This window comes from Salmo salar, chromosome ssa10, assembly GCF_905237065.1.
Source record: "Salmo salar chromosome ssa10, Ssal_v3.1, whole genome shotgun sequence".
Taxonomy (NCBI): domain Eukaryota; kingdom Metazoa; phylum Chordata; class Actinopteri; order Salmoniformes; family Salmonidae; genus Salmo; species Salmo salar.
The window spans coordinates 77,628,633-77,700,721 of NC_059451.1; the positions used below are offsets into that span (position 1 = coordinate 77,628,633).

At 43.0% G+C, this 72,089-nt stretch overlaps 2 protein-coding genes across 2 annotated transcripts; both read right to left on the reverse strand.

The window, feature by feature from the left end:
* Window positions 1–7,662: 7,662 nt before the first annotated feature.
* LOC106561030 (hyaluronidase PH-20) lies at window positions 7,663–21,439 on the reverse strand. The gene is made up of 4 exons (XM_014124587.2): window positions 21,013–21,439; window positions 14,061–15,009; window positions 13,741–13,830; window positions 7,663–8,197 (listed from the first exon to the last, which is right to left on the reverse strand). Exons 2-4 carry the CDS (start codon window positions 14,997–14,999, stop codon window positions 7,868–7,870), a joined length of 1,359 nt encoding a protein of 452 aa, XP_013980062.1. The 5' UTR covers window positions 15,000–15,009; window positions 21,013–21,439; the 3' UTR covers window positions 7,663–7,867.
* A 257-nt stretch (window positions 21,440–21,696) lies between these two features.
* LOC106561029 (hyaluronidase-4-like) lies at window positions 21,697–37,701 on the reverse strand. The gene is made up of 4 exons (XM_014124586.2): window positions 37,479–37,701; window positions 26,672–27,668; window positions 26,088–26,177; window positions 21,697–22,379 (listed from the first exon to the last, which is right to left on the reverse strand). The coding sequence occupies exons 2-4, from the start codon at window positions 27,659–27,661 to the stop codon at window positions 21,921–21,923; spliced, it is 1,539 nt and encodes a 512-aa protein (XP_013980061.1). The 5' UTR covers window positions 27,662–27,668; window positions 37,479–37,701; the 3' UTR covers window positions 21,697–21,920.
* Window positions 37,702–72,089: the final 34,388 nt, after the last annotated feature.

Below are 72,089 nucleotides of genomic sequence, written 5' to 3' on the forward strand. Positions count from 1 at the left end.
CTTTTGTTGTCTTCGTCAGAATGCACACCCAGGACGTCTACTTCAATAACAAATGTTGGTTTGGTCCAAAATAATCCATCGTTATATCCGAATAGCGGCGTTTTGTTCGATGCGTTCCAGACACTATCCGAAATAGTAAAGAAGTGTCGCGCGCTTGGCGCAATTCCTGACAATAAAATTCAAAGTATTCCATTGCCGTACGTCGAAGCATGTCAACCGCTGTTTAAAATCAATTTTTACGTCATTTTTCTCGTAGAAAAGCGATAATATTCCGACAGGGAATCTCCTTTTCGGCAAACAGAGGAAAAAATCCCAAAGGCGGGGGCGGTCGGGGTCACGCGCATAAGCTAGTGTCTCTTGATGGGCCACTTGAGAAAGGCGATAATGTGTTTCAGCCTGTGGCTGGAATGACGACATTCTCTTTTTTCCCGGGCTCTGAGAGCCTATGGACGACGTGGGAAGTGTCACGTTAGAGCAGAGATCCTTAGTAAATGATAGAGATGGCAAAGAAGTTCCAGAAATGGTCAGACAGGCCACTTCCTGTAAAGGAATCTCTCAGGTTTTGACCTGCCATTTGAGTTCTGTTATACTCACAGACACCATTCAAACAGTTTTAGAAAATTTAGGGTGTTTTCTATCCATATGTAATAAGTATATGCATATTCTAGTTACTGAGTAGGAGTGGTAACCAGATTAAATCGGGTATGTTTTTTATCCAGCCGTGTCAATGCTGCCCCCTAGCCCTAACAGGTTAAGGAGATGTTTATCTTTCAAAGGGTGTAAAATAGTTGTATGTTTGAAAAACAAGGGAGTTGTCAACCGTGATGGCGAGATCATGGAACGGGCAGTCCTTCCCCGGGAGGAAGAGCAGCTCCGTCTTGCCGAGGTTCAGCTTGAGGTGGTGATCCGTCATCCACACTGATATGTCTGCCAGACATGCAGAGATGCGATTCGCCACCTGGTTGTCAGAAGGGGGAAAGGAGAAGATTAATTGTGTGTCATCTGCATAGCAATGATATGAGAGACCATGTGAGGATATGACACAGCCAAGTGACTTGGTGTATAGCGAGAATAGGAGTGGGCCAAGAACAGAGCCCTGGGGGACACCAGTGGTGAGAGCACGTGGTGCGGAGACAGATTCTCGCCACGCCACCTGGTAGGAGCGACCTGTCAGGTAGGGACGCAATCCAAGCGTGGGCGGCGCCGGAGATGCCCAGCTCGGAGAGGGTGGAGAGGAGGATCTGATGGTTCACGGTATCAAAGGCAGCAGATAGGTCTAGAAGGATGAGAGCAGAGGAGAGAGAGTTAGCTTTAGCAGTGCGGAGAGCCTCCGTGACACAGAGAAGAGCAGTCTCAGTTGAATGCCCAGTCTTGAAACCTGACTGATTAGGATCAAGAAGGTCATTCTGAGAGAGATAGCAAGAGAGCTGGCCAAGGACGGCGCGTTCAAGAGTTTTGGAGAGAAAGGAAAGAAGGGATACTGGTCTGTAGTTGTTGACATCGGATGGATCGAGTGTAGGTTTTTTCAGAAGGGGTGCAACTCTCGCTCTCTTGAAGACGGAAGGGACGTAGCCAGCGGTCAAGGATGAGTTGATGAGCGAGGTGAGGAAGGGGAGAAGGTCTCCGGAAATGGTCTGGAGAAGAGAGGAGGGGATAGGGTCAAGTGGGCAGGTTGTTGGGCGGCCGGCCGTCACAAGACGCGAGATTTCATCTGGAGAGAGAGGGGAGAAAGAGGTCAAAGCACAGGGTAGGGCAGTGTGAGCAGGACCAGCAGTGTCGTTTGACTTAGCAAACGAGGATCGGATGTCGTTAACCTTCTTTTCAAAATGGTTGACGAAGTCATCCGCAGAGAGGGAGGAGGGGGGAGGGGGAGGAGGATTCAGGAGGGAGGAGAAGGTAGCAAAGAGCTTCCTAGGGTTAGAGGCAGATGCTTGGAGTTTAGAGTGGTAGAAAGTGGCTTTAGCAGCAGAGACAGAAGAGGAAAATGTAGAGAGGAGGGAGTGAAAGGATGCCAGGTCCGCAGGGAGGCGAGTTTTCCTCCATTTCCGCTCGGCTGCCCGGAGCCCTGTTCTGTGAGCTCGCAGTGAGTCGTCGAGCCACGGAGCAGGAGGGGAGGACCGAGCCGGCCTGGAGGATAGGGGACAGAGGAAATCAAAGGATGCAGAGAGGGAGGAGAGGAGGGTTGAGGAGGCAGAATCAGGAGATAGGTTGGAGAAGGTTTGAGCAGAGGGAAGAGATGATAGGATGGAAGAGGAGAGAGTAGCGGGAGAGAGAGAGCGAAGGTTGGGACGGCGCAATACCAGCCGAGTAGGGGGAGAGTGAGAAGTGTTGGATGAGAGCGAGAGGGAAAAGGATACAAGGTAGTGGTCGGAGACTTGGAAGGGAGTTGCAATGAGATTAGTGGAAGAACAGCATCTAGTAAAGATGAGGTCAAGCGTATTGCCTGCCTTGTGAGTAGGGGGGAGGGTGAGAGGGTGAGGTCGAAAGAGGAGAGGAGTGGAAAGAAGGAGGCAGAGAGGAATGAGTCGAAGGTAGACGTGGGGAGGTTAAAGTCACCCAGAACTGTGAGAGGTGAGCCATCCTCAGGAAAGGAACTTATCAAGGCGTCAAGCTCATTGATGAACTCTCCAAGGGAACCTGGAGGGCGATAAATGATAAGGATGTTAAGCTTGAAAGGGCTGGTAACTGTGACAGCATGGAATTCAAATGAGGAGATAGACAGATGGGTCAGGGGAGAAAGAGAGAATGTCCACTTGGGAGAGATGAGGATTCCAGTGCCACCACCCCGCTGGCTCGATGCTCTAGGGGTATGCGAGAACACGTAGTCAGACGAGGAGAGAGCAGTAGGAGTAGCAGTGTTATCTGTGGTGATCCATGTTTCCGTCAGCACCAGGAAGTCTAGGGACTGGAGGGTAGCATAGGCTGAGATGAACTCAGCCTTGTTGGCCGCAGACCAGCAGTTCCAGAGGCTGCCGGAGACCTGGAACTCCACGTGGGTCGTGCGCGCTGGGACCACCAGGTTAGAGTGGCAGCGGCCACGCGGTGTGGAGCGTTTGTATGGCCTGTGCAGAGGAGAGAGAACAGGGATAGGCAGACACATAGTAGACAAGCTACAGAAGAGGCTACGCTAATGCAAATGAGATTGGAGTGACAAGTGGACTACACGTCTCGAATGTTCAGGAAGTTAAGCTTACGTTGCAAAAATGTTATTGACTAAAATGATACAGTACTGCTGGCTGGTGGAGTAGGCTAGCTAGCAGTGGCTGCGTTGTTGACTTTGAACGTGTAGCTGGCTAGGTAACCTCGGTAGTTTCAGTACTACACCTTGTCATGATACAAAGCAACTTTGTAGCTAGCTAGCTAACATAACACTAATCAAGACGTTCCTTGTAGTGTATTTAGTTTCAACAATGCTGCTCGTCGGTAATAGTTGGCTAGGTTAGGAAAAATGGCGTCGCGGGGGACGGAAATAGCTGGCTAGCTAACCTCGATGGCTGGCTAGCTAACAATTATCAATTAACAATTATCAAGCTATGACAAAGACAACTAGGTAGCTAGCTAGGTAACACTGCACTAGTCAAATCGTTCCGTTGTAAAGTATTAGTAACTACAGCGCTGCTAGTCGGTAACGGTTGGCTAGCTGGCAGTGGGTTAATGATGACTAGGTGTGTTGAGTAAGTCTGGCGCCGCGTCGCGGCTGGCTAGCACACCTCGATAATACTCAAACTCAAACTACACAATTATCTTAGATACAGAGACAGCAAAGACAACTATGTAGCTGGCTAACTAACACTAACACCACACTAATCAAGTCGTTGCGTTGTAATGTAATAGTTTCTGCGGTGCTGCTAGTCGGTAGAAGTTGGCTAGCTAACAGTGATGACTAGCTAGCTAGCAGCTAGCAGTGTTGACTACGTTAGGAGGACGAAGATAGCTAGCCTCGATAATTACTCAGTTACTCTAAACTACACAATTATCTTTGATACAAAGACGGCTATGTAGCTAGCTAAGAAGAATTGCTCAGATCAAACAAATCAAGCCGTTGTAATGTAGCGAAGTGTAATATTACCTGTGGAGCGAAACGTGGTGCGACTGCTCGCTCCAAACCGGAAGTGCAAGCCATCTACGAATGAGTGGTCCAGTCCCATAGTCCTGGTCCCCAAACCCGATGGTAGTATGAGACTGCAACTACTTTAGGAGGGTGAACGCCATCTCTACATTCGACGCGTATCCCATGCCCGGTGTGGATGAACTCTTGGACCGCTTAGGAAAGGCCAAGTCTATGTACGCAGCAGCGTACATAGACGATGTCGTCATCCACAAAGAGGACTGGGATAGTCACCTCCTGCGACTACGGGCAGTGCTCATGAGCCTGGAAGCTACAGGGTTGACTGCCAATCCAAAAAAATGCTGCCTGGGTCTGTCCGAAGCGGAATGGGATACACCGTGGGGAACAGGAAAATACGCCCACAGGCAGAGAAGACCAGGGCAATTCGGGACTGGCCTCGACCTCAGACAAAGCCGGACGTTCGGCCTTCTTAGGGATAACGGGATATAATCGCCGTTTCATCGCTGGATATGCAACCATTGCCAACCCCCTCCCAAACCTCATCAAGAAAAACCTGCCAAACCGTGTAGCGTGGAAGGACAAGACGGAAGACGCCTTTCAGTTGCTAAAAGATAGCCTGTGCTCTGATCCCGTCCTGCAGGCTTCTGACTTCTCCCAAGAGTTCATTGTGCAGGTAGACGCCTCAGATATGGGACCAAGACGGCGTGTCTGGCGCCCAGCCCTCCAGTCCGGTCCTGAGGGGGGAGGTATGTGGAAGGACCACCGGAGGGCAGGCTGGGCTCACGGATAGTAGCCCAGCCAGGCATGTGAGTCAAGGGGATCAGAGGCAATTAAGCACAGCTGACGGTACTAATGACCTATTCTCTTTCCCCTAGAGAGGAGGGAACCAGCAGTGAGGGGGGAAAAGAAAGAAAGAGTGTTTGCTCCTCCAAAGGAGAAGACGTACCTTTCGGAAGGTGAAAGAAGAAGACAAACTACCTCTGGGGGATGGCCAACACGAGAGGGGAGCTATCCACGAACGAACCATTAAGACGGTGATAGATACTTATGTTATATATTTATATTATAGTTTAAAGATACTCGTTCCTTTTTCATGTAAAGAAGAAGATTTATGTTTTCCTTGGGAGATTATCATTGATTGTGTTGAGAGTGTTTGAATTGAAAGAAATCGCTCAATAGAGAACTTTGTTCAATTAAGAAAACCTACTCCTGACTCGTTTATTCCACCTTTCCGCTTTAGAGGAACACCAAATTTCTTGTTCCGCTCACAGTACGTAGATTGATAAGGTGAAAAAGGCTGTAACGTCTGACCGCCGTGAGATGCACCTGTACTGACCTCGCCTTCTGTAATTTTTTTCTTTAACCTTTATTTAGCTAGGCAAGTCAGTTAAGAACAAATTCTTATTTACAATGATGGCCTAGGAACAGTGGGTTAACTGCCTTGTTCAGGGGCAGAGTGACAGATTTTTACCTTGTCACCTCAGGGATTCAATCTAGCAGCCTTTTGGTTACTGGCCCAATGCTCTAACCACTAGACTACCTGCCGCCCAGTAGATGTCCTGAAGGGCAGGCAGTGTGCTCCCGGTGATGCACTGGGCTGACCACACCACCCTCTGGAGGGCCCTACGGTTGCAGACGGTGCATTTGCCGTACCAGGCGGTGATACATCCCGACAAGATGCTCTCAATGGTGGATCCGTAAAAGTTTGTGAGAATCTTAGGGGCCAAGATGAATTTCTTCAGTTTCCTGAGGTTGAAGAGGCGGTATTGCTGTTGCGCCTTCTTCACCATACTGTCTGTGTGGGTGGACCATTTCAGATTGTCAGTGACGTGTACGCCGAGGAACTTGAAGCTTTTCACCTTCTCGATATTGATGGGGTGTGCTCCCTCTGCTCTGCGTGCTCCCTCTGCACGATCAGCTCCTTCGTTTTGTTGATGTTGAGGGAGAGGTTATTTTCCTGGCACCATTCCACCAGGGCCCTCACCTCGTCATTGTTGGTAATCAGTCTGTTGTGTCATCCACAAACTTGATGATTGAGTTGGAGGCGTGTGGCCACGAACTCGTGGGTAAACAGGGAGTAAGGAGGGGGCTGAGCACGCACTCTTGTGAGACCCCTGTGTTGAGGATCAGCGTAGTGGAGGTGTTGTTGCCTACCTTCACCACCTGGGGGTGGCCCGTCAGAAAGTCCAGGACCAAGTTGCCCAGGAAGGGTTTAGACCCAGCATTCTTACAAAGGTATTCCTCTTGTCCAGATTGGATAGCGCAATTGCATCATCCGTGAATTGCAGTGGGTCAAGTAAGGTGGCGGTGATCCTTAACTAGCTTCTCAAAACACTTTATGATGACAAAAGTGAGTCCTATGGAGTGAGTCCTATGGAGCGCTTTTTTGGGTACAGGAACAATTATGGACATCTTGAAGCATGTGGGGACAGCAGACTTGGATAGGGAGAGATTGAATATGTCCGTAAACACTGCAGCCAGCTGGTCTGCGCATAGTCTGCACACACGTGGGTTTGTGACAGAATTTTTTTTGTGAAATTACAATATTTTAGCTGGTAACGTAACTGTTTACAGGTCCAGTTTTTGGGGGGTAATCAGATTACTCCCTAACCCTGCCCGAGACGAAACACTAGCAACTTCAAACACACTTCAAACAATATCATGAGAGAAAGTGAGACTAAACAAAGTTGTCAAATGGGTAGAACAAAGGATAAAAGGTTACAACATGAATGTAAGCTCACCTGTTCCAGGGATTTTCACACAAATTCCTTGCCACCCACCACACTCTGTAGGTCCCCTTTTCCTGCTCAAAATCATTAACCCCTCACTACAAACCTTCATCTGGGAGTGTGAATAGTGCATCTCTAAATAAGTTCTGCAATAGCTTTAAGCGTAGCATAGCAAGCTCTTGTGGAAACTTGTCACCACAGAGAAGACTTATTTATGTTTGATTTATGCGCTGTTTTCTGACTCCTTCAGGGGTATCTTTTTTTGAGAGTAACTGATGTAAACAGGCTTAAAATGAGTGTCTCTGTGCCTGGAAGGTGATATGAGAAAACAAGTGTATAAGAACACCACCAAATTGCTATGTGGCATGACACGCAACTCACTGGGCACAGACGTCAGTTCAACATTTATTTTTCATTTGTCAACTAATTGGAATTCAATGTGAAATCAACATAAAATGTCACCATGTCATTACAAAAAAATATGAAATTCCCTTGCGTTGATGATTTTTTTCAAATCCAATCTTTTCCACATTGATTCAATGTCATCACATTGACTGTTTTGGTTAAAATGACATGGAATCAATGTTAATTCAACCTGTTTATGCACAGTAGGAAGGAATGATTTGTTCCTAGTATTTTTCCTTCTATATGCTTGGTCAGCATAAGTTGGAAATTTACTGCTGAGTAATTGTAGATACTTAGCCAGTCATTTCATTATATATTAACCAAATATGTTAACACAGTATTTCTTTAATATAATCATCCCAGTACCATTACTCAAAGCCCCTAAAAACATTGGGGTTATTGGGTTAAATGTTACAGGCTCTGCATACTGTCCAAAGTATATCAAATAATACAACAATGTAAAATATTTTAGAATTTTATTTTGACATAAATATGTAATTTCTTACTTTAGTGATTCAGTCCTATAGTGCAGGATTCTCAAAAAAAATACTGTTAATCGAAAAATGAGAACCTTGATTATTTGCTTCAATCATATACACGTACCCTTACTGTGAATGCATTTGTCAGATTCGTGAGATTTTCTAAGAGTGAACCCCCAGGGAGGCTAAACTTGAATAACCATTGGGGTCATGGGATGTGATATCTGGGGTGAGCAGCTACTGCCTGTGTAGCACTGGCAGGTGAACTTGTCTGCTAAGGTGAGTAGGTCAGCAGAGGAGGGTATTCCGATGGCCACGTACTTTCGCTGGGACTTTAGGAGGCGGAAGTTGTCTGGGTTCAGGTGCAGGTAGTCATTGGAGTTGTAGTCCTTTCTGACACAGCGGCCATTGCCCTGGCAAAGGACGTCACTACAGAGTTTGGCGGCAGCGGTCACGTTAGCAACGTATGGGTTGAGGGTGGATGTCAGGTATGTGGATAATGCTTCACATGAAGCCTGAAAGGAGAGAGAGGGGGGTGGCGCGTGAAACTGGAACATTTGTGCATCATGCAACAAATCTTTATAGGACATGAAGAATAAACATATCGGCAATGTGTGTGCGTGTGCGTGTGTGCGCGTGTGTGTGTTCAAGTTATTAACGTGTGTGTGTGTGAGTTATTAATGAACTTGCTCTTGGGACGGAATGTTGGATGAATTATATAGAGGATAAAAAGAAGGTGGCCACAAATGGACATGTCATATCCAAGTGTTGTGCCACCTGACAACATGTGAAAGGTGATATGATAAGCATAAACATTATTTACTTTCAGTTTTTTACCTAAATAGCAAATGAAACAGCGTGCCATCATTGGTCAGCATTTCCTTCCGGAAAAAAAACACATGAATTTCACTTTTCAACAAGTAGTGATGAAGTCAATTTATCTTCCACTTTGAGCCATGAGAGATTGACATGCATATCATTAATATTAGCTCCCCGTGTACTTTTAAGGACCAGCCGCGCTGCCCTGTTCTGTGCCAATTGTAATTTTCCTAAGTCCCTCTTTGCGGCATCTGACCACATTACTGAATAGTAGTCCAGGTGCGACAAAACTAAGGCCTGTAAGACGTGCCTTGTTGATAGTGTTGTTATTAAGAATGCAGGACCGCACTTTACTATGGACAGACTTCTCCCCATCTTAGCTACTGTTGTATCAATATATTTTGACCATGACCGTTTACAATCCAGGGTTACTACAAGCAGTTTAGTAACCTCAAGTTGCTCAATTTCCACGTTATTCATTACACGATTTAGTTGAGATTTAGGCTTTAGTGTATGACTTGGCTCAAATACAATGCTTTTCATTTTTGAAATATTTAGGACTACCTTATTCCTTGCCACCCATTCTGAAACGAACTGCAGCTCTTTGTTAAGTGTTGTAGTCATTTCAGTCGCTATAGTAGCTGATGTGTATGCTGTTGAGTCATCTGCATACATAGACACACTGGCTTTACCCAAAACCAGTGGCATGTCATTAGTAAAGAATGAAAAATGTAAGGGGCCTAAACAGCTGCCCTGGGTAATTCCTGAGCCTACCTGGATTATGTTGGAGAGGCTTCCATTAAAGAACACCCTATGTGTTCTGTTAGACAGGTAACTCTTTATCATCAAAATACCAGGGGGTGAAAAGCCATAATACATCATTTTTTCTAGTAGTAGACTATGATCGATAATGTCAAAAGCCGCACTGAAGTCTAACAAAACAACCCCCTGCAATCTTTGTATCATCAATGTATCTCACACAAATGACTGATGATTGGCTAAGTGCTTGTTGAATGTCCTTCCCTATAAGTGTGCTGAAAGTCTGTTGTCAATTTCTTTACTGTAAAACAGCATTGTATCTGGTCAAACACAATTTTTTCAAAAAGTTTACTAAGGGTTGGTAACAGGTTGATTGGTCGGCTATTTGAGCCAGTAAAGGGGGCTTTACAATTCTTAGGTAGCGGAATGACTTTTGTTTCCCTCCAGGCCTGAAGGCACACACTTTCTAGTAGGCTTAATTTGAAGATATGGCAAATAGGAGTGGCAATATTGTCCGCTATTATCCTCAGTAATTTTCCATCCAGGTTGTCAGAACCCGGGCCAGGTCGATTAGAAAGGCCTGCTCGCTGAAGTATTTTAGGGAGCGTTTGACAGTGATGAGTGGTGGTCATTTGACCGCGGACACATTACGGACGCAGGCAATGAGGCAGTGATCGCTGAGATCCTGGTTGAAGACAGCAGAGGTGTATTTGGAGGGCAAGTTAGTCAGGATATCTATGAAGGTGCCCATGGTTACGGATTTATGGTTGTACCTGGTAGGTTCTTTGATAATTTGTGTGAGATTGAGGGCATCTAGTTTAGATTGTAGGATGGCCGGGGTGTTAAGCATATCCCAGTTTAGGTCACCTCACAGTACGAACTCTGAAAATAGATGGGAGGGGGCAATCAATTCACATATGGTGTCCAGGGCACAGCTGGGGGCTGAGGGGGGTCTATAACAAGCGGAAACAGTGAGAGACTTGTTTCTGGAAAGGTGGATTTTTAAAAGAAAAGCTCGACTATTTGGGCACAGACCTGGATAGTAAGACAGAACTCTGCAGGCTATCTCTGCAGTGGATTGCAACTCTGCCCCCTTTGGCAGTTTTATCTTGATGGAAAATGCTGTAGTTGGGGATGGAAATTTCAGAATTTTTGGTGGCCTTCCTAAGCCAGGATTCAGACAAGGCTAGGACATCAGGGTTATAGATGATAGATGTTTAAACTATGTATTGCTACCACTGTATCATCAAAGGCATTATCTAAGTTTCCGAGATAGTCCGAATATGAATGTCATCTGTTACAAGCAAGTTATGAACCTTGTTTCATGAACCTTGTTTCTTTGGCTACATATGTTATAATCGCCTATTTTTAGCACCTTTCTGGGTTATTTGATTGTTGGTGCATAAAAAAATATATTTTGCTGTTTGAAAACAAATTTCTCCATAATTCTGCTAAAGAATGAAAGGCTGGAGATTGGCCGAAAATTGCTAAAAGCTGAATAATCTAGATTACTTTTCTTCAGAAGGGGTTTCACCATAACAGTTTTTAGTGCGGTTTGGAAAGTGCCTGTGAATAGGGAGTGATTAACAATACCTTGCAATTAAAAACTATTTTGAAGAAGGTGGTGGGGATATGATCGAGAAGGCAGGTAGAAGGCTTAAGTTGTGATATCACTTTCCTGAGCATGTCTGAGTAAAACAGGGAAAATAAATCCATAGTGCCTTTGCGTGGTAGGCTAGGGCACATATCATAAAACTTCTCATCAGGTCTTGCTTGACTGATACCCAGCCTAATGTTGGTTATCTTATCTCTGAAATATGCCGCAAACTCATCACATATAGATGTGGAGGAAAGTTCACTTAGGTTTGAGGGGGTAGGATTTATCAGGCCATCAATGGTCAAGAAGAGCATCTTTAAATTATTCTGATTAATAGTGATCAAGTTAGAAAAATGAGCCTGTCTGGCATTTCTAATGGCCTTGTTATATATGCCAAGATGCTCTCTCAGAATATCATAATGGACCTGCAACTTTGACTTTCTCCCCTTACGCTCTGCCTTTCTGCAATTTCTCTTGAATTGATTTAGTTTCCTCACTCATCCAAGAGGCTCTCCATTTGGATGTGGACTTTTTCAGCTTTACTGGAGCTATGGCATCAATGGTTACCCTTAATGTGCTATTAAAATGATCAACTAAATCATTACAAGAGGAAGGCAGAAGAGGTAGTGGAGTATTGTTCATGCACTCAATTAAATCTGTAGCAACGTCAGAGGTAAGATAGCGTTTCTTAATAATGGGTTCAGTGTAACCCTGTGCTATGGGAAACAAGGTAATACAAAATACACAGTGGTGACCAGGTAAATCAACATCAACAATAGAGGATATGTCAATAGAAAGCCCCTTGGTAATAACCAGGTCCAGAGTATGGCTGCGGTTATGGGTGGGCCCAGTAGAAAGCCCCTTGGTAATAACCAGGCCCAGAGTATGGCTGCAGTTATGGGTGGGCCTAGTAACATGTTGGATAAAGTCCATAGAGCTCAAAATATTCATAAATTCAAAGACCTTGGAGTTAGTCTCTTTGTCAACATTAATATTCAAATCGTCCAACACAATGATTTTATCATAGTTCTCAGGGACAATAGACAATAGCTCAGATAAATCAGTATAGAAAGTTGGTTCAGTGCTTTGGTGGCCTATACAGGGTAATGGCCAACACTGGTGGCTAACATTTAAACAGTATAGCATGATGCTCAAAAGACCCAAAGTCGCCAAACAAAATATTCTTACAGCTGAGAGCATTATTAAAAGTAGAGGCTGTCCACCCACCCTTTTTCCCTTTTCTGATAGAGTATCAAAAGCTGTAGTCCAGGGGGTAGGCTTCAATAAGAGCGGCACTAGAGTCTGATGACAGCCATGTTTCAGTGAGAAACATGCAATCAACTTTGCGCTTAGTAATGATGTCATTCATGAGAAAGGTTTTACTAGTGATTGCTCTAACATTTAAAAGCATATTCAACGGGGCATCTGCCTCGAGGTGACACATGGAATAACATCCAAATGATTAACATTACAACCATTTTTTCTGACAGTCTCCAATCTATCAGAATGGTAGGAGATGACAGTTTGTATAAACTCACTAGAAGGTGGAGTTAAAGGAAGATAAATTAGGTTACTCACAATAACCGTAGTGACATTTCCATAAGATTTGATATGCTTTCCAAGTCCTTTGTTGCTTATTCTGACATGGAGAACTGGAGCACTACCAGACCCTGTTCGTCAGTCTCTAAAACAGTTTGCGATGTTGCTGGAAATAATCCTGAAACATCTCCGCACTTAGTAAAAGTGTGCCATCTGCACAGTTATTTTAGTTATCAGTTATTCTGTCTATTCCCTCATCATTGATTTCATTTACTTATTTCAGCAAGTCTGAGGGATTTCTGTATAGTTATCAATGTTGGTGGGGCATATTATTCCGTTTTAATGTTACTCCTGAATCACTATGATAAATAAAATTGTTTTTCTTCAGTGTATTTTTAGCAAAGATTTACTTTGTAGTCCAAAGTGTAAGAATACAGGTGAAATCAGTTACTGACACATGTGTCAGTACTGGTATATGTCACGTGAAATCATGTGATTTCTCCGTATGGGTACTGCACCACATGGTGGCATAGCAGGAAGATCGGAATGCTGTGAACCAAAAGGTTGTGCAATCAAATCCCACATAAGGACATGTTGAATAATAATTACTGTATAAATAAGCATACACAATATAGTCAAATATATATTGTAATTTAAAAGCACTGTGTGTATCATAAAGACTAATTTTTGTTTGCAGGACATCACCTGTAAAATCATGTGTAATATCATCAAATGTGAAACATTCCAAAAACATACTGTATAGTTTCACATGATTTCAAAGGTGGGAAAAAAAAGTGTTGGTTTACAGGGTCAGCGCTTTGCTCAAGGGCACATCAACAGATTTTTCACCTTGTCGGCTCAGGTATTTGAACCAGCAGCCTTTCGGTTGCTGGCCCAACATTCTAACCCAGGGCTCTTCAACCCTGTTCCTTGAGAGCTACCATCCTGTAGGTTTTCTCTCCAACCCTAATCTAGCGCAACTGATTATAATAATTAGCTGGTTGATAAACTGAATCAGGTTAGTTATAACTGGGGTTGAAGAGGAACCCTACAGGAGGGTAGCTCTCCAGGAACAAGGTTGGCGAGCCCTGCTCCAACCACTAGCCTACCTGTCGCCATGCCAAGATCATCACATATGAAGTGTTCCAAAAACATAAACTGGTATATGTCACGTGAAATCATGTGATTTCTCCATAAGGGTACTGCACCACCACTCAAAAAAGCTTTTTACATTGAAGTATTCAATGACATTTAAACAAAACATAGTACAAATTAAATAAGTGTACTTGATATTTTATCATGGGACATAAAATAAGAAATGTGGAGGGGTGTATGTGAGATTACCTTGTCAGTATAGTCGGCACTGGCCCCCCAGAGCACTGACCCGGAGGCCCCCAATGCTGCACTTTCTCCAATACTTCTGATCAGATCCTCCTGGGAATGACAGACATACAGTATGACAAACTCCTGCATGAAACTCAGCTGAAGTAAAAAATACATTTGTAATAGTGTGTGCACTGCATGTCTTGAAAATGTTCTTGTGAGTTATCAGCATTTAGTGAGCACACGTTTTAATAGCACAAAGGTAAAGATAACATAAGTCTATTGAAATTGTGTAGCACTCAATATTGAACTATTAAGTAATTGACATCTAATGCCCTCACCATACTGAGAAACTTATTTAGGTCACTGTAGAGTGGGCGTGAGTACACATAGATGGGCACAGTGTAGGGGCGTTTGGTCAGAGCTGCCACCCTCACTGCCTCCTGAACCCGGTTTCGGACGAAAAGCGCCACGTTGGCGCTGTTGTTCAGCGATGCAGGCAGGTAGACTGAAGGATATAGAGCCGTGCTGGACTCCCAAAGCCACAAAAGCTCGTCGTTCTGGCTCTTGGTCTTGTCGGAGCATTGCCCAGTGTAGCCTGGCTTCTCCCAGCCATAGTTGTAGCAATCGGGGAACAGATAGAACCCCCATTGCTGGCTGGGCCGCTGGCTGATACCTAGCATCATGGTTCCCTCCATGTAGTTGCGGGCTGCAGTCTGAAACTGCTTCTTAGCCTCAGTGGTTGCTTGTGATGGGGACAAAGAGGGGTCCTTCTGTCGAGCATAGGCGATCGACAGTTGACGGTAAATATCCTTGGACCCCCAGTTTCTGTCCCACAGGGGGCGCCAGTCTTCCCAGTCAATGACGGCCAGACCCGGGGTTGTTTCAGAGGGGATGTAATGATTGATGTCACCGTAGGCCTTAATCAGGTGGGCCGTCAGGTTGCCCTTTTGGGGGATGCCACCATTGAACTGGCGATGGTTGTTGGGGTCAACGTGAGGGTACAGGCCCAGGCGGTCGACGTAGAACAGGGTGAGGAACTGACCAGGAACAGCAGCAGGCGTGGTCACTGCTTTGAAGGACCAGGTGTCCAGTGGGATCTGCAGCCTCTTGCATGCAGGGGTCGGGGTATTCCAAATACCCACAAAAGGATGACCGTCAAACAGTGGGGGCTCCGTTGTAGGTAGGGGGGAGACAAAACTAAGACACGCCAGAACGGAGAGGGCAAGGGTGGGGAGTAGCTGTGGAGCGCCCCTTTTCATCTGGGAGAACTGGTCCATCGTGACTCCTCTGTGAAAAAAAATATATAAATGCATGTATGTGGCAACTGGCAGTGGAGGAATATGACTTCCCAACTATCTCTGTATAGCTACAGTGAGGTACCTTACTACGTGTCTTTTCAGATATCTTTAAATCTTACAGCCAGTGATAGCCATAGCAGAGAGAAAAGGTGATAGAGCCAGTGGTATCAGTTATTAGAACTTTCAGTACACAAGCTGTTGATGACAATGTTCAACTGTTACAAAGTCAGATGACAGACTAATATTATGGATATTACCAAACAACCAAAAGACAGCCTACTAGTCCTTACCTGTGCGTAATACACTGACACAGTAGAGAAATCCTATTTTTATACCTTTGGGTTAATCTATTCCATTTGATGTCATCTTGTGTCAAGTGCTCATTAAACATGTTCCTGTTTGTTGTACATTATGATTTATCATTCAAGAGCTTTTTCCGTGGTTCCAAGAATGACTGTTATTGACTATTTAATAGACCGATTAGAGAGAGGCAGAGCAAGGACATACAACGGTTCATATTTGCAGAATTTCAATCTGGCTATACTTGTCTCTGGTATCTGAAAATAACAGGAGATGATATATCACCTGTTATTGTAAAGCTATTGCACAACCTTTTGACAAACCTCAGGTCTTGACAGAATTCTTGACATATGAAATGAAAGTTGGTAGAATAAAACCTAGTATTATAGGCCTAAATTCCAAAGCCGGCCTGATTGGACAATATACCCTAAGCGCTTATACTGTCACTTTCTGCAAATCAAAAATTTTACATGACCTGATAGATAAAAAATAGGCATATTAATAATATCATTTTCATTTTCTTGTCCTCTGGATGGGAGCAAGTTGCGGGCACGTCAGGCTCCGAATCAGGTTGCAGGCTTTGGGGTGAGAGAACAGTTAAGTGCTATGATCAAGCAGCTACCACGCTTATGTCAACCAGTACAACAGGTCCTGTATATTTCTGTGAAACTATTGCTTTTACTGTTATCTGGTCTCCTATCTCTTTTCTGTACTCAGGAAAACACAGATGCCCTTCAAGGCACCTGACCTTTGGAGTGTGCGGAGGATATCAGTGTTTGTCTGCAGTTAACAGCCTAATACACTGTTACATTCTGTGTGTGTAAGAGAGAGAATGTGGCCAAATAATCATGCAATAGAATCCAAGTGTTAGGGGTCACTTTCAGGGACACTTTAAGAGTAAAAAATGCTTCAGGCGCTACAAACAGAAGATGGCACATCAACGGTACAGACTTCAGACGAGTCCTGTGGGGCTGGTGGGGGTCATTGAGCAAAACGGAGGCACCATCGTGTTCATGAGTCTCATCTTTCAATAGAGAAGTCATAAACCATTCGGACTCTACAGACGTTTTTGTGAGAAGATATATTTTCGGGATGACAAACACCGCTGTATCTCGGCCACCTTCCACCACAGTTGCGAAAGGCCACCATAGGCGGATGCGATGGATTGAGACGCAGCTCATGCAACAGATATCTCTCTAGCTTAAACTAACAGATTTTTATGGGGATTTTTTTTATTATGGTACTTTATTGGCACACCGGTACATCAATAAACTCTAGGGGTAAGGATTGGCCAGTTACACATTACTTATAATGCTCGATAAAGAAAACACTTAATAAAGGCCTAATAAATGTCTAATAAGATATAATAACGAACTTATTCGGAATTTACAAAAAATTACAAATTAGTTTCTAATATGTGTCCCTTAAAATAAAGGGTACCATTTGTATACATTTTTTTGCAGTCCATTTACATTCAAGCAACACTTTTCACATGTTGCAAAGTTTTTGTGTATTTGTTTTACTATCTTGGAATCTTTGAACAAAAAAATCACAACATGGCTAAGATGAGTAAGTTACTGTGAGCCACCATCAATCACTTCACTTGATACACTTTATTTATATATATATTTAATTGAACCCTTATTTAACAAGGCAATTCAGTTAAGAACAAATTCTTATTTACAATGATGGCCTACCGGGGAACAGTGGGTTAACTGCCTTGTTCAGGGGCAGAACGACAGATTTTTACCTTGTCAGCTCAGGGATTCAATCCAGCAACCTTTCGGTTACTGGCCCAATGCGCTAACCACTAGGCTACCTGATGCCCAAATATACTGTATGAGGCAGCTCCATTGCCTGCCAATCAAGACTGATGTAATTCTGAGATTAAATCATCATTTTTTTTAAAATCATTTTTCCAACAATTGTTTACAGACAGATTATTTCACTTATAACTCACTGTATCACAATTCCCGTGGGTCAGAAGTTTACATACACTAAGTTGATTGTGCCTTTAAACATCTTAGAAAATTCCAGAAAATGTCACCATGGCTTCAGAAGCTTCTGATAGTCTAATTGACATCATTTGAGTCAATTGGAGGTGTACCTGTGGATGTATCTCAAGGCCTACCTTCAAACTCAGTGTCTCTTTGCTTGACATCATGGGAAAATCAAAAGAAATCAGCCAAGACCTCAGAAAAAAAATTGTAGACCTCCACAAGTCTGGTTCATCCTTGGGAGCAATTTCCAAACGCCTGAAGGTACCATGTTCACCTGTACAAACAATAGTACGCAAGTATAAACACCATGGGTGTCACGTCCTGACCAGCAGAGGGAGTAGTGGTTTAGTATTTTGGTTAGGACGTGGCAGAGGGATGTTTGTTTTGTATGCTGGGTAGTTGTTTTTTGCACTGCGAAGTATAGCCTGTGAAACGGTCATTCGTTGTTTTTCTTGTTTCTTGTTTTGCGTATGTAAGCCTGACAAGACTGTTGTGTTGATCATTAGTTCTTCGTGGTTTGTTATTTTGGTGTTCACTTTATTTTAAAATAAATCAAGATGAGCATCCACATTCCTGCTGCGTTTTGGTCCTCCATTCCAGACGACAACCGTGACAGAAATACCCACCATACCAGGACCAAGCAGCGGAGGAATTCTGGCGAGGACTGGGGAACACGGCGGGTAAGGGAGCCCGAGAGGCAGCCCGAATAATTTTTTTTGGGGGGGCACAAGGGCTGTTTGGTGGGGTGAGATTGGAGATCCAGGCCAGCTCCCCGTACCCTTTTTGGACAGAAACAGACTGGACAGGTCCCGTGCTTTGGGGTAGGTGCTATGGTGAGGCCTGGTATTTTCAGGCCGGTACGCGCAGTACCAGCGCCCCGCATGTGCCAGGGGAGAGTGGGCATCCAGCCTGAAGGGGTGATGCCAACCCTGCGCTCGAGACCACCAGTGCGCCTCTACGGTCCAGTGTTTCCCGCTACACGCACTAGCCTGAGCCGCCCGCCAGAGCCGCCCGCCAGTCAGGAGTCGCCAGAGCCGCCCACCAGTCAGGAGTCGCCAGAGCCGCCCGCCAGTCAGGAATCGCCAGAGCCGCCCGCCAGTCAGGAGTCGCCAGAGCCGCCCGCCAGTCAGGAGTCGCCAGAGCCGCCCGCCAGTCAGGAGTCGCCAGAGCCGCCCGCTAGTCAGGAGCTGCCAGAGTGGCCCGTTTGCCCGGATCAGCCAGATTGGCCCGTCTGCCCGGAGCTGCCAGAGTGGCCCGTCTGCCCGGATCTGCCAGAGTGGCCCGTCTGCCCAGATCAGCCCGAGTGGCCCGTCTTCCCGGATCAGCCAGAGAGGCCGTCTGCCCGGATCAGCCAGAGAGGCCGTCTGCCCGGATCAGCCAGAGTGGCCCGTCTGCCCGGATCAGCCAGAGTGGCCCGTCTTCCCGGATCAGCCAGAGTGGCCCGTCTGCCCGGATCAGCCAGAGTGGCCGTCTGCCCGGATCAGCCAGAGTGGCCCGTCTGCCCAGATCAGCCAGAGTGGCCCGTCTGCCCAGATCAGCCAGAGTGGCCCGCCTGCGACCCGGAACCGAAGGGGTCCGCCTGCGACCCTGAACCGAAGGGGTCCGCCTGCGACCCGAAACCAAGGGGGTCCGCCTGCGACCCGGAATCAAGGGAGTCTCTCTACGACCCGGACCCCAATGAGTCTGCCTATAACCTGGAGGGCAGGAGGCCGGAACCAGAGCCACTTCCAGGATAGGTGGGTTGGGGAGGGAGGGTGTAGCACAGTGCCGTCATTGACGGCAGCCACCCTCCCTTCCCTCCCTTATTGTTTAGGGGGTATTGCTTTTTGGTTTTGTTGGGGTATTGGGGATTTTTGTGTTTTCTTTTTTAAGGTGCATTCCGGGGTCTGCGCCTTTATGGGGGGGTACTGTCACGTCCTGACCAGCAGAGGGAGTAGTGGTTTAGTATTTTGGTTAGGACGTGGCAGAGGGATGTTTGTTTTGTATGGTGGGTAGTTGTTTTTTGCACTGCGAAGTATAGCCTGCGAAACTGTCATTCGTTGTTTTTCTTGTTTCTTGTTTTGCGTATGTAAGCCTGACAAGACTGTTGTGTTGATCGTTAGTTCTTCGTGGTTTGTTATTTTGGTGTTCACTTTATTTAAAAATAAATCAAGATGAGCATCCACATTCCTGCTGCGTTTTGGTCCTCCATTCCAGACGACAACCGTGACAATGGGACCACAAAGCCGTCATACTGCTCAGGAAGGAGACGCGTTCTGTCTCCTAGTGATGAACGTACTTTGGTGCGAAAAGTGCAAATCAATCACAGAACAACAGCAAAGGACCTTGTGAGGATGCTGGAGGAAACAGGTACAAAAGTATCTATATCCACAGTAAAACGAGTCCTATATCGACATAACCTGAAAGGCCACTCAGCAAGCCACTGCTCCAAAACCACCATAAAAAAAGCCAGACTACGGTTTGCAACTGCACATGGGGACAAAGATTGTAGTTTTTGGAGAAATGTCTGGCCATTATGACCACCATTATGTTTGGAGTAAAAAGTGGCAGGCTTGCAAGCCGGCGAACACTATCCCAACCGTGAAGCACGGGGGTGGCAGCATCATGTTGTGGAGGTGCTTTGCTGCAAGAGGGACTGGTGCACTTCACAAAATAGATGGCATCATGAGGGAGGGAAATTGTCTATATATTGAAGCAACATCTCAAGACATCAGTCAGGAAGTTAAAGCTTGGTTGCAAATGGATCTTCCAATGGACAATGACCCCAAGCATACTTCCAAAGTTGTGGCAAAATGGCATAAGGACAACAAAGTCAAGGTATTGGAGTGGCCATCACAAAGCCCTTATTTCAATCCTATAGAAAATGCATGGGCAGAACTGAAAAAGTGTGTGCGAGCAAAGAGGCCTACAAACCTGACTCAGTTACACCAGCTCTGTCAGGAGGAATGGGCCAAAATTCACCCAACTTATTGTGGGAAGCTTGTGGAAGGCTACCCGAAAAGTTTGACCCCAGTTAAGCAATTTAAAGGCAATGCTACCAAATACTAATTGAGTGTATGTAAACGTCTGACCAACTGGGAATGTGATGACAGAAATAAAAGCTGAAATAAATAATTCTCTCTACTATTATTCTGACATTTCACATTCTTAAAATACAGTGGTGATCCTAACTGACCTAAAACAGGGAATTTTTCCTAGGATTAAATGTCAGGAATTGTGAAAAACTGAGTTTAAATGTATTTGGCTAAGGTGTATATAAACTTCCAACTTCAACTGTACATGAACCACCTATCCATACACATTACACATCAACAAAAAGTAAAGCATCCACAAAGAAATATGCCTTATATTGCTGATACATCAGTTATAAGACTAACCCTTAGAAAGTACATTGTACAGTGCCATCATGCATGGGTAAACAACATGAACAAAACTGGAAAGATTTGAAACATTTCTGTTCTTTCCATTCAAATAATATACAGTCCATATGTAACCTGTGACATTTAATGGTTTACATTCCAGTTTAGTTTGAAAATTGTACATAAATCATTTTACACCGTTTCACACATTTCAAGAGTAACCTGGTTAGAAGACACTCACTTTGGTGTTGCAAAACAAATAGCTCCTAAGTGTCCTAATTAGTATTGACAAAGTACTAAGGAGGAAAAGCAAAGGTTGATGAGATTAAATACCTTGTCTCTTCAATTGCTGGTTACCCACTTTCTATCTGCACTTCAAGCTTCAATGTCAGAGTGATAAGTAAGGTTTGGGATTCTTTTTGAACTGTGAATCAATGAGATGTTCAGTCTAAATATAACTTTGCTTGAACACCAATGTTTGCAAAACGGTGTGGGAAAGAAACAACTGTCAACATCCATAGCACTGATGTTGCACAACATTATTTTATGTCACCTATTACACAGTGCTCCATGTTGAAGGTCATATGGCCCAAATGTGATGTGGTTCCTAACATGTTCGATACAAATACACCAATTTCAAAAAGGCTTTTTCAAATTGCGCAATGTCTAGGAATTTTTCAACTTTTTATTGTTCCTTTAATAGTCAAATTAGATCATCTATTGAGAGTAATTATCATTCAATGATAAGCTTACCATTAAAAAATAAACACATTTGAGTTGTGTAAGTATCAAGCTTATTGCTATATGAAACTGCACAGTATTAGGGGAGACTGGAGCAAGACTCCTAGATATCTTTTCATTGTCAGTGCTTACAATGGTACCAATAGTGGTGAGGTGACAAGTTAGGAAGTTACCTCACTTTCAGCAAATAAATGCTGTTGCTGGCAAAGTGAGCAACGCATGCCTAAAGGCAAAATGACAAAAGAATCGCTCAGAGTTTATATTGGTCTCATTGTTAATATAATCAGACTTTACAAATGAAGTATGTATGCGTTATGAATGTGTTATGTAGTCATTATGTAGGTACCCTTCATGTAAAGCGTTACCCACTATAATACAGGACCCCTGTAGGAAGACGGCACAGCATTACGTAATAGCAGTTCCCATGGAAGTGACTTCAAGCTCTGTCTCCCCTACCCCAAACAACACAAGACACCTAAAGTGCTATTATCATACCACAGTCACACAAAGGAGAAATTCAATAGAAGGAGCAACACCACCGAGCTAAAGCTGTTCCCAGTTTGTGGAGCGGCACTTTCCCTCTGCTCCTCCTCCCCCTCCTCCGCCTCTCCCCCCTCCTCCACCTCTCCCCCCTCCTCTTCCGCCACCACCTTGTTCAGGCTATCACACTTCTCCCCGGCGTGTCCCTCGTAGCAGTGACAGTGGAACCTCTTGGCCAGTAGTTGGAGCTCATGCAGCGAGTGCCTGCCTATGACCTCAAAGTCCCCGTCCCCCGAGGGCTGAATGTGGTAGCTGTCTCCGCTCAGATGGAGGTAGTATGGGGCGTGGAGGTCCCTGCGGACACAGCGGCCGTTGCTCTGGCACAGGAAGTCACTGCAGACCTCTGCGGCCCGTGTCACATTGGTGATGTACTGACCCAGGCGGTGGTTGAGGAAGGACTTCACCTTTGTGCAGTTGTGCTGAAGACGGGTGAGAGAGAAAGAGGGGGGAGAGAAAGAGAAGGAATGGGAGCAAGAAAGAAAGAAAGTAAGTATTTTTGTTTAACTAAGAGAAAGTCAAATGATTGAGGGCATTGTGCAATTCATGATAATCCATTGACATATATACTTTAGCGAGCACTACCCTACTGTCATAACTATTCTCTGTGATTTGTCAACTATTGCCAACTAACTATTTTCTCCCTCTTTATATTTATAGCATTAGTATGTAGTTTTGTCCAGATTTTTTTAATACTTTCTACATCAACTCAAATTTCAAGAGAAGAATGTTTGTAATACACTTAGGAATGCATGACCTTTCTTCTCAAAGCCTCTGTAACGGTTGTCGTCGGGAATGGAGGACTAAAACGCAGCAGGAATGTGGATGCTCATCTTGTATTTATTTTCAAACAAAGTGAACACCAAAATAACAAAAGAAGAACTCAAACAACAAAACAGTCTTGTCAGGCTCGCTCACACACGCAAAACAAGAAACAATCTCCCACAAACACTAAACCAAACAATTACCCATATATAGGACTCTCAATCAGAGGAAACGAGAAAGCACCTGCCTCCAATTGAGAGTCCAACCCCCCATTAACCTACACATAGAAATACACCAACCCAGAAAGAACATAGAAGTACAAAACATAAACCAAAACCCGGAAATAATAAATCAAACGCCCTACTAAATAAACCACCACCCCGAACCACATAAAACAAATACCCTCTGCCACGTCCTGACCAAACTACAATAACAACTAACCCTTATACTGGTCAGGATGTGACAGTACCCCCCCCCCCAAAGGTGCAGACCCCGGATGCACCTCATAATAAAAAAATAAAAATAAATAACAACAAAAAAATCCCCCTAAACTAAAGGGAGGGAAGGGAGGCTTGCTGCCGTCACCGATGGCACTTGTGCCACACCCCCCCTCCCCAACCCACCTATACAGGAGGTGGTTCTGGCTCCGGCCTACTGTCCTCCAGAATGCAGACAGACTTGATTAGTTTCGGGCCGTAGGCAGACTCCCCTTGTTCCGGATCGTAGGCAGACCTCTCCCTTTCCACACTGTAGGCAGACTCATTAAATGCATAGTTAATCATTTTTAGTTCCGGATCGTCAACTGACTTACTTAGTTCCGGGTTGCTGATAGACTCCTTTGGTTCCGGGTCATAGGCAGACTCACCCGGTTCTGGGTCGCTGATGGACTCACCGGTTCCGGGTCATAGGCAGACTCACCCAGTTCTGGGTCGCTGATGGACTCACCCGGTTATGGGTCATAGGCAGACTCACCCGGTTCCGGGTCATAGGCAGACTCACCCGGTTCTGGGTCGCTGATGGACTCACCCGGTTCCGGGTCATAGGCAGACTCACCCGGTTGCGGGTCATAGGCAGACTCACCCGGTTCCGGGTCATAGGCAGACTCACCCGGTTCCGGGTCACAGGCAGACTCACCCGGTTCCGGGTCACAGGCAAACTCACCCGGTTCCGGGTCGCAGGCAGACCCCTTCGGTTCCGGGTCACAGGCAGATTCCCTCGGTCCCGGGTCGCAGGTAGATTCCCTCGGTCCCGGGTCGCAGGTAGATTCCCTCGGTCCCGGGTCGCAGGCAGATCCCCTCGGTCCCGGGTCGCAGGCAGATCCCCTCGGTTCCGGGTCGCAGGCAGACCCTCTCGGTTCCGGGTCGCAGGCAGACTCCCTCGGTTCCGGGTCGCAGGCAGACTCCCTCGGTTCCGGGTCGCAGGCAGTCTCCCTCGGTTCCGGACTAGACACCGTTGCCGGATACTCTGGACTGCACACCGTTGCCGGATACTCTGGACTGCACACCGTTGCCGGATACTCTGGACTGCACACCGTTGCCGGATACTCTGGACTGCACACTGTTGCCAAACTCTCGAGGCTGGGCTGAAGCACTGGAAGCCTGATGCGTGGTACTGGTACTGGATGTGCCAGTCTGGGGACACGCACCTCAGGGCTAGTGCGGGGAGCGGGAACAGGCCGAGTTGGACTGGGTTGACGCACTGGAAGCCTGATGCGTGGTGCTGGTACTGGAGGTATCAGCCTTGGAACACGCACCTCCGGGCTAGTGCGGGGAGCGGGAACAGGACGAGTCGGACTGGGCTGACGCACTGGAAGCCTGGTGCGTGGTGCTGGTACTGGACGTGCCAGACTGGGGTTTCGCACTTCCGGGTCCGCACGAGAGACAGGAACTGGAAACACCGGGCCATGGAGGCACACAGGCGGTCTTGATCTCACCTCGTGCACAACCCGTCCTGGCTGGATGGATGGAACTAGTAGCCCTGTACGAGCGGGGTGCTAGTGCAGGGCGAACTGGGATGTGCAGGGGCCTGATGGTTGCCGTGCATAGAGCGGGCGTAGGGTAGCCTGGTCCTAGGAGGCGCACCGGTGACCAGACGCGCTGCGCAGGCATCCTCCTACCAGGCTGGATGCCCACTCTAGCACGGCATCTGCGAGGGGCTGGAATAAGTCGCACTGGACTGCGTGCGTATGGGCGAGATTGTGCGCACTTCAGCAAAACACGGCGCCCTCCACTCCATACGGTCCTCCATATAAACACGGGTAGCTGGCTTATGGCTCATCCTTGGCCCAGCCAAACTACCCGTGTGCCCCCCCCAATTTTTTTTTATTGGGGGTGCCTCTCGTGCTTCTCCCTCAGCGCGTACAAGGCCTCGTACCGCCGCCTTTCCGCCTTGGCTGCCTCGATTTCCTCCCGTGGGCGACGGTATTCCCCAGCCTGGTGCCAAGGTCCAGCCCCGTCCAGAATTTCCTCCCAGGTCCATTTCTCCCACCAGTCCATATCGAATTCCCCTTGCTCCTTACTCCGCTGCTTGGTCCATTTGTGGTGGGAGATTCTGTAACGGTTGTCGTCGGGAATGGAGGACCAAAACGCAGCAGGAATGTGGATGCTCATCTTGTATTTATTTTCAAACAACGTGAACACCAAAATAACAAAAGAAGAACTCACAAACAACAAAACAGTCTTGTCAGGCTCGCTCACACACGCAAAACAAGAAACAATCTCCCACAAACACTAAACCAAACAATTACCCATATATAGGACTCTCAATCAGAGGCAACGAGAAAGCACCTGCCTCCAATTGAGAGTCCAACCCCCATTAACCTACACATAGAAATACACCAACCCAGAAAGAACATAGAAGTACAAAACATAGAACATAAACCAAAACCCGGAAATAATAAATCAAACGCCCTACTAAATAAACCACCACCCCGAACCACATAAAAGAAATACCCTCTGCCACGTCCTGACCAAACTACAATAACAACTAACACTTATACTGGTCAGGACGTGACAGCCTCATTTTGAATGGCAGATGTACACAGGCCTTGGAAGTGTTGACAGCAAAAATAAGTCAAAACAAAATGAAATTGATGTACAGCAGATGCTGCCCCTAGGGAGCACTTTATTTTCATAGTTTAATTAAGGATTTTCCTTTGTCAGAGCTGTTAATTGCCTTATCGCCAGTGTCTTTAGCTCTACCCTATTCTAGCTTGTGTAACACTTTGATAGTCAAACTGTAACACTAATTATACATTATACAAAGGATGGGTCTAATCCGGGATGCTGATTGGTTAAAACAACATTCCAGCTGGTGTCTTATTATGTAATAGATCATATACAGTAAAGATATATAATGAGACTCACTTTGGATGAAGTGAGGTTGAGGTCTCCCCAGATCACAAAACCAGCAGCCCCCAAAGCAGCACTCTCACCAATGGTGTGGATCAAGTCTGTCTGCAATACACACAAAGACACGCACACAGGATATTACACCATATTCTACATTACACCACATTTTGAACTTCTTTATACAGCCACAAGATGGTGCTAATGTCTCCTTAAGAGAGGGAGGATTCCCTGCACTCAACTGACTAGACAGTTCACTAAGTAGTGTTGACTGCTGAGAGAGACAGAGAATGGCAAGATAATTTTAAGAAATCATTAAGAAATAAATTATGTCATAACTGATCCTGTATATAAAGGATTACCCAGGTTTTATAGTGTGGAATATAGATCAGTGAATTACAACCCTATTTGGATCATGTATCATGAAGTGCAATGTTTTGTTCTAGCCCAACAGCAACACACCTGGTGGCCTTGATGAATCAGGTGTGTTAATTATGGTCTGGATAAAAAACCTACACATCCTGTAGCTCTCCAGGACCAGATTGATAACCAACTGGTCACTTGATTTTAGACCTTTGGGTTACTAAGTGTAGCAGTCTTACCGTGGTGAGGAAGGCCATAGCCTCATCCCTGTACCCTAGGCGTGTGTACACAAATGTGGGCAGCTCAAAGTCGTGCGAGGTAAGCCCAGCTATCCTCAGAGACTCCAGCACCCTGAACTGGGAGAAATGGAGGTTGCTGACACTGTCTGTTTGACTTTTCCTGATAGCCACTGAGGGGAACAATGCTGTGCTGCTATTCCACAACCAGAGCAACTCGTCGTTACGCAGGCTCTCTAGCAGGGGGCAGGAGCCTGTGTAGTTGTGCTCATGCAGGTTGTAGTTGTGGCAGTCCGGGTAGAGGTAGAAGCCCCAGAGTCCATTGGGGCGAAGGCGTGTCCCTAGCTGGACTGTCCTCTGCATGAATGCCTGGGCACTCCTTTCAAAGCGTTTTCGCGCCAGCACCTCAATTTGTGATGGAGTCACGTTGACATCGGCCTGTGCGATCATCTCCCGGGACTTGCATCGGTAGATGTCCTTCTTGTGCCAGTTGCGGTTCCACTGAGGCCGCCAATACTCCCAGTCGATGACTGCCAGTCCAGCGAAGTCCTCAGAGGGGATAAAATGGTTGATGTCCTTGTACGTCTTGAGGAGGTGGGCCTCCAGGCTGCAGTTCTGGGGGAGGCCTCCATTGATGGGGACGCCAAGGTCCGTGTAAAAAGGGTAGAGGCCCAGCCGATTGGCATAGAAAATGGTGACATTCTGCCCAGTGCGGATGGCCCGCGGGCTGCCGCTGAGGTGGAAGAGGTGCTCCAAGTTGACCTGGACATTGTACTTGACAGTGCACAGGTCCAGCGGTGCATTCCAGGCAGCAATGAAGGGCTTGCGGCCCACCAGGGGCAGCTTGGCGGGCTTCTGGCCGAAGACGGCATGAAAAAGTAGCAGGAGCCAGGAGCAGGTGAGGGCACAAGCCACAGGCACGACGTGGTGATGGTGGCCACCGCTGATGGGCAACATGATCATCCAAGGGCTTGGTTCAACTGGAGGGGCCATCAATCATCTTGGAGAGAAAAAGGAAGAAGAGAGAGAGTAAGATAGTGAATGATTCAGACAGAAGAAGAAAAGAGGGAGGAAGAGAGGGAGTGAATGATATAGAGGGCTGACGAAGAGAGGGAGGGTGAGGAAGAGAGAAAGAGAGAGAGGCAGTGAGTGAGAAAGGAAGAGCGAGGACATCACAGATCATAGATTAGGAGTCGTTTGATCATAGTGTTTCACAATAATGTTAATCGGCTTAAAGAATATTCGATATTGTACAACAATGTTAATCAGATTACAATATAGCCTTTATGACAGTGCAGGATGTTTCCACAGACGCGAAGAGTTTGCACCTGTGCTTAAAGTTAGCTGTTCAATTAAAATGGCGCCTGGAGAAGAAGGCTGACGTTTTATGTGTTTTTTGTTCTTATTTTGTATATAATGTTGCCGCTACCGTCTCTTATGACCGAAAATAACTTCTGGACATCAGGACTGCGATTACTCACCACGGACTGGCAGAATCCTTTTTTTCCTTTAACGAGTCAGACGAGCCCGATGCGATTGATATACTGCTTTCTCGGGAACAGGCCCAGATCCCCATCATTTGCGCAAAGAGGAGGCAGAGAAAATGGGGCCAGAGGGTGGGCTGCCTTCTGAGAACTCGTAGGCAATTGAATAAACCCCACTTCCTTCCATTCTGCTAGCAAACGTGCAATCTTTGGAGAATAAAATCGATGACATACGCGGGAGATTAAACTACCAACGGGACATTCAAAATTGTAATATCTTATGCTTCACGGAGTCATGGCTGAACGACAACACTATCAACATACAGCTGGCTGGTTATACGCTGTACCGACAGGATAGAACAGAGGAAACTGGTAAGACACACTATCTACCTAGAGAGTTTTCATCTGTATTTTTCATAGCTGCTTTACGTACCACCACAGACAGAGGCTGGCACTAAGACAGCATTGAATGAGCTGTATTCCCCCATAAGCAAAGAAGAAAACTCTAACGCAGGGAAACTTAAATCCATTTTACCAAATGTCTATCAGCATGTTAAATTGTGTCACCACAGGGAAAAGAACTCTGCACCACCTTTACTCCACACACAGAGACGCGTACAAAGCTCTCCCTCGTCCTCCATTTAGCAAATCTGACCATAATTCTATCCTCCTGATTCCTGCTTACAAGCAAAAATTAAAGCAGGAAGCACCAGTGACTTGGTCGATAAAAAAGTGGTCAGATGAAGCAGATGCTAAACTACAGGACTGTTTGCTAGCACAGATTGGAATATGTTCCCGGGATACCACATTGAGTATACCATATCAGTCATTGGCTTCATCAATAAGTGCGTCAAAGACATCGTCCCCACAATGACCGTACAAACATACACCAACCAGAAGCCATGGATTCAGTCAACATCTGCATTGAGCTAAAGGCTAGAGCTGCCGCTTTCAAGGAGCGGGACTCTAACCCGGAAGCTTATAAGAAATCCGACGAACCATCAAACAGGCAAAGCGGCAATACAGGACTAAGATCGAATCGTACTACACCGGCTCTGACGCTCGTCAGATGTGGCAGGGCTTGCAAACCAGGCTACAAAGGGAGGCACAGCCGAGAGCTGTCCAGTGACACGAGCCTACCAGCCGATGTGAGTAACACCTTTAAACAGGTCAACATTCATAATGCCGCAGGGCCAGACGGATTACCGGGACGTGTACTGCGTGCATGTGCTGACAAACTGGCATGTGTCTTAACTGACATTTTCAACCTCTCCCTGTCTGAGTCTGTAATGCCAACATGTTTCAAGCAGACCCCCACAGTGCCTGTGCCCAAGAACACTACGGTAACCTGCCTAAATGACTAACGACCCGTAGCACTCACTTCTGTAGCCATGAAGTGCTTTGAAAGGCTGGTCATGGCTCACATCAACTCCATTATCCCAGAAACCCTAGAAACACTCCAATTTGCATACCACCCCAACAGATCCACAGCTGATGCAATCTCTACTGCATTCTGCACTGCCCTTTCCCACCTGAACAAAAGGAACACCTATGTGAGAATGCTATTCATTGACTACAGCTCAGCGTTCAACACCATAGTGCCCTCAAAGATCATCAATAAGCCAAGGACACTGGGACTAAACACCTCCCTCTGCAACTGGATCCTGGACTTCCTGACGGGCCGCCCCAAGGTGGTAAGGGTAGGTAACAACACATCTGCCATGCTGATCCTCATCACATGGGCCCGTCAGGGGTGCGTGCTCAGTCCCCTCCTGTACCCCCTGTTCACTCATGACTGCACGGCCAGGCACGACTCCAACACCATCATTAAGTTTGCCGATGACACAACAGTGGTAGGCCTGATCACCGACAACAACGAGACAGCATATAGGGAGGAGGTCAGAGGCCTGGCCGTGTGGTTCCAGGACAACAACCTTTCTCTTAATGTGATCAAGACAAAGGAGATGATTGTGGACTACAAGAAAAAGAGGACCGAGCATGCCCCAAATCTCATTGATGGGGCTGCAGTTGAGTAGGTTGAGAACTTCAAGTTCCTTGGTGTCCACGTCACCAACAAACTAACATTGTCCAAGCATGCCAAGACAGTCGAGAAGAGGGCACGACAAAACCTATTCCCCCTCAGGATACTGAAAAGATTTGGCATGAGTCCTCAGATCCTCAAAAGCTTATACAGCTGCACAATCGAGAGCATCCTGACTGGTTGCAACACTGCTTGGTATGGCAACTGCTCGGCCTTCGACCGCAAGGCACTACAGAGGGTAGTGGGAACTGCCCAGTACATCACTGGGGCCAAGCTTCCTGCCATCCAGGACCTCTATACCAGGGTGTGTCAGAGGAAGGCCCTAAAAATTGTCAAAGACTCCAGCCACCCTAGTCATAGACTGTTCTCTCTGCTACCGCATGGTAAGCGGTACCGGAGCGCCAAGTCTAGGTCCAAGAGGCTTCTAAACAGCTTCTACACCCAAGCCATAAGACTCCTGAACATGTAATCAAATGGCTACCAAGACGATTTGCATTGCCCCCCACCCTTCCCTCCCCCTCTTTTACACCACTGCCACTCTCTGTTGTTATCATCTATGCATAGTCACTTTAATAACTCTGCCTACATGTACATATTACCTCAACTAACCGGTGCCCCCGCACATTGACTCTGTACCTGTACCCCCCTGTATATAGTCTCACTATTGTTATTTTACTGCTGCTCTTTAATTACATGTTACTTTTATTTTTTATTCTTATCTGTATTTTTTTAAACTGCATTGTTGGTTAGGGGCTCGTAAGTAAGCATTTCACTGTAAGGTCTACACCTGTAGAATTCGGCGGTATTAATACAATTTGATTTGTTAAGTCAGTAAGCAATATGAGTGATTTAAGTGAGAGTTTCTGTTTCTATTTCATATATTCGCAATATACATGTTTAATACACAAACTGGAAATACAGAATTCCTAGTGTAGTCACCATAAATAAATCAGAATGTTGGCTTGCATGTTGCCAAGACGCCTACAGGTCCGAGGTCATCGGCAGGATGTCAGTTGACACCCAGGGATCTGACTAAACCATGGGCTGGGCAGACTGCTCATGTCCTCACCACATCTATCTGTTCCCTGGACAGAGGGATGCCCACAGCCATAATCATGCCTGCCCAGCTGCCAAACGCCTCTTCCTAAAGCTTCATCGCTCATTGTCATCAGATAACTTTTTGGAGTTTTCTACTGGTGTTTAACAACAACTGCTCCCAACATTGTACCTGCTGATTTACCTATTTGAGTCAGTCTCAAGCACACAATAAAGTACCAGTAACACATACAGTATGTTAAAAAGGCAAAATAGAGAGTTCATGGAATTAATTGTAACATTACATGATAACTTCATATCATGCTTCATAAGTCAAGTAAAACAATGTGTTACGGTGTACAATTTCTATCCTCCCGCTTATAGATGGATAAGTCAACGCCCAAGCCACAGTTAGTACTAATGTCACCTGCTGAATGCCCCCCCAACCCTCTTACTATGGTCTTGGTTTAATAATACGAAACACTTGAACTTAAGACACAAACGACCGCCAACAGTTCTGTCAGGTGCAAACCACACAACAGAAACAACTACCCACAAAACCCCAAAGGAAAACAGGCTGCCTAAGTATGGCTCCCAATCAGCGACAACGATGTACAGCTGTCCCTGATTGAGAGCCATACCAGGCCCAAAACAAAGAAAAATGGACATAGAATGCCCACCCTAGTCACACCCTGGCCTAACCAAAATAGAGAATAAAACCCTCTCTATGACCAGGGCGTGACACAAATAAAGGACAGTAGAGGAGACCATACTTTCAGGAATGTGGGACCACGATTTTGTAAATTCATTGTATATTTTTCTAATGCTAAAAAATCTGCAACTTGTTTTAACCACAATTGCAAATTGGGTGGGTTTGTGTTGTTCCAACACATAAGAATACATTTCTTTGCAAAGTATGAAATAGTTATCAGCAACCTTGTCTTGTCTGAGTCAAGCTTAATATTTGGCATTTGATTAAGGAGGAAAAGACTTGCAGATTATACCAATTTTATATAAAAAATTATCTGCATATGTATGAATAAACCACCAGAAAATAATTAGCATATTGCATTGCCAAAATCCGTGCAAAATAGTTCCTTTTTTGGTCTTACATTTCAGGCAATTTGGTGAGGTGTCTGGAAACATACTTACAAAAGTAAAACTTGAAAATGAATTTCTAGTTAGATTCCTTAATATTCAAACAAGTAAATGGGTATCGTATCTTATTACAGATCTTAAGCCATACCTCATCAAATTCCGTACCTAAATCGTTTCTCCACATCCTTTGAAGAGGGATAAAGGCGGATTCACATTGTCTTGATAATGTACAGTACATCTTATCAATTATTCCTGTGATAGATATATATGTGGTTGTTAATTCTTCCACTTCTAACAACTAAGATCTCAACTTTCCTTATTTGATAATCATAAGGATAACATTGTGATTTGAAGATACTGTTTAAAAAAAGTCCTCTTCTGAAGTCTCATCCTAAATGTCTGTTATACTCTGAGACCATACGTTCAGTGTTTCTGTCATCTCCCCCTTTACCTCATATAGTTTTACAGCTAGCTGGGTTGGGTGTCTAACTTCCACTGTTACAGAGCTCAAGGTATAATGAAACTTCAACAAGTCACAGTGACACATACAGGTGCTTTGTGTTTAACCACAGAAACGTCCTTCCCTCCACCCCTCTCTGTGGGAGCTAGCGCAGGATTCCCCAACTGGCGGCCTTCGGCCCGCAGGTGGTTTTATTTGGCCCCCAAAGTTCTTTGTTGAATTTTAATTGTTGGACATAAAAAAACTGTAAAAACACAAGGAAATCAGCTCCAAGTGATTTTAATTTGGGAAATCTGGATGGGAGCCTAGCAGTTAAGAGCGCTGGGCCAGTAACTGCTGAAAGGTTGCTGGTTTGAATCCCCAGGCCTACTAGGGGAAAAATCTGTCTGTACCCTTGAGCAAGGTACTTAACCCTAATTGCTCCTGTAAGTTCTCTGGATAAGAGTGTCTGCTGAATAACTCCAATGGACTTCCTCACATGAGAGAGACGCGTGATCATACAAATGTAAGCAAGGTTTGAAATTGTTATGTTTTAATCATATTATATCTGTTTGGGCTTCTTGTGGCTGAATCTAGGCTGAATCTAGTTGACGATCCCTGGGCTAGGGGTTGATTGGGTGATGGTCGGATCCTTGTATGGGTACACCTAATTTACATTGACATTTAACTTGCCCCCATCGACATTAATGTATGGTGTCTTTTTTACACTGTCATTTGTTTTTCTTTGCAATTACTTTCATGTAGTTTCACTTTCTTCACGTATTTTGCGATAAACATTTTGTGAGAAAGAGCTGCTTTCAAGTTTCAAAGACAGCCTTTGCTAAAGTTGGAATTCAGCAGTATATAATGTCTGGTACTTAAAAAGGGCTTTCCGTTTCAGCTGATGAGGGAAACCACTTTCTCTGAATGATGTTTGAAATCTTGCAGGGGGATGGGGATCAATGTAGACTCCTGATTCAGTCTGCTCAGGGATTGGTGGTGTGTGTGTTTGGGGGGGGGGGGTGTACATCACAGGAGGTTGGTGGCACCTTAATTGGGGAGGACGGGTTTGTGGTAATGGCTGGAGCAGAATTTGTGGAATGACATCAAATACATCAAACATATGGTTTCCATGCGTTTGATGCCATTCCATTTGCTCCATTCCAGCCATTATTATGAGCCATCCTCCACTCAGCAGCCTCCTGTGAACATGCTTCCAGACATACAGACTCCTTCAGACCGACACCACACTTATGGAACTAACAATGTATCTCAACATTATAAGTTCCAGAATCAGAAGGTTGAACTGTGTGAGTGTGTGCGTGTGTGACGCATGGCGGGGAATAGGGGGGATGAAGGACAACAGAGGAGTCCCTTGGTGTTTATGTTATTGAGTGGAAAATGCCTGGCTAAAATACCCTTTTTTCTGAGGCTCTGATGTCTAGTGTATAACCAAGAGGGGGAGAGATGAACCACATCCTGTGAAATCAGTCTATTCCTTTTCAGCAAGCCCCATGGGTTAAATTTACTGTATATTACGAACAGTTAGTACAAACTGTTTTCAGTACAGTTTGTTTTAGACAATAAAATGAATGGGTATAATAAATATTAGTTTAAATGTACTGTACATTATCTGTGTTAATGATCATAAATATTGACTAACACTAACATTGACACTAAGTGCAACCAGTTTAGACATTTTGGTGAGAGAATTAATCATATTTGAATAAGTGCAATTCAATGCCTTTTGTAGATGTTTTTGTATGATATAACATCATAAAAAGCCATTTTCCAAGGGGAAGCAACCACAGATTTTGTGTATCGGAAAGAGCATATAAGTTTGATGGACTTTCAAATTGAATGATTTAACTTCACTGCCCAGAACCCACATCCCTATCTGGTAGCAATTAAGATAAGAGTTTGTTGATGACTGTGGTTTACATAGAACCCTTCTGACCAACATAAACAACTTCTAAAACTAATACGTATCTCTTCTAGCCAACTACATTTTTTTTATATATTTTTTTTACATAAACATGTTACACTCGGCAAAAGATACATATACCAACTACTGTCGAGGATCTGAACACAGTAAAGTCAAAATACTTGTTTCCATTGTGGTCCCATTTGTTGTCAAGGGCAGCAGGGCAAAAACAAGTGACATGGGCAACAATGTCCAAGTATTTACATATATAGGGGGGTCTGAAATTATTGACTCCCTTGATAAAGATGAGCAATAATGACTGTTTAAAATAAATAATTGAAATACTGAGCTATATTGTGTTGTCAAACAAATGGGGGAAATTATATTATTTTAGATTTATACAAATACTCAGAGAAAGAGATTTTGTTTAACAAGTAATATTAGTTTTTCTCTCAAAAAGGTATGGGTCCAAATTATTGATTCTTACAAACAAAGTAGTCAGAAGTGTAGTATATGCTCCCATATTCCTAGTGTGTAATGATTACATCATGCGTGTAACTTGTTGGATGCATTTACAGTTTGTTTTGGTTGTGTTTCAGATTATTTTGTGCCCAATAGAAATTCATGGTAAATAACGTATTGTGTCATTTTGGAGTCACTTTTATTACAAGAATAGAATATGTTTCTAAACACTTCTACATTGATGTGGATGCTATAGTACCCTGTTTATGGATAATCCTGAATGAATCATGAATAATTATGAGTGAGAAAGTTACAGAGGGTCAAAGACCATACCCCCATGCCATGCTAACCTCTCACCATTAAAATAACAGGGGAGGTTAGCATGTCTTTCAGACCCCACTGTATATGCAAATAGGCAAATATACACACTTTGCAAGTCACTTACTAGCGCAGGGTGGTTTACATCATTAACCAAGCCCTGCATGAGTGTTTGAACCTTTGACTGGCAGAAACCGTTTTTATCGCAGCCGGTTTGTTATGCTCTACCATTACCGTATATAAAAACTAGGTCTGCCCAGTACAACTCTTAATCTAATGGTGGAATGGCATCAAGTACATCAAACATATGGTTTCCATGGCACATCTACCTAGCCTAATCTTAGAACCAAATAATATTGACTCCATTTCCCCCAAATGAAGAGACCATTTGTCCAGTTATGCACTAAGCTGGCTTTCTACCATACTCTTGTCTTTGTGTGAGACCGAAAGAGCTTCATTTTCTGCATACAAAAAAAGCTGACGGAAACAAGCTGGAACAAGCTGATTTCATATCTTTGATATGTCATCTACGATTCCCAGTCATTGTTTAATCATCTCTGTATATCTTACTACATGTTTATATACGGAAGCACGAGTGTTGGAACATCTATTGGATCACGAACTCTCACTGTAAACTGAAATGTAAACCTAAAGTGATTTGTAGGAGATATCGTGACTAGAGATGTTTATTCCATTTCACTTCATTTAAAACGGCGAGTTTTGAAATAGGTTGGAGCAGCACCCGGCATAACCAGGGGTACTGAGAGGGGGGGGGGATTGAGAAATGCTGAGCTAATATACTGTCTTCTTTTGGATTGAGGTGGATCGTTCCCTGCTGGATGGCTAAAATAGCTGGGTGACCTAAGAGAAACCATGAAGACAGTACTTTTGGTGATTTGATGCGCCGACCACAGCAATTTTGTTTTCCCAAGGACAGAGAAAGGAAACATAAAATGAAATTGTAACAGACAGACAGAAATTGATAGCAAGAGCAAAGACAAATAGAGAAAAAGTTAATGAGGGTGCGGAGGACAGAGAGACTGAGGGAGAAAGAGAGAGCGAGAGAGAGAGAGAGAGAGAGAGAGAGAGAGAGATAGCTAAATGTATTTGTAAGACAGAGCACATGATGAGAGAGAGTGGCAGACAGACAGACAGACACAGAGATTAACGCAACACCTCAGGTTGTGCCAGTACCTTTACCCCGCGGTGAACTGTTCCCTACAGGAAGCAGCTGAAACATTGTCAACACAATCGGTCAGTCCTGCAGCGTGTCTGGCCCATCTCTCTGCTTGTGTGGGGGCATAACTCATCCCTCGTCACTATTATCCCAGAGAAGCGCTATATCCACGAGCCAAAATCCCCTCAGGTATTTAGTTACCTAACTCTCTCCTCAGAGACCATTGTTAATACTCTTATTTTCAATCCCATAGGATGCATTGTTACTGTTTTGTGTTTAATGTGTGAAGAGAAGATGAAAATATCTGCAACCCTGAATGAAATGGCAATTGATTTCCACTGTTAAAAGTGCTTGTCTCGCCAACCTCTCTCTCACCTCTTACCTCCCTGTTTGAACTTCGAAATGTCTCTTTTTTTGCATTAAGTATGAACATGAACAAAGACGCCAGACATTAAAAGATGTTGTAGGAACGAGAGCTGTCTAAGACACAGTGACAGACTTGTAGTTTGTAGTAGTGTATGAGTGAACCTTCCAGGTCAGACGCACCCCCTGGACTGGTCCAAAAACAGAACTTTTCCCATGGCATCCTTAAGGGCTACCTCTTCCTGCCACTGCAGAGTGGTTTAAAAAACACCTGCGTTATCTAAAAGTCAAGCTGCTGTTGTCCCACTACAACAACTTTTGACCTAAGTTGAAAAGCTGTTTAGTAAAAGCTTAGAGTTCAAAAACATTGAAAAAGTTGCTATTTGTTCTTCCTTTATTATTATTATTACGTGTTTTTTTGGTGTGTTAGGGCTATGTCAGAATATGACAAATCAGAAAGATCTCTCACCTGTAGATTCCGTATGGCCACCATCACTATCAGCCAATTCAGGGCGAGGCACAGGGATTGTGCACCTCTCCATCTGTCCCACACTCTGGCATTCCTTTACTCTGTCTGACACACAATCCACCCACCACACTTATATACAGTGAAGGAAGAGAGCGAGGGAGAGGGAGCAGGAGAGTGAAAGAGAGAGTTTCCTGTGACGGAGTAGAAACCACCACCACCAAGCTTGATCTTACACCACAACACAGCGATTAGAGTTGGGAGGGAGGGAGGAGTGGAGTGGAGGAGGAGAGAAGGATGAAGGGAGAGAGAGCTTTAAATCCCATTGACTGATCTGAATGTGTAAGTCTGATCCTCTCTAGAACTTCTTACAATCATCCACATCAATCAGTATTAGCCGGTTAACATAGGAATGAGTGTGAGTGTGTCTGTGTGTGTGTCTGGGTATGTGGGTGTGTGTGTGTTTGTTTGAGGGTCTCCTGGCCCTCATGTGAGCCAGTGTGCTTTCATGTCGCAGAATTAGCAAACCTTTGTTGTGGAACAACCTCTACAGTGAAAGGTACAGTAGAAGTAAAATTTAAGGGTTCTGCTATTACATGTTGATAGACAAACAGTATAATTAAAATGTAAGTGTTCTGCTATTACATGTTAATAGATAAGGAAAACCTTTGTATGTTGTGATCCTTTGTAAATTAAGGCAACCAATGAGGGACAATGACATAATGTTGACATCCAATGAGGACAGATAACTGGTTGTAGGCCTAGGCATTCAGAAAGCCAATAGGAGGCAGTATCAGATTTGATGGCTGTAGTTAAATGGATGCATTTCGTGAGTAGGAGTAATGAGTGTTGCCGCGTTCACGTGCTATCGGAGTTATCAGTAGCTTCTAGTTCCCAGTGGGAAGTTTTTTTTGAATGGCCCTCCAAGTTGGAATTAGAAGTGGGAAACTCTGAGAAAATGTTGTTACCTGAGTTTCCGAGTTGTGACATTTCACCACTGACCTTTTACCTTTTCAACGAAAAGATGACAACAACTACGTTTTTTTGACAATTACAACCTTATCCATATGGATAATGTAGCTAGTCTGACCATATCATACATGTTAAGCAAGCTAGCTAACTTTATTATTAGCAATGTTAGCAAGCTTATCAAGCTAGCTAAAATCTTATAATTTGAAGACTTGTTCCAAATTCAAAAGCACTTGTACACAATCATGTGTAAATGTAACCATACCGTTACAGATGTAAGATCTTAATTTGATCACTCTGTTGCAGGATAATTTTCCTACAATACAGGCAATTTAAAACTTGTAGTGTATGTAAGCCTTTTGAAGATTGGAATTTCCACTTAGAAATTTCAGACTTGAATCACCGCTAAGAAATGTCCATTGATTATAATCCACAAAATAATTACAATTTCCTGTTGCTGCAGAATTATTTTCCTGCTGTAGCAAACTGGCTCAAATTAAGATCGACATCTGTTGCATTACTGCATGTCTACTTTAAACACATAATTCTGAAACATTGATTTATGAGTAAACACTTGACAAGCTTATCCACCTGGGAGTTAAAAACACAGATATTGAATCTGTATAAACCTGTTTGAATGATATTCCAAATATTCAAGAGGGTGGTTTTTGAGTGTCCGGAGGAGTATAAATACCAGGGCCACCTGTCTTGCCTTATGTCAGAGCTGGTGCTCCACATGAGCTGAACATGATCTTCCTGTCCACCGACTGACTATCAAGTCTAATTCAAATCAAAGCCAATTCAAAATACCAGTTTACATTTTTTATGCTACTCAAAACTTCTACATGAGACAGCATCTTTACTAATAAAAGACCACAGGAGGAGGCAGGAAGCTGGGTCCAGGGGCAGGCAGAAGGTACAGGGACTCTAAAAGGGTAACAGTACAGGCAGGGCAAAGGCTAGTAATGTAGTCCGGGAGATCAAGAAAGAGGTTGATGATAGGAAATCTGATAGGCAAAAGTACAGGCAGGGAATAGGCAAAGAGGCATCATTAGAGAGGATGGCCAAAAACTATGATTCACAGGAGGACTTATACAAAAATAAACAGCGCTCCAACTAGAATGTGTATCAAAACAAACAATACCTCACAATGACGGGTTGCAAAGAACTGAACTAAATTGTGTGTGTAAATGACATACAGGTGTGTGAACAGGTGATCAGAATTCAGGTGATTGGGATCTGGAGAGTGAGCTGCGTTCAGGGGATCTATGTGTTTGAGAGTGTGGGTTGGAAGCAGACGTTACAAGAACCTTCCTGTAATGCAGGACATTTAAAACTTGTAGTGTATTTGAGATTTAAAAAGTCTTCTAAAGTTTGGAATTTCCACTTCGAAATTTCGGATTTTATTTCCCTTAAGAAAAATGGATCAACCCCGACAAAAATGTCCAATAATTAGAGGTTCACATATCTGCACCAAAACATGAAATGTCCCCCTATCTGAGATATTTACTGCAGCCCTCATCCTCCACATACAACACCCGTTCTGCCAGTCACATTCTGTTAAATGTCCCCAAAGCGTACACATCCTTGTTGTCTGTGCCCAATAATGTTTTTTCCATGTTTTGTGCTACTACCATGTTGTGCTGCTGCCATGTTGTGTGCTACCATGTTGTGCTGTGTTCCTTCCATGCTATGTTGTTGTCTTAAGTCTCTCTTTATGTAGGGTTGTGTGTCTCTCTTGTCGTGATGTGTGTTTTGTGCTATATATATTTATTTAATTTTAGTCCCAGCCCCCATCCTCACAGGAGGCCTTTTGGTAGGCTGTCATTGTCAATAAGAATTTGTTCTTAACTGACTTGCCTAGTTACATAAAGGTTAAAAAAAATATATTAAAAAATGGCAATGAGTCTTACATATGATAAGGAAAGACATACACAAGTAATATAATATTAATATATCAATAACTTTATTGAAATAACTTTGAGGGGAATACATCGTCTCATTCAAACCTAAAAACAAAGTGCAAGTTACAGTACATTGAAAATGTTACAAAATATTATAAGAATAAGGCATATAATAACAATAATTGTCATTTACAACTTCAATTTCGATTGTACATACAGTACCAATCAAATTTTGGCAGCTTCATTAAATAGTACTCGCAAAACACCAGTATCAAAGTCAACAGTGAAGAGGCGACTCCGGGATGCTGGCCATCTAGGCAGAGCTGCAAAGAAAAGGCATATATCAGACTGGCCAATAAATAGAAAAGATTAAGATGGCAAAAGAACACAGACACTGGACAGAGGAATTCTGCCTAGAAAGCCAGCATCCCAGGGTATTGCCTCTTCACTGTTGAGACTGGTGTTTTGCGGGTGCTATTTAATGAAGCTACCAGTTGAGGACTTTGATTTTGATTGATTGACTTGTGAGGCGTCTGTTTCCCAAACTAGACACTAATGTACTTGTCCTCTTGCTCAGTTGTGCACCGGGGCCTCCCACTCCACTATCTATTCTTGTTAGAGCTAGTTTGCGCTGTTCTGTGAAGGGAGTAGTACACAACGTTGTACGAGATCTTCAGTTTCCTGGCAATCTCACATGGAATAGCCTTCATTTCTCAGAACAAGAACAGACTGACAAGTTTCAGAAAAAAGTCTTTGTTTCTGGCCATTTTCAGCCTGTAATCGAACCCACAAATTCTGATGCTCCAGATACTCAACTAGTCTAAAAAGGCCAGTTTTATATATAGCACGCAGCATAACAGCTGCACAAAAACATAGGTACTCACACCACCAACGGACATGGGAACAATAACCGACAAAGACAGACGGAACAGAGGGCTATAACATACAGTGGGGGAAAAAACTATTTGATCCCCTGCTGATTTTGTAAATTTGCCCACTTACAAAGAAATGATCAGTCTATAATGTTAATAGTAGGTTTATTTGAACAGTGAGAGACAGAATAACAACAAAAAAATCCAGAAAAACGCATGTCAAAAATGTTATAAAATTATTTGCATTTTAATGAGGGAAATAAGTATTTGACCCCTCTGCAAAACATGACTTAGTACTTGGTGGCAAAACCCTTGTTGGCAATCACAGAGGTCAGAAGTTTCTTGTAGTTGGCCACCAGGTTTGCACACATCTCAGGAGGGATTTTGTCCCACTCCTCTTTGCAGATCTTCTCCAAGTCATTAAGGTTTCGAGGCTGACGTTTGGCAACTCGAACCTTCAGCTCCCTCCACAGATTTTCTATGGGATTAAGGTCTGGAGACTGGCTAGGCCACTCCAGGACCTTAATGTGCTTCTTCTTGAGCCACTCCTTTGTTGCCTTGGCTGTGTGTTTTGGGTCATTGTCATGCTGGAATACCCATCCACGACCCATTTTCAATGCCCTGGCTGAGGGAAGGAGGTTCTCACCCAAGATTTGACGGTACATGGCCCCGTCCATCGTCCATTTGATGCGGTGAAGTTGTCCTGTCCCCTTAGCAGGAAAAACACCCCCAAAGCATAATGTTTCCACCTCCATGTTTGACGGTGGAGATGGTGTCCTTGGGGTCATAGGCAGCATTCCTCCTCCTCCAAACACAGCGAGTTGAGTTGATGTCAAAGAGCTCAATTTTGATCTCATCTGACCACAACACTTTCACCAGTTGTTCTCTGAGTCATTCAGATGTTCATTGGCAAACTTCAGATGGGCATGTATATGTATTCTTGAGCAGGGGGACCTTGCGGGCGCTGCAGGATTTCAGTCCTTCACGGCGTAGTGTGTTACCAATTGTTTTCTTGGTGACTATGGTCCCAGCTGCCTTGAGATCATTGACAAGATCCTCCCGTGTAGTTCTGGGCTGATTCCTCACCGTTCTCATGATCATTGCAACTCCACAAGGTGAGATCTTGCATGGAGCCCCAGGCCGAGGGATATTGACAGTTCTTTTGTGTTTCTTCCATTTGCGAATAATCACACCATATGTTGTCACCTTCTCACCAAGCTGCTTGGCGATGGTCTTGTAGCCCATTCCAGCCTTGTGTAGGTCTACAATCTTGTCCCTGACATCCTTGGAGAGCTCTTTGGTTTTGTCCATGGTGGAGAGTTTGGAATCTGATTGATTAATTGCTTCTGTGGACAGGTGTCTTTTTTACAGGTAACAAGCTGCGGTTAGGAGCACTCCCTTTAAGAGTGTGCTCCTAATCTCAGCTCGTTACCTGTATAAAAGACACCTGGGAGCCAGAAATCTTTCTAATTGAGAGGGGGTCAAATACTTATATCCTTCATTAAAATACAAATCAATTTATAACATTTCTGACATGCGTTTTTCTGGATATTTTTGTTGTTTTTCTGTCTCTCACTGGTCAAATAAACCTACCATTAAAATTATAGAGTGATCATTTCTTTGTCAGTGGGCAAATGTACAAAATCAGCAGGGGATCAAATAGTTTTTCCCCCCACTGTACTAATCAGGGGAAATGGGAACTAGGTGTGTGTAATCAGACAAGACAGTCCGGGGTTGATGATAATGAGTCCAGTTCAGTGAAGCCTAGAAAGATGGTGACGTAGACCTCCGGAACTGGTGAACAGAATGAGCATCAGTACCGGGGGGATCTGTGACATATAGGTTCAGAAATGTTGTAAAATAGCACACTTACAAATAGAAATCAAACTGGATGGACATCAGAAATAGAGGAAGGCCAGGACTAAAAACAAACAAAATATAACTCCTGTAAAATAGATTTTGTCTGCAAAATGTGTATAGTATGTATAAACTGAAGGTAGAAGCCTAATGGTTATTGTTTATTAGTTTACTCCAATTGGGGGAGGGATGGTGGGGTTTGCAGGGAATAATAAAGGTATATTCTAAAAAAAAGTGTGTATGTGTATGTAGCTGTACCATGATATTTGCATTGCAACTAAGTAAACCTCCAATTGGTCCCCACTATTCCACCCGCTAAAACCGCTCCTCATCCCGAGTTGGGTTGTCATCCCAATGCCAGGCAGACCACCCCTGACTCCCCGGATCCCATGGCTCCGGAGAGACCGGGACCCATCCTTCGAAAAGAGCACACAGTTCCACCCACAGAACAGAAGCAGATCAAACGCGGAATGCATTTCCATCGCCCTCACCTCGATTTGTATTGTATATAACCATTAAAAAAGATGTATATATTTTAAAAATCCTGTTTTTCTTATTTTCCATAACTAACAATTAATATTTGTAGCAATGTAGGCAGATTATGCAAATTATTTTTTTTATCTCTCACCAGTCTCGGCATTACCAAAATGTATGTGTCAATTTAAACCACTGTAAATCCACTCCATAGTGGCCTATCAACATGAAACTTGTCATCACTATCATGGACGTCCCTGAGATGAACCCTACTGAACTTGGTATTGATATCTCAAAAAACAAGGAAACTATTAACAATTACTTCTTTGCATATGTAAAGCTCATGCTCAAAATCCTTTGCAATCATCTTCTCTGTCACGTCCTGACCATAGTAAGTTGTTATGTTCTACGGTAGAGTAGGTCAGGGCGTGACAGGGGGTGTTTGTCCGTTTTTGTATTTCTATGTTTAGTTTCTAGTTTTGTATTTCTAGGTTGGTTTTTGTTTGGCATGACCTCCAATTAGAGGCCCCCAGTTGTCGTTGTCTCTAATTGGAGGCCATATTTAAGTTGATGTTTGTCCCACTTGTGTTTTGGTGGGTGATTATATTTTGTGAGTGTGTATGTTCCTCCTGCGTCACGGTTTGTTTTTTCCTTCAGTGTTTTGTTAGTGCATTTCTGTTTCACGTTTAACCTCTTGGGGCTAGGTGGGACGCTAGCGTGCCACCCGTGGTGCACTCCATCAACAGCAGGTACATTTCAAGAGCGGCAAATTTGAATCCAAATAAATGTCAAAATTCAAATTTTTCAAAAATACAACTATTTTACACCATTTGAAAGATAAACATCTCCTTAATCTAACCACGTTTTACGATTTCAAAAAGGTTTTACGGCGAAAACATAAATTTAGAGTATGTTAGGACAGTACATTTACAAGAGTTGTGTGTAATGTTTTGTCAAGTCAACGACAGGGTCACCAAAACCATAAAACCAGCTAAAATGATGCACTAACCTTTTACAATCTCCATCAGATGACACTCCTAGGACATTATGTTAGACAATGCATGCATTTTTAGTTCTATCAAGTTCATATTTATATCCAAAAACAGCGTTTTACTATGGCATTGATGTTGAGGAAATCGTTTCCCTCCAATAACCGGCAGTCAAGTCAGCGTCACAAATTAAATAATTAAAATTAGAAAACATTGGTAAAATATTATATTGTCATTTAAAGAATTATAGATTTACATCTCTTGAACGCAATCAACTTGCCAGATTTAAAAATAGCCTTACTGGGAAATCACACTTTGCAATAATCTGAGCACTGCGCCCAGAAAAATACGCGTTGCGATACAGACTAGACGTCATGTTGGGGAGATCTAAAATCGAAAATACTATGTAAATAATCCATTACCTTTGATTCTCTTCATCAGATGTCACTTCCAGGTATCACAGGTCCATAACGAATGTAGTTTTGTTCAAAAAAGCTCATCATTTATGTCCAAAAATCTCCGTCTTGTTAGCACATGATGTAAGCCAGCCGGACTTCTCGTCATGAACGAGGGGAAAAAATATATTTCTATACAACATGTCAAACGTTGTATAGCATAAATCATTAGGGCCTTTTTTAACCAGAACATGAATAATATTCAAGGTGGACGAATGCATACTCTTTTATAACGTATTGGAACGAGGGTACCCAACATGAACTCGCGCGCCAGGTGTCTAATGGGACATCATCGTTCCATGGCTCTTGTTCGGTCAGATCTCCCTCCAGAAGACTCAAAACACTTTGTAAAGGCTGGTGACATCTAGTGGAAGCAATAGGAAGTGCCAAAATATTCCTAAGCCCCTGTGTTTTTCAATGGGATAGGTTTAAAGTCAATACAACACATCAGGTATCCACTTCCTGTCAGAAAATGTCTCAGGGTTTTGCCTGCCAAATGAGTTCTGTTATACTCACAGACACCATTCAAACAGTTTTAGAAACTTTAGAGTGTTTTCTATCCATATATAATAAGTATATGCATATTCTAGTTACTGGGTAGGATTAGTAACCAGATTAAATCGGGTACATTTTTTTTATCCAGACGTGCAAATGCTGCCCCCTAGCCCTAACAGGTTAAATAAATAACGACGACGCTGCATTTTGGTCCAATCTTTATAACAGCCGTGACATTCACACTATGTCAGATTCACTCCAGATTTTGTATTTAGACTCATTACATCAGTATTTAATGGTTTTAGAAATAATAGTTGCTGCATTGAAATATGTCCGCACTGTACATACAGATGCAGGTTAGCACATATGCTAAAGCTAAAAATACTTAAACTTCTTCTCATGAACCATAAGTCAAATTGACTCCTGATATAGTATATAGAATACATTAATTAGACTCTAATGAATTGTAGAATGATTGGCTGCTGCATTCAAAGTTGGCCCCAGTACACCACTAGATGGCACCCTATCACACCAGGGCTATAAGAACTGAACCGATAGACATTGGACTGTGAAATTTGGTATGTAACCCTTATGTATATGTCCTTAGAGGATAACCTGCTGCATTCAAAGATAACCAACCTACAGCTCTAGACTAAACTTCACTTGTGGTATTGAGAGAGAAACATGGCAATGCTTTCACTGATTGCACATAAAGGAAAATACAATGCATTCAGAAAGTATTCCACATTTTGTTACGTTACAGCCTTATTCTAAAATTGATTAAATTCTCTCTTGGGTAGGGGGCAGTATTTTCACGGCCGGAAAAACGTACCCAAATTAAACAGCCTACTACTCGGGCCCAGGAACTAGAATATGCATATTATTAGTAGATTTGGATAGAAAACCATCTGAAGTTTCTAAAACTGTTTGAATGATGTCTGTGAGTATAACAGAACTCATATGGCAGGCAAAAACCTGAGAAAAAATCCAACCAGGAAGTGGAGGATCTGAGGCTGTAGTTTTTTCAAGTGATTGCCTATCCAACACACAGTGACTTGGGGTTCATTTTGCACTTCCTAAGGCTTCCACTAGATGTCAACAGTCTTTAGAAAGTTGTTTGAGGCGTCTATGGTGAACAAAGAGCCAACAAAGGAAGTTGGAAGTTGTTGACTCAGGAAAGCACATGAGTTCATTGGCGCGCATTCACATGAGGGGTAGCTGTGTTCCAAAACATTTTTCAAGACATTGAAATTGTACGTTAGAATATTATTGAAGTTCTAAGTTAACCTGTTATGGCTAGGGGGCAGTATTTTCACGGCTGGATAAAAAACGTACCCTATTTAATCTGATTATTACTCCTGCCCAGAAACTAGAATATGCATATAATTATTAGCTTTAGATAGAAAACACTCCAAAGTTTCTAAAACTGTTTGAATGGTGTCTGTGAGGATAACAGAACTCATTTGGCAGGCCAAAACCTGAGAAGATTCTGTACAGGAAGTACCCTGTCTGACCATTTCTTCCCCTTCTTGATTATCTCTATCCATTACAAAGGATCTCTGCTGTTACGTGACACTTCCTACGGCTTCCATGGGCGCTCAGAGCCCGGGAAAAAGCTGAATGACGTAATTCAAAGCCCTGGCTGAAACACACGAGCGCTTTTGCTAAGTGGTCTATCAGAGGACAAAGGGCTTAGGCGCGTGCACTGGCCGCCCCCGTCTTTCTGTTTTTCCCTCTATTTACCGAAAAGCAGATTCCCGGTCGGAATATTATCGCTTTTTTTACGAGATAAATTGCATAAAAATTGATTTTAAACAGCGGTTGACATGCTTCGAAGTACGGTAATGGAATATTTACACATTTTTTGTCACGAAATGCGCCATGCGCACGACCCTGATTTACCATTTCGGATAGTGTCTAGAACGCACGAACAAAACGCCGCTATTTGGATATAACAATGGATTATTTGGGACCAAACCAACATTTGTTATTGAAGTAGAAGTCCTGGGAGTGCATTCTGACGAAGAACAGGAAAGGTAATAACATTTTTCTTAAAGTAAATCTGATTTTGGTGAAGGCTAAACTTGCCGGGTGTCTAAATAGCTAGCCCGTGATGGCTGGGCTATGTACTTAGAATATTGCAAAATGTGCTTTCACCAAAAAGCTATTTTAAAATCGGACATATCGAGTGCATAGAGGAGTTCTGTATCTATAATTCTTAACCTCTCTGGTGTCATGACGTTGGCCTCTTTTGGTACAGGGAGGACAGTTGACCCCTCCCTTTTGCACACAATCCACCCTGTGTGTAAAGGGTCGTAAAAACTCTAAAATTCCAGGAGAGTCTCTGGCCACATGGCCCATAGAGAGACACAGGAAATTCTTCCAACTCATAGAATTGGAGAGCCAAGCGACATTTTGTGTTCTGGAGAAGGTATGGAAGATTGGTGAAGAATCCAGCTACGAACTGATCCGCTTGGTACCATTTTGTGATACTCAGAAGAGACAATATAGCCATATTACCATAAAACTGTTTATATAATAGACTCAGTTTAAGACTTGCATCATATGGGTGTATGGAATGTATTAATAAGGATAAAGCTTTTGTAAGACATTGAGATGCTATGTACTGATGTAATGTGATAGAATTGTATTTCTGTAACCAAATCTAACTCAGTCATAGGCACGCCCCCAGGGACCCATACAGGACCAGGCGTCATTTGACAAGCTGTTCTATGGGCACTATAAAACACCCCCGGATTTACATTTCTACAGACCAGGCCTACACTCCGTGGCCACATAGGTTCTACCATCTAATTCCTCTACTGAAAGTGAACCATACCACGTGGTTAACTTTTAGACTATTGATACCGACAGAATAAGAACAAGTCTTTGATATTAATTATTAGTCTGCAGCTAAGTAAATTATATCATCGAAAGCGAAGACCAACGAAACAACCATTCTATGACGACATTAATGAATGTCGCTCTGAAAGATCCAGTCTAACCGAGAGAGAGAGAGAGAGAACGCGGACAAAACTCCCCAACAGAACTACTCTCCAACAAGAATCAGAACGACACACTGAGCGTAAATATATATTGATTGCAATTGTTCCCGAATGAGTGAGCCTTCAATTGCCAATTGTTAATATTAATGAACCCTGTGTAACTTCTCAGCCGACCTTTTATGATCCATTGTTCAACAGGCCGACCTGCCTGTTTAGCCAGTAGGGCACATTCCGATACCAATCCTTTGTGACGATAATTACTGTTTGTATGTTTTTCTGTTAATTACTTAGTGTAGTAAATAAATGATTTTAAGACAATTGATGTATGGATGATTTTAGTAAAGACTGGGTTCGTGCAGATACAACAATTTACGACGTTTTGGAATGAGACTGGACTAGAGGTAAATACACCATTTAAACTAGAAGATAATCGACCTATACTATAATAGAATATAATATTATAGTACAGGAAAGTTATATTAGGAAAATTATAGCTTTGTAATCAGAATATTCTCCTTGGTGCCCCGATCTCCTAGTTAATTACAATTAAACGATTAATCAGTTTAATCGCGTGATAATAATTACAGGGAGCTAATTGATAAACATATCTTCAGTTTAATGGTAACCCAAAGACACGACATATGGAGCCCCCGTGCGAGGAATCTAAGATAGAATTGGACTTTGCTGTGAAATTCTATGTATCAATTGTGCAAACAGAATTGTACAAACAGCCTGCTATGTAAACAAAGTGATTGTGCATTTTCCATTGAGAGAAGCTATTTAGAGTAGCTCCGGTCTTATGTCGATAGCAGTGAGGAATAAATTCCAGATTTAGTCCGTTAGGCCAAACGGTACTATTTCTGTCGGTCAATATTAACTTCTAGAGTAAGGTTAGAAATTAGAAGTTAAATGTCCGGTAAACCGAGCCGAATAATTTGCCTACCGCACTAAAACAGTGTGGGCAGACCGTATGCAATTGACTGGATATGGCGTCTCATTCAATTTAACTAACAAGTGAAATTGCCAGATTTACCTTTTCAAGTGGATCTTTCAAATAATATCCAAAATTGATTGGGCGTCTACAATGAGACATGATTAACTTTTTCCAAACTTAACTTAGATGAAGCAATGCTCTCAGGTTAATTGAAAGTTAATTCCCAGATAGCCTATACAGGTTTGATATATCATAAATAGATTAATCAGTGAAATCTGCTTTAGCAAGGCACAGTCAGTAAAGCCCCTTTACGGACGCTCAGCCCCAGGGAGGAGCGTACCCTAGTGGTGAAGGGTCCCAACATTTGAACTACGGTTTACACTTATGATATCCAATCAATGGAGATTGTATGGATTATCGTCTCATTCAATTTATTTAGTTAAATTGTCGAACATACCTTTCTAGGTTCTTCCAATTAAATGAGACAACTTAAACTTTGCATATTAACCGGGATGAAGCAACCTCTCAGGTAATTCAAGTTTAATACCCAGATAGCCTACCCAGGTAGGACTAATCATTGGCATTGATTAATTCAATTTGCTTTTGTAAATTCATTCACGTCCAACTTCCACAGTACTGTACAGTACTGATGGTTCATTAACGTCTATAAATAGATTAAAATCGTCTTTGCAGCTCCCCACATTCCAAAATTTTGGAAAATTAGGAAAAACATTTTTTTCCTTTCAAATGTTCTAATAATGTGCAGGCTATCAGAGGGGGTGGTCCCCACTCGCCCGCTAATTAGTGAACCTCCACCCGTAAATGGATTGATCTCTGACCTCAGCAGCGATAACAACCCTAATTATGCCATTAGTGGAAAAGCAGACAACAATGTTTTCCAAAATCAACCATCGGGCGCAGGCCTCGTAAAGGTTCTCTCCAGTCTAGCTCTGATGTCTTGCCATCCGAGATTGCCAGCTGTCCAATACCGCAGTGCACAGCTGAAGCACGAGCAGGTAACGGTAGACATACAGGGACAGGTGGAGAGAACCGGGAAACCAATGACAAATGCAGAAAAGGGAAAAATTCTGCTAGCTATGGAACTGTGTTCGAAAACTGAACAATTAAATGTAATTGCAAAAACGTACGACGATGAACAAGCACAAGCTCTTCAACAAAATCGTTTTCTACAGGAACAAAATCATATGCTACAGGAACAACTCGATTTAGCCAAAACTAAATATGATGATGTCCACGCCAAACTAGATAAATCTGAAGAGTTATCTACAAACAGGAGCGCTCAACTTGACAACATGCATGCTGTTTTGTTGAATGTTACTCAAAATAACACGGTGCTCCTCAAAGCGCTGCATACCAAAGACGATCAGTTAATGAACACAATGACAAAGTTGGATGATAAATCAGCAGAACTTATTGAAGTCGCTGACCAAATGAATGACGAGAGAACTCAGGTGATGAGGTTGGAAATATTGATTTCTACGCAAGCAGAGGAAATCTCATCACTGAATCTCTCGCTCTGTACTCAAGACCTCTATCTGCAAACCATGACAGATAAGTTTGAGACCGAAAGGAGCAGGTGTGACACTCACGTGTCCAAAATCAGTACTCTAAGCGCTCAAGTGGACTCTGCAATGCAGCAGAATTCCACCCTTAGGTACCATCTGGAGGAAATCCAGAATGGTCACGCTCTACAGCGACTTCCCATCCAAGCAACCGGAGCCCTGTACTCACAGGAGTGAAGACAATAGGTTTCAGACCTTGCCTCCCTCATGTGTCCCTCAGTCTTCTCCTCTTGGCCCTTCGGCACTGAGTAATATGGCGCCTCTTGGCCAACAACAACAAGGCTTAGCTTCTTCTCTTGGCCTTTCGGCCCCAATCTCTCCACAGGATGAAGCCAACCCTCTCCGCCCGCTTGGCGCGGAATACCTTGACAAACTCGTCAAGAATTTCCCCACCTTTGATCCCGTTCCAGGTCAGCCAAACGATACTGAGACGTTCCTAGCTGACATAGAGGACGCGTTGGGTGGCTACCCGAACGCTACGGGTTCTGATAGGGTTTACCTGTTGAAGCGAACGTCGAATAGACACGTGACGAGGTTCATTCGTCTACAACAGCAACACGTGCTAAATGACTATGCTAAACTTGCCACAGCTTTGAAATTAGAATTCAGTGGTTCTGCGACTCGCAAACACGATAGCTCACTGGCTAACACCGTCAAACAAGCTCGGAACGAACACCCACAAGCTTTCTATCATAGGCTTCGTTCAGCTTACTTTGGCCTACTCACAGAAACAGGAATGGAAGAGCTGTTACCATTCAAACAAATGTTTCTGTCGAACATGTATCCCACCTTCATTACCTAGTTGGGCCCTGCAGCCCACATTGGCTTGCCTATCTTACAACTCAGAGAGCTTGCAAGCACAGCTTTTGAGGCATCAAAAGTTCACAACGCTAAGAGCCCTGACCACTCAGTTTTGAAGTTTAACCAGGAGCACTCACTCCAGTTAGAGGGTGCATTATCAGGTATTGGAGCGTCGAGAGATGACGCACAACAACAGTTTCTACCACGAAACCATGATTCCAATAACCTCCGCGGTCGAAATAACTGTAAAGTAAGTAGCCATCAACATGACTACCGCTACAATCGACCCGTTCGCTACGTTCCTGCAACCAACCCACAAAAAGTGTCAGAGCACAAGGGTAACAAAGGGTTGAAGGACGATCAAAACGTAGACCAATGTTCTCCAGAAGTCCCACTACGGTAAGAACTTAAGCGAGAACAATTTGAGAAAAGGGTAAAAGATAAGTCACAAGGACTAGACGGGGAATTACCGGACACCAGGTCCGCAGGAATTAACACCCATAGCATGGACGTTAAAGTTCAAATTTCTCCCGCTCTCATTCAAGACCCTATCCAGGGCCCGCTTGATCAAGAAACAAGCCCCCGGGCTCTGTCCATAGACTCTGATACAAAAGTTGCGAACAAAAAGGTCAAACGCTTCGTTAAAGCCAAGCCCACTCAAAATCGGAAAAGTCAATCTGCTTCCATCTTGAACAGACATGGCACATCACGTCGTTGCGAACGACCACTCCACTTTGTGGGGAATATGTCCACTAACCACGAATCTAAACGGCCATACCTGGAAACAGTCCTGGAGGACTGCTTAGCTTGTCATGCGCTAATTGATTCGGGTGCGACAATATCACTCATCTCTCAAACATTGTTTGATGATCTCAAAAGGGCTTTGAAACCAACTAAACGTTGGTTAAAAGTGGAACGATGCGACACTAAACTTCGAGGGGTCACTCAGACTACCTCGCCTCTCACATTGAGAGTCATGCTGAAACTACACTTCCAGGACGTATCGCTCGTTCACCCTGTGTATGTTACCAGCCTCGAAACTGTAACCCTGCTACTTGGAGCAGACTTGATGGATCGGTTACTCCCATTGATGGATTGGAAAACCAACCAGGTATGGTCACAGGCCACAGTGCCTTCTCCACTGACCACACCGTCTCCCCTAACGCTAGCTGCAACGCAGTCCTTCACGAGGGGTATCTGTCGAAAGCACCCCTTGAGAAAAAGACGTTTAGAAACCTCTTGGTACAAAATCCGATCCACGGAGATAGTATGATATCTCGACACATTCCATCAGCCAACCTGATTGACCATTCTTTTCATGATTTCGAGCCAGCTGTCTCTGTGAATAAGCAACTTCCCTCCTCCTTGCAGTCATGTAATACGGTAGTTGAGATGAACTTTTCTTTCCCTTTGGACACTTCCGCAAGCACTGCGGCCGTCCCAGCAAAAAAAACATTGATGCGCAGAGTATACTCTGCTTCCGATGATACACCTTCCGCTTTGTTGGGGACTGTCACCCCTTACAATGACACTAATGGCGTCAGTCCAGCAACTGACCCGATGACTCCCACTTGTGAAACACTTTGCGATATCACAGACCGATATCCTCGTCTCAGTTCACAGGTAATGAAGAGGTTGCCACACGCGGACGCGGTGGTGACTGACATGCCTCGACAGCCACTGAGCGTTTTGAAGCACAAACACCAGGAGATTTGGTTGAAAGGTTACAGCCACTCTCATAAAAACGCGGCCGCTGACAAGTCGTACATAGGGTCTGACCTTTTCATTTGCGCATCGGACACCAACACCACCCGCTGGTGGGGGGGTCCCGAGGCACAAAGGGGGGGAATAGTAGCCCAGACCCATGATGAGCCTCATCGAGGCCGGTGGGGGGGTCAAGACTACAGACAACACCGTACGAGGCCGCCAGAGCATAAATCAAATCTAGTTGTAAACTCTCCTATGAGAACAGTGAGGAGCAGACAGGCCCCTAGACGGGGATTATCTTAGAAGACATCTAAGATAGTACTGAGGTGTACCACACTGGTCGTAAAGGAAGTCCAGTGGACTTGTCCACCTCCAAAACTAATGGCATCAATAGTAAAATGCTCCAATCATGTGTTCCAGTAGATAATATTTCAGAATAATCGGTAGGATAACTGGTCCCCTTGAGTACCAGTACCAATACTATCAACAGTCAGTCCAGCTACAATCAGAAAGAAGGTTAGAGACTTAACCAATCAAATTACCATTGACAACAGCGACATAGGAGTCACTCAGAGTGCAACACGTGGAGGGGAATCTCCAGTGCACTCTTCCAATGGTTAACACACATGTCACTAATAAATAGGACCCTCCATTCAGGAGTAAAATTATTAGAAGTCATGAACCATGATCACACCACGTATGACTGGTCCAATACTTAACCTGTTATGGCTAGGGGGCAGTATTTTCACGGCTGGATAAAAAACGTACCCGATTTAATCTGGTTACCACTCCTACCCAGTAACTAGAATATGCATATACTTATTACATATGGATAGAAAACACCCTAAAGTTTCTAAAACTGTTTGAATGGTGTCTGTGAGTATAACAGAACTCATTTGGCAGGCAAAAACCTGACAAGGTTTCAGGCAGGAAGTGGCCTGTCTGACAAGGTGTCGTTCTTCTTGTCTCTGTTTATTGAAGAGTGAGGATCTTAGCTGTCCCGTGACACTTCCTACGGCTGCCATAGGGTCTCAGAAGGCGGTAAAAAGCTGAATCGTGGCTTTGCAGGCTCTGGCTGAAAAAAAGTAGCGCGTTTGGGTAGTGGCTGGTTACAGTACTGTGAGACTCAGGCTCGTGCCCGCGTCGACCAAAAGCTTTGTTTACTTTCCTCTGTTTAGCTAAAAGGAGATTCCCGGTCGGAATATTATCGCTTTTTTTACGAGAAAAATGGCATAAAAATGGATTTTAAACAGCGGTTGACATGCTGCGAAGTACGGTAATGGAATATTTAGATTTTTTTTTGTCACGAATTGCGCCATGCGCACGACCCTGATTTACCATTTCAGATAGTGTCTGGGACGCACGAACAAAACGCCGCTATTCGGATATAACGATGGATTATTTTGGACCAAACGAACATTTGTTATTGAAGTAGCAGTCCTGGGAGTGCATTCTGACGAAGACAACAAAAGGTAATGAAACTTTTATAATAGTAAAGCTGATATTGGTGAGTGCTAAACTTGCCGGGTGTCTAAATAGCTAGCCCGTGATGCCTGGGCTATGTACTTAGAATATTGCAAAATGTGCTTTCACCAAAAAGCTATTTTAAAATCGGACATATCGAGTGCATAGAGGAGTTCTGTATCTATAATTCTTAAAATAATTGTTATGCTTTCTGTGAACGTTTATCGTGAGTAATTTAGTAAATTGTTAGTGAATTCGCCGGAAGTTTGCGGGGGGTATGCTAGTTCTGAACATCACATGCTAATGTAAAAAGCTGTTTTTTGATATAAATATGAACTTGATTGAACAAAACATGCATGTATTGTATAACATAATGTCCTATGGTTGTCATCTGATGAAGATCATCAAAGGTTAGTGCTGCATTTAGCTGTCTTCTGGGTTTTTGTGACATTATATGCTAGCTTGAAAAATGGGTGTCTGATTATTTCTGGCTTGGTACTCTGCTGACATAATCTAATGTTTTGCTTTCGTTGTAAAGCCTTTTTGAAATCGGACAGTGTGGTTAGATTAACGAGAGTCTTGTCTTTAAAATGCTGTAAAATAGTCATATGTTTGAAAAATTGAAGTTTTCAGATTTTAGAGGAATTTGTATTTCGCGCCACGCCCATCATTGGATATTGGAGCAGGTGTTCCGCTAGCGGAACATCTAGATGTAAGAGGTTAAAAAGGCCCTAAAGATTGATGCTATACAACGTTTGACATGTTTGAACGAACGTAGTAAATATAACTTTTTTTGACTTTTCGTCATGACATTTTGGCCGTGCTTCCTACACTTGGAGTAGCTTACTGAACGCGCAAACAACAAGGAGGTATTTGGACATAAATTATGGACTTTATCAAACAAAACAAAATTTATTGTGGACCTGGGATTCCTGGAAGTGCCTTCTGATGAAGATCATCAAAGGTAAGTGAATATTTCTAATGCTATTTATGATTTTGGATGACTCCAAAATGGCGGGTATCTGTATTGCTTGATGTCTTTTTCTGAGCGCAGTACTCAGATTATTGCAAAGTGTGCTTCCCCGTGAAGCTTTTTTTAAATCTGTCACAGCGGTTGCATAAAGGAGATGTTCATCTATAATTCTTTGAATAACAGTTTAATATTTTATCAACGTTTATGATGAGTATTTTTGTAAATTGTTGTGCTGATTCACCGGCAGTATTGGAGGCAAAATATTTTCTGAACATCACGCGCCAATGTAAAATGCTGTTTTTGGATATAAATATCAACTTGATCGAACAAAAAATGCATGTATTGTGTAACATGATGTCCTAGGAGTGTCGTCTGATGAAGATCGTCTAAGGTTAGTGCATAATTTTAGCTGGTTTTCTGGTTTTTGTGACACCTGTCCTTGCTAGGAAAATGGCTGTGTGGTTTTTCTTGTGTTGGAACTGTCCTAACATAATCTAACTTTATGCTTTCGCCGTAAAGCCTTTTTGAAATCGGACAATGTGGTTACATTAAGGAGACGTGTATCTTTAAAATGGTGGAAAATAGTCGTATGTTTGAGAACTTGAATTATGACATTGTGGTTTTGAATTTGGCGCTCTGATTTTTCACTGGCTGTTGAATAGTGTGAACCGTGGGTGGGACTAGCATCCCACCTCCCCAAGAGAGGTTAAAATCAGGAGTCACGTGGGACCACCGAAAAAGATGGCAACACATAATACCCGCATGTAAATACTGAAATTCAACAGCATACACTTTCATTTTTGTCTTAATATCTTCATTTGAAGTACAGTTTAATAATAATTAAAATTTTGAAACATCCCTCTAAAGTGGCATTATTGGAATGTTGATAGACAATAAAACCTTCTTCAAGCCTAACACGCGGTATTCACAGAAGGCCACATCGACTAGCAAACAAACACATTAACCCAGAGAAATCGGTAAATCTGAAGAATCTAAATGGGAAAGATTAACACGATTTTGTTGGATGTTGCATCCGATGTCTCCACGATAAAAACAACATCTACCGAGCTAAAGGAAAAAGTTGATGCAATACAAGACAGGATGGATGGGGCAGAGGGACGGATTTCGACATTGGAAGATGCCATCTCCCGTCTGGAGAAGGGTAATGTGAATCATGAGAAAAGCTGGATATATTGTGGAATCGTGTCGAAGAACTTGAGAACAGAAGTAGGAAAGATATGGTGAGATTGGTTAATCTGAACGAAGGGAGTGAGGCTGGCAGTGGACTAATCTTGTGTGTGCAGAAAATCATCGCAGAAGGATTTGGATTTGACGACAGGCACGAATTCGGAATTGAACGAACCCATCGCAGTTTAACCATGCCTGACGAGAATGGGCCCCGGAGAATGGTTCTCAGCTGCTTCCTAAGCTCTACAGCCCGGGACAAGGTACTTGGAAAAGGGTGGCGTTCAGTGGGAGCCAGCTGTCTTTTTTCCTGGACCTGTCCAAGGAACTGGCAATGAAGAGGAAGAAGTTTACAATGGCGAAAAACAACTACACAAGAAGAACTTCAGGCAGCCCCTGGCATTCCCAGCAACCCTGCTCTTTACTTGGAAGGGAAAGTAAATTATTTTCAAGGACCTGGAGGTAGAGAGATTCTTGCTAGAACAAGGTAGTTAAAGAAGACGAGACAAGGTAAAATACAAGTTGAATTGTATGCCGTTTACTATACAAATGAAGGTAGCCTATGTGTTTGCGGGACTCTGGGGAGTGTTGCTAATTTAGCCTTCCAAGCGCCTCACAGACCATTAGGAATTTTGAGTTGAGACTGCAGGTTGTCTTCTGCAGCATCAAAGACAGTTCTGTGATGATTGACTCATTGAGAAGCAACGTTATGTTCCTAGTTGCTTTGTTTTGTTTTAGGATTGGTTTTCTATGTTTAATTACACTGTTTTATTGTAGAGCTGGAGCATATATTGTGAAATGTTATATAATGATGTTCATTAGAGTTGTCACGTGTGTTAAATGGGACACTTCACGCTCATAGGGTATAACTACTCCGCGCAAATATGGCTAATGGTTATGTAAAAATAATCTATTGGAACATAAATGGCTGTGGTAACCAAGTGAAGAGGAAAAAGATTTGGACATATTTAAAATCAAAACAGGCGGATATTGTGTAATTTAGAGGAGGCAGGGTTGCAGAAGTTTATCATAGTTTATTAATTCCAAACAAAATGGGGTGATTATTCTGATAAGGAAAATACTTCATTTTGTAATGTTGAAGCAACACTCTGATGAGTTTGGCAGGATTATCTGCATTGAGGCTTTTATAAATGGGATTAAGGTAGTGTTATGCAACATATATGCTCCCAACAAGGAGGACCCTGATTTTTTTCATGAGTTCCACGTTACACTGAGAAATATGGAGGGGATTATCGTCCTTCCTGGAGACTTTAACCAAGTGATGGACAATATAATTGATAGTAGTCAATTTACAGTTAACTCCATGCCAAAGGATATACTTCCAATACATATGCTAGCAGAAGATACAGTATGAGCCTAACAGCCATATGGAGATTAATCCATCCTAATGATAGAGAATATACTTTTTTCTCCCACTGTCATAAGAGAGTGGGAGAATAATGTGATTGATTGCAGGTTTGGGCCCATTGCCCTCATAGATCATGCTATAGTAGAGTTATATGTAGATAGAAACTCTGATAATGTGAGGAAGGGTAGATTTAGGCTCAACACCATGCTATTACAAGATGAGATATTTAGCCAATCACCAGCAGATGATCTCAGATCCTTTTTTAGATCAAATGGGGTTCAACTGAAAAGATTTCCACAGATTGGGAAACCTCAAAAGCATATATTTGATGGAAAATAATAACACATGCGTCCAAAAAGTAGAAACAGATATATGTCTTGGAAAGGGATTTGGCGAGACATTTCACAGACAGCACATTTCAAACTGCATGCAAATTGAAATTTCAGTTGCACGAAATGTATAACAAAAATGCAGAATAAGCACTGTTTAGACTCAGAACCAGTTTTTATGAGGGAGGTGAGAAGACAGGCAGGCTACTAGCAAGGCAACTAAAAATGGAGAACACTTCTAACGTAATTCCAGCAATTAAGAAGGGCAATAAGATGGTGACCTCATCCAAAGAGATGAAGTGTGTTTCAATGTTTTTATGAAGATTTATATACATCCTCCTGTTCAGCGAGCCCCATAGATATGGATACTTTTTTGTGTGGTATAGAATTACCTAGATTATCAGATAGCCAGGTAGAGGACCTGGACTGTACTATTACAGAAGAGGAGGTTAGAGCAGCCATTGTATCTATGAAAGCAAGGAAATCACCTGGTCTGGGTGGCCTTCCTGTATTAACAGTGGTTTACCAGGAGGCATTTAAAAATGGCTCCTTTCTGGACATCTTTAATGAGGCTTTGATATCAATCATTCCTAAAAAGGATAGAGATACTACAGAACCTGGGAATACTATAGCTATCAGCTTCCTTAATGTGAATTGTAAGATTCTTACTAAGACCCTTGCGATAAGCTTCGAGTAGGCACTACCTAATATCATACATCGTGACCAAGTAGGATTTATTGAGAACAGCACCTCAACTGATAACATGAGGAGGCTCTTACATCTCATGTACAAATTACCTCGACTAACCTGTACCCCCGCAAATTAACTCGGTACTGGTACCCCCTGTATATAGCCTCGTTATAGTTATTTTATTGGGTTACTTTTTTATTTTTTTTATCCTTTAGTTTATTTAGTAAATATTTTCTTAACTCTATTTCTTGAACTGCATTGTTGGTTAGGGGCTTCTAAGTAAGCATTTCATGGTAAGGTCTACCTACACCTGTTCTATTCGGCGCATGTGACAAATAAAGTTTGATTTGATTTGTAATCTCTGCCAAAGGTGCTTCAACAAAGTACTGAGTAAAGGGTCTGAATACTTATGTAAATGTGATATTTCAGTTATTATTATTTTTTTTACCAGTTTTTGCTTTGTCATTATGGGGTATTGTGTGTAGATTGATGAGGGAAAAAATGATTTAATACATTTTTAAGTAAGGCTGGAACTTACTTAAAAAAAAGTCAAGAGGACTGAATACTTTATGAATGCACTGTAGTTCCTACATGATAGAGTGCTACAAGATCGGAATGTTGGTTTAGTATCAAACTCTCCTTTCATGCTCCCGGGGGACCACCCCACACCCCACCTTCCTCCATCTTATCCACCCCAGTGCCCCAGCACACAGACGTCCTTTGCATGCAGTCGGTTTGGAGACAAGCGTCTCCCCAACAAGCGAGAGTCTGGGGGTGGGTGGTGGTTATGAGCATTTCAGAGAAAACCACATTCCCACAGTCAGAGGGGTGGGATGATTATTTTGGCCTGGGGTTGAAATACTCGCTCCAGACTCCAGATTTACTATACCACCACCTTGGATGAAAGGCTGTTTCTTGACATTAGAGCCAATAGCTCACTCTCTCACTCTCCAACTTCCTCTCTCTCTGTCTCTGGTTCGAAAATGTACATGTCCATTGAACACGCTATTTGAATTGAATTATCATGTTTGTGTGAACATATGGCATGTGTTATGATTATGTCCCAAGGTTTTACTGTAATAGAATTGGGGCTCAAGATACCTTGCCTATCTAATACTATAAAAGGAAAACGTGTCTTGGTGTCCAACTACTTATAGTTAGCATCCTGTATCTGGATACATTACTCTAGTAAATCCTATGTTACCTTTCAACAGACAGCTGGCTGAGGAAAGGTTATGTCGACCATCTGATCAATTGAGTAAATCTCCCAACCAAGATGTCACGATAACAGATTACCTTTCAGGGCCAAGCCTTAAGAAAATACCCAACATGTTGAGGCTGGTAAACAGTGCTCTGAGTGAGGACACCCAGACCCATCCAGATTCCAGGAGACATTTATCATCAACACTGGATGAGGACCCATACCACAGAGGCTTGGTCAAGGAAAAGACCAGTACTGAACACAGAACCCAGCACTAACCCATGTTTTGTTTTCTCTCTCTCTCTCTCTCTCTCTCTCTCTCTCTCTCTCTCTCTCTCTCACACACACATACACACACACGCACAGCAATTCCATCCACATTTTTGTAATCTTCCAAATGATCAGAAAGTTTATATTAAAGAAATAAACATTATTCACAAGGCTCCAAAGACTTATTTGCTACACTAAACATTATTTTGAATGTTGTTTGCAAGTTACAAGTGGGTGTTATCCTGCACCCTGTATTACTATCCTAGGCCTTCACATCATACAGATGGTTTTGAATAGTCTGTAATGCCAAGAAAAAGTCAACAAGAACATTTGGCAAACTGGTCTGGGTGCTTCAAATCAGTTGTTTGCATCTGTAAAGTGGTATTTCATCTGCTATTAGAAACTTTGATGACCTCAACCCAATGACAATTCACTCCCGTAAAACTATGAATCACCTGTTTATAATTTAGTTTCTTCTTTCCTTCTTTCACAGCTATTGTGAAGAGCACCTGATTGTTTGTAAATGCCTTTTTTTTTTTTTTTACCAGGTAGGCCAGTTGAGAACAAGTTCTCATTAAGGCAGGTATTCCCAAACTGGGGGGTACGTGCAATGCCGTCAGAGGTTTGCCAAATAAAAATGTTATTCACGTGTCAATTATTATTTTTTTACATCAAATCACATTAACCGTTACTCTCTCGCGAGAAACCTTCACTGTTGCGCAGACACTTAGAAACTAAACATGACAATTTGAAAAACAAGCCACGGGAGTTTTTGGAGAGAGAATAAAGACGACTTTTGAGTAGTAACACATGTATAAAAGCAACAGATACCATTAATAAAAAGGGGCTAGAAGCGTCTTATATGGTGAGCTACCGAGAGGCTAGGACAGGAAAGCCCCATACAATTGTGGAGGACTTAATTCTTCCTGCTGCTGTGGAAATGACTGGGACAATGCTGGGGGATAAGGCCAAAAAAACTATACATGCAATGCCTCCATCAAACAACACTGTTTCACGACGCATCAGTGACATGGCAGGAGATGTTTTGAAACAATTACTGCTTTGCATACAAGCCAGTGAATTATTTGCGTTACAGCTGGATGAGTAAACAGACGTGGTAGGCCTGGCACAGCTACTGGTATATGTCCGTTACGTTTATGGGGGTTCAATTAAGAAAGACATCCTCTTCTGCAAACCACTGGAAATCAGGACAACAGAAGAGGATATTTTTTAAATACTTTGTGACATCAAATGGACTTTGGTGGTCAAGACGTGTTGGTATCTGTTCTGATTGCGCAAAAGCCATGACAGGGAGACATAGTGGAGTGGTAACGTGTGTGTAAGCAGTTGCTCCCGATGCCACTTGGGTACACTGCAGCATCCACCTAGAGGTTCCTGACAGCTTGAAAGACGTTTTGGAAACTACATTAAAAACGGTTAACTTTGTTAAAGCAAGGCCCCTGAACTCTCATGTATTTTCTGCATTATCCAATGATATGGGCAGCGACCATGTAAACCCTTTACAACTGGTTATCAAGGGGCAAAGTATTGACACATTTGTTTTTCATTGAGAAACGAGCTTAAGGTTTTCTTAATGACCATCATTTTCACTTGTCTGACCGCTTGCATGATGACGAGTTTCTCACACAACTGACCTATCTGGGTGATGTTTTTTCTCGCCTGAATGATCTGAATCTAGGATTACAGGGACTCTCCGCAACTATATTCAATGTGCGGGACAAAATTGAAGCTATTAAGAAGTTGGAGCTCTTTTCTGTCTGCATTAACAAGGACAACACACAGGTCTTTCCATCATTGTATGATTTTTTTGTGTGCAAATGAACTCAAGCTTACAGACTATGTCAAATGTGATATAGCGAAGCACCTGAGTGAGCTGGGTGCGCAATTACACAGGCACTTCCCGAAATGGACAACACAAACAACTGGATTCGTTATCCCTTTCATGCCCTGCCTCCAGTCCACTTACCGATATCTAAACAAGAGAGCCTCATCGAAATTGCAACAAGCGGTTTTGTGATAATAAAATGTAATCAGAAGCCACTGCCAGATTTCTGGATAGGGCTGCACTCAGAGCATCCTGCCTTGGCAAGTTGCTCTGTTAAGACACTGATGCCCTTTGTAACCACGTACCTATGTGAGAGTGGATTCTCAGTCCTCACTAGCATGAAAACTAAATACAGGCACAGACTGTTTGTGGAAAATGATTTAAAATGACTCTCTCCAATACAACGCAACATTGCAGAGTTATGTGTATCCTTTCAAGCACATCCATCTCATTAACCTGTGGTGAGTTTTTCACCATTTTTGATAAACACATAAGGTTTTATATGTAAGATGGCTAAATAAAGAGCAAAATTATTGATTACTATTATATTATTATTTGTGCCCTGGTCCTGTAAGAGCTCTTTGTCACTTCCCACGCGCCGGGTTGTGACAAAAACTCACAATCATTCTTATGTTTAAATGTATCGTATAGTGTGTGTGTGGCTGGCTTACAATGATGGCAAAAAAACATTTGAGAGTGCGCTGACCCTGGTACTAGAGGGGGTACGCAGCTGGAGGTTGAATATTTGAAGAGGTACGGGACTATAAAAAGTTTGGGAACCACTGCATTAAGGTAATCGATGCATTCCTAACTCTTCACGAACAGATGGTTTGTAGAAAGAGTTACCAAGAATCCTCTCTGACTCTCTATCTTGGCCAACACAGGTTTTACAAAAAAGGATTGCCAAGTGTCAGCTAAACCTGTTTTCTCTAGAGTGAATAAGCTCTGTAATGATAATGATGATGTGTCAGTCTTTAGCACTAAATGCTGCTCATTAAGGAAAATAGTCTGCTGAAGTCAACTATAGATTTATGTAGGCGACAATTAGCAATGACGGGTGTGTAGTGTGAGAAGGGCCTATTGGTTTTTCTGAGAGAGTGCAAACATTTCCATCGTCACCTCTGCAGTCTCCTCCTCTCCTCTACAGTAATTTCCACAAACAGATGAGCCTGATAGTCAAACCGCAGAAATGAGAGACCAACAGATAAACACACACACACACTAAAAGTACAATACTAAATTGTCACCCAGTGCTGTATGCTTTGTCTTGAGAACACCTACTTTCTCGTAAAACTGTTACTATCAGGGTTTATGTGTTTTGTTGTTTGATGAAAATATCAGGACAAAGTAGGACTCATGTTGGTAATAATATAAGCTTAGTTAGCCCCCTGAGCTGTCAATCACCATAACCCTTTAACAGTGCTAAACACAGAGAAATGTGAAACTCGTTCACACGCTCTTCTTTAATTAAGGAGTAGTTTACTATTTTACAACTTGATGTTAGATGGTTTCTCACCCTGAAAGTAGTCTATGGGTCAGAATAAACTGTAATCCATGGTTCAGTTCTCTATTACATAACTGTAGCAACTGCTAGCTAAAAATCTATGGAAGTGATCGGGGCATGTGTGCATGTTTTTGATTTTTTTATGGTCAAATCACCTTTAAGTAGCATCAAACCAATTATGGAGTTGATTTCAGGTGATTTTGACATCATTTTTTAAAACATGCACACATGCCCCCATTACTTTTATTGACTTTTTAGCTAGCGGTGGCTAGAGTTAGCTGAAGATTGTAATGGATCCTTAACAGCTTCTACCCCTAAGCCATAAGAATGCTGAACAATTAATCAGACTATTTGTATTTACCCCCCCCCCCCCACCTACATGTACATATTACCTCAATTACCTCAACTAGCCTGTACCCCCCGTTAATGTTATTTTATTGTGTTACTTTTTTAAACTTTAGTTTCTTTAGTATATACTTTCTTAACTCTTATTTTCATGGTAAGGTCTACACCTGTTGTGTTCGGCGCATGTGACAAATAACATTTTATTTTATTTATCAGCAGACTATTATAGTAGCTAGGCTTATGTTGTGTCCCTATGAATCCAGTTTGGTATGATTATAGTGGTGATTAGGATGAGATACCCAAACGTTATGGAAATGAGTCACGAACTTAGTGTATTCAATTCTCTGTCCGAAACACACGCACACACATGCTCAGGTGTAGCAGACAGGGATGTATGAAACTTACTCCTCAGCATGAAGTGTCCCAACTTGCGCCAGTCAGTGAATAGCTAGCTTATCGCGTGTGCGACTGGTAAGACTCTTCAGGAGGGCAGTCATGTGTGCTGGCATGGCAGAGGTCCTGAGTTCACGCCAGGTATAGGCTGAATCGGGAGGAAGTGGTGCTCACTAAGCAAGCAGCGTAACGTCCTTAAACTTTACATACACACGCTATTCCTTTGAATTCCCCCAAGAGTATTGGGTCATATGGTCTTCATGCCCTTTGTGTTGACATTTCTTTCCTGTCTTCCCCCCTGTGGGTCTGTCTTTGCTTGTATTGGATGTGACTTTCACACTCCACCAAAAGTCAAAGAGGAATTCTATAATCTACAGATCCTGTAGCCTTTTCCTGTTACGGGATCTGTCTGCAGCCAAAGCACAGCTGCTACGTGTGTCCTGCCACCCTTGAACCTCTGATAGTGGGTGTTCAGAATGTTCTGTACTGATTCATGATTGTTTCAAGACTTATAAATGAACGGAGACTTAAATAAATATGTTCATCTCTCACAAGGTAACAGTTTATGTACTGAACAAAGACATGGTGTTATTGTCCATGTGTCTGCAGTCATATTGACCTATAGTCAGCATTAATGTTGATGTTAAGATGCTTGAGACAGACCGCTTCTAGGTTTATTTTACCTCTCCTGGAAGGGAAGTGTTAAATCTGGGAGTTATGGGTTAGGATTTGATCTTAAGACAACAGAGGTGTGCCTGCTTATATTACGCACCCAATCCGAACATTGTAAGCAGATGTAGATTTTCAATGTCAAGGTTAGGGAACATTATGGTTAAGTAGTTAGGCTGACTTGACATTGATTTTAGTACTTCCTAAATATTATCTAAAAGTTTAAAAATGGCGATATATGTTCATGCAATTCATGTTGGTTCACTTTTACTAAGGGGTACAACAAAGATTTGTAAAGATCAACTTGCCAAATTTGTTTTAAAGGATGGCTGTGATATTGATGTTGTGGTCCCGTGTCGCTCAGTTAGTGGAGCATGGCACTTGCAACGCCAGGGTTGTGGGTTCGATTTCCATGGGGGACCAGTAAGAAAATGTATGCATTCACTAATATTAGTCGCTCTGGATAAGAGCGTCTGCTAAGTGACTAACAAGGGGACCATTTTTGTTGTCCTCAAATGAAACTGTTATATTTTTCTATTTATGCCAGTTCCTTTCAGCCAATTTGTATCTTTAATATATAGCAGGCAAACAAGTTCCCTACCTTCTCCCTTTTCTACTTACATTTACATTTACATTTAAGTCATTTAGCAGACGCTCTTATCCAGAGCAACTTACAGTTGCCTCCTCCATTTTTTGGTAGTGCTGCAATCAGTTGGTTGTAAATTTGAATTGAGCAGATATTCCCATATATTTACTATAACTGCATATGTGACATAACTCCTCCATTTCTATTCATAATTAACAAATATAATACCATTAAAAAAAATCCATGAAGAATGTTTTTTTATTAATTAGTATATTTGAGTTTAACCATAACATTTGTTGTAATATTTGTTCTATCTTTTCTGGAGGATAAAACTGAAGCATTTATTTGGGCTGCAATTTCTGAGACTGGTATCTCTAATGATCTTATCCTCTGCAGCGGAGGTAACTCTGGGTCTTCGTTTCCTGTGGCAGTCCTCATGAGAGCCAGTTTCATGACAGCGTTTGATTGTTTTTGCGACTGCACTTGAAGAAACGTTCAAAGTTCTTGAAATTTTCCAGGTTGACTGAACTTCATGTCTTAAAGTAATGATGAACTGTCATTTCTCTTTGCTTATTTGAGCTGTTCTTGCCATAATATGGACTTGGTCTTTTACCAAATCTTCTACATACCACCCCTAACTTGTCACAAATCAACTGAATGGCTCAAACGCATTAAGAAGGAAAGAAATTCTACAAATTAACTTTTAACCAGGTACACCTGTTAATTTAAATGCATTCCAGGTGACTACCTCTTGAAGCAGGTTGAGAAAATCCCAAGAATGTGCAAAGCTGTCATCAAGGCGAAGTGTGGCTACTTTGAAAAATCTCAAGAATGAAATATATTTTGATTGGTTTAACACTTTTTTGGTTACTACATGATTCCATACGTGTTATTTAATAGTTTTGATGTATTCACTATTATTCTACAATATAGAAAATAGTATAAATAAAGAAAAACCCTTGAATGATTAGGTGTGTCCAAACTTTTGACTGGTACTGTATATAGTTATGTCCGTAAGCTGTTCTTGTCTATTAATGTTCTGTAATATGTAATGTTTCATGTTGTGTGTGGAGCTATCAATCTGTCAATTAATCATATTGTTTATAAAGCCATTTTTACGTCAGCAGATGTCACAAAATGCTATACTAAATCCCCAAACAGCAAGCATTGCAGATGTGGAAGCACGGTGGCTAGGGGGAAAAAAACTACAAAAGCAGGAACCTAGGAAAAACCTAGACAGGGACCAGGCTCTGTGGGGTGGCCAGTCCTCTTCTGGCTGTGCAGGGTGGAGATTATAAGAGTACATGGCCATTTAAGGACAGATTGTTCTTCAAGCTGTTAAAACGTTCATAGATGACCAACACAGTCAAATAATAATTGCATTGGTTGTAGCGGTTGAAACAGGTCCGTACCTCAGGAGTAAATCTCAGTTGGCTTTTCATAGCCGAGCATTCAGAGGTCGACACAGCAGGTGCGGTAGAGCAATCAACATTGGGTTTCTGATAGAGAGTGAATGAGAGAAGAGAGAGACAGAGAGAGAGAGAGAAAAAGAGAAGACAGAGAGAGAGAACGAGAGAGATGAAAGGACAGAGAGAGAGAGAGAGAGCACATGAGCTTCTGCATTTTTCAGCATGTTTTTACAAAAAAATTATTAAGAGTTAGAAGAAAAAAAAATCGGCATGAACATATAAAGGATACTACTGTCCACAACATAACCTTCACTCCAAATCAAAACTACAAACCTACAACCAGAATTTTGGACAAAATAACCTGGAAGGATTCCTACTACCAAAGATTCTTATTTCCAAGCTATACAGCAAATGCTCTGGCAAACTAACAACAGAAACCTGAAAACACCATCCAACCTGGAACTGGGTGAGTAATGTTTAGTCTGAAGGTACTTTTAAAGCCAAGAAGAAAAATACTTTACAATGATATATTTTACTTTATAAGGACTGAATGCTAAGTTAAGGCTACCAAGCTTGCTATGACAGAACAAATCTGATTATAACTTAAATTTTGCACTGAGGTGTGAAGTGAGAGGTGTCAAAGCACTTTAGCCCAACAATGGCAGGAGAGTTTCACAGCCACCCCACCCAAATGCAGAGGCTTTTGAAGCCCCCTCCCGCTGTTCATGGGTTATTACAATACAGTACCTTCTGGATGTAAAAAAATATATATATATATGAATGCATGAAAAGAAGTGCCTTAAGGAAAATCAAGAAACCCATTTTGCTGACTATTATAAAAATTGGAACATAAGCAACTTAATCGTCCACACAGACCAGCCCCTGGCATGGCACAGTGCTATATTAACACACTACCCCTGCTGTTAAGAGGTGGGGTGTTAGCGATGGGTGGAAACTCAGGATACTAGACAACGAGGACTCTGAGTCAGCCAATATTAAGCTGTACAAGTCTGGAACAGTAATGGTACAGGGCAACCCCAAACAGTTTCAGCTGGACTTTCACGTAATCAAAGCGATCAAATCAAATCAAATACAATTTTATTTGTCACATTCGCCGAATACAACAGGTGTAGACCTTACCGGGAAATGCTTACTTACAAGCCCTAATAAAATATTTACTAAATAAACTCAAGTTAAAAAAATCTAATCAATCAAAAGGTAACAGACATTTACATAACAATAATGAGGCCATATACAGGGGGTACTGGTACCGAGTCAATGTGCGGGGGCACAAGTTAATCGGGGTAATTTGTAAAGTAACTCAGCAGGATAAGCTCTCTCTTGAGAAAGATACCCCCACCCTGAGCATGTCAGACCAGACCTCTTTATTATACAGTACAACCCCACAGACGAGCAACCCCAAGCGGAAAGTCAACCTCCCAGCACAGAGTACTACTCCCTCATTGAAATGAAGGATAAATTCACCCAGCTGGAGGTAAGGCAGGTGGAGCTGGAACAGCAGGTGAACACACTCCAGTCAGCAGACAAAATATTCCAGCTCAACAACACCCTCTCAACCAGACCCGGAGAGCTGGAGGTGGAGAGAGACTGCACTCTGGACTGTGGTGAGACAACATCAACAGGGAAAAGAGCAGGAGCATGAGAAGAACAGAGCACTATAGGAGAAGGTGAAAGTGATCGAGGAGAAGGTGAGAACGATGACATGTGACAGAGAACAACCCACTAGAGAGGTGGCCACCCCCACAGAGAAGCCAGCAGAACATCCCACCTCAGACCCTGACCAAATTCTCAACACTACAGCAGAACAGTCCACCCCAGACCCTGACCATAGCCTCAACATCACAGCAGGACCGACAAATGAAGAACATCAAGCCCAGGGGATCCCACCCCCTCTGAGCACCCCCCTGTCAGCCACCCTGATAGCCCTCCTGAACCCCCCCCCCCCCCTCACAACCACTGAGGACATACACAAGCCACAGATTGTACCCTTTATGGACTCAAATGGGAAATATATACAAGAAAATAAACTTTTTCCCAAACACACAATCTCTAAACTCTGGTGTCCAAACACCCAGTGCGCCCTAGACCTTCTGTCTGAGGACCAACTAGGGTCACCCAGCCACATAATAATATACACAGGCACAAACGGCCTGAGAACACAGCAGGAAAGGGTGGCCACAGCACTCAAGAGAGTGATTGAAAAATCTTCTTCTACTTTCCCCAATGCACAAGTGGTTATCTCCACCCTGCTACCATGAAAATACTTCCACACTGCTACCATACAGCGGGTAAATGCCAGTATTTCCCATAACTGTGCCTCAAAACCAAATGTCTACCTGGCCCCTACTCCACCCTGGACTTGAACAGCCTTTACGACCATGTCCACCTATACAAGGCATCAGTGCCCACCTTCACCCGTACCCTAAAGGACATCGCCTTCAACCGCAGCCCCAACACCTAACACAGGAGCATCAGCTCAACAGACACCCCGCCCACACCAGCGAGACACTCTCCCAGACCTGAGGGAAGGCCTAAAGAGCAGGAACCTGGACTTCACCAAATAAATCAGAAATACAGACATCATTCTACAAGAAACATGGTATAGAGGAGATGGACCCACTGGTTGCCCTATAGGTTACAGAGAGCTGGTAGTCCCATCCACCAAACTACCAGGTGTGAAACAGGAAAGGGACCTAGGGGTATGATAATTTGGTATAGAGCAGACCTAGCAGACCTCACTCTATTAATTGTATCAAAACAGGAACATTTTACATTTGGCTAGAAATTCAAAAGGTAATAATCTCAACAGAGATAAAGACAACTTCTCCATTCTGGAGGCGGAAAACAGCTTCTCCATCCTGGAGGGGGAACTCAATCATTTCCAGGCCCAAGGACATGTACTAGTCTGTGGCGACCTAAATGCCAGAACTGGACAAGAACCTGACACTCTCAGCAAACAGGGGGACAAAGATCTACCTGGAGGTGACAGCATTCCCTCCCCCATATGCCCCCCTAGGCACATTTTGGGTATGTACATAGTCAATGGTAGGCTTCGAGGGGATCGCTACTGTAGGTACACCTATAGCTCATCTCTTGGCAGTAGTATTGAAGACTACTTTACCACTGACCTCAACCCAGAGTCTCTCAAAGCGTTCACAGTCAGCCCACTGACACCCCTATCAGATCACAGCAAAATCACAGTCTACTTGAACAGAGCATTACTCGATCATGAGGCATCAAAGCCAAAAGGAACTGAATAATATTAAGAAATGCTATAGATAGAAGATAAGTAATGTGGAAACCTACCAAAAAACAATTAGGCAACAACAAATTAAATTCCTTTTAGACAACTTCCTGGACAAAACGTTTCACTGTAATAGTGAAGGTGTAAACTTGGCAGTAGATAACCTTCACAGTATATTTGACCTCGCACCTTCCCTATCAAATCTAAAAATGTCAAACAGAAAACCGACAAAAATGAACAATGAAGAATGGTTTGATGAATAATGCAAAAACCTAAGAAAGAATTTGAGAATCCTATCCAACCAAAAACATAGAGACGCAGAAAACCTGAGCCTACGCCTTCACTATGGTGAATCACTAAAACAATACAGAACTACACTACGGAAAAAGAAGGAACAGCACATCAGAAATCAGCTCAATGTAACTAAAGAATCCTTAGACTCTAACCACTTCTGGGAAAATTGGAAAACACTAAACAAACAACAACATGAAGAGTTATCTATCCAAAATAGAGATGTATCGATAAATCACTTCTCCAATCTTTTTGGCCCTATAACAAAGAACAAACAGCAAAAACATATACATGATCAAATACAAATCTTAGAATCAACTATTAAAGACTACCAGAACCCACTGGATTCTCAAATTACATTGAATGAACTACAGGACAAAATAAAACCCTCCAACCCAAAACGGCATGTGGTGTTGATGGTATCCTCAATGAAATTATAAAATATACAGACCGTCAAATTCCAATTGGCTATACTTAAACTCTTTAACATCATCCTAAGCTCTGGCATCTTACCCAATATTTGGAACCAAGGACTGATCACACCACTACTGTGGGATAACCTTGGGAAAATCCTCTGCATAATCATTAACAGCAGACATTTCCTCAGTAAAAACAATGTACTGTGCGAATGTCAAATTGGCTTTTTACCAAATTACCGTACGACAGACCACGTATTCTCCCTGCACACCCTAATTGACAAACAAACCGAAACAAAGGCAGTCTTCTCATGCTTTGTTGATTTCAAAAAAGCTTTTGACTCAATTTGGCATGAGGGTCTGC

What these genes read in the sequence shown, in the direction of transcription:
- LOC106561030 (XM_014124587.2), bottom strand. Translation starts at nt 14,999, where the DNA reads ATGGACCAGTTCTCCCAGATGAAAAGGGGCGCTCCACAGCTACTCCCC. An exon ending in TAAATAAGTTTCTCAGTATG is followed by an intron (nt 13,831 to 14,060) that starts GTGAGGGCATTA and finishes TGTCATTCCCAG; the next exon opens with GAGGATCTGATCAGAAGTAT. An exon ending in GTGCCGACTATACTGACAAG is followed by an intron (nt 8,198 to 13,740) that starts GTAATCTCACAT and finishes CTCTCCTTTCAG; the next exon opens with GCTTCATGTGAAGCATTATC.
- LOC106561029 (XM_014124586.2), bottom strand. Translation starts at nt 27,661, where the DNA reads ATGGCCCCTCCAGTTGAACCAAGCCCTTGGATGATCATGTTGCCCATC. An exon ending in CTATGGCCTTCCTCACCACG is followed by an intron (nt 26,178 to 26,671) that starts GTAAGACTGCTA and finishes TGTGTATTGCAG; the next exon opens with ACAGACTTGATCCACACCAT. An exon ending in TCAACCTCACTTCATCCAAA is followed by an intron (nt 22,380 to 26,087) that starts GTGAGTCTCATT and finishes ACCCGTCTTCAG; the next exon opens with CACAACTGCACAAAGGTGAA.